The following is a 72089-nucleotide window of genomic DNA, read 5'->3' as shown; positions in this document are numbered from 1 at the left end:
GTGGAGTGTTTAGGTCAAGGCATGACTACAATCAACATTGTGCGATGATCAGGATGAAGTGTCTTGGCAATCAAGAAGTATGTAGCTGATTCACAGTACACACGTGTGCGTGCTGATAAGGGCAAATTGAGGACTCTTTCCTACAGGCAATTACGTCAGGTTGAAAGAGCAGCGGCCAAAAAGCCTTGTCATAGCAGCAGACAAGTTTTTGAAGCTGCTTGTGCCTCCAACGTCCCCCGAACAACAAGATGCAGAGTCCTTCAGAGGTTTGCAGCTGTGCATACGCCATCCTGTCGACCTCCTCTATCCACTTCACACAAGCAGAAACGGCTCCAGTGGGCCAAACATTACATGAAGACTGATTTCAAAACTGTTTTGTTCACGGATGAGTGCCGTGCAGCGCTCGATGGTCCAGATGGATGGAGTGGAGGATGGCTGGTTGATGGACACCCCACGCAAACACGGCTACAGCGCCAACAAGGAGGAGGTGGAGTAATGTTTTGGGCTGGAATCATGGGGAGAGAGATTGTCGGCCCCTTTAGGATCCCTGAAGGCGCTAAAGATGAACTCCATAATGTATGTGGATTTTCTCAAACAGCACTTCCTGCCATGGTTCAAGAAGAAGAACCGTGTATTTCACAGCAAGATCATTTTTCTGCATGATAATGCACCATCTCATGCTGCACATAAAACATCTGCATCTCTGGCTGATATGGGCATAAAAGGGGACAAACTTATGGTGTGACCCCCATGCTCCCCTGACCTCTACCCCATTCAGAACCTTTGGAGCATCATTAAAAGGAGTGTCTATGATGGCGGGAGGCAGTTCACATCTAAGCAACAGCTCTGGGAGGGTATTCTGTCCTCATGCAAAACAATTGAAGCAGAAACCATCCAAAACCTGACAAATTCAATGGACGAGAGAGTTCAGAAGCTCCTTTCGAACAAGGGGTCCTATGTGAAAATGTAACATCACCTAGAATAAAGTTTTGAGTTGAAAACTGTTTGATTTCAGTTTCTAACAACCTGCTAATGCTTATAATTTCAAAAATGACCATTTTTTTGGTCTTTATTAAAATGAAAAGGTTGATCGAAAAGCTTGGGGGATCTAAGAGTGTGGCAACCCAGTAGTCATGATTACTTCGAATTCTGACAATATGAGGGTCATGCTGCAGGTAGTGCAGCAAGAAGGCACTTATGTGTCTTGCGCATCTCGGAGCCCCAAAATTATTTTCCGGGCTAGATGCAGCTAAAAATTATTTAAAATTTTAAATCTGGTGAAGCTTTAGTATAGATGGCCTAATAGGATCAGTGCTGCACACTGCTACAAAGCCCAAATTATTTTCCAGCCAAGATACAGATAAACATGATTAGTAATTTGAAAGCTTAAAACGGTTGGTAGGGTGATTTTAACCAATCATCAAGCTTTTACTCTCCCCAGGATGACACAGGGGTAGAAAAGTCGTTTCGGATCCATGATTTGTTCATCTTTATGAACGTGAGTCTGTCTACATTATCAGTGGAGAGCCGCGTGCGCTTATCTGTCAGCACACCACCAGCAGCGCTGAACACACGTTCAGACAGAACGCTGGCTGCGGGGCATGACAAGATCTCCAAGGCGTAAGTGGCTAGCTCCGGCCATTTATCCAGATTGGAAGCCCAAAAAGAGCAAGGGTCCAGTGACACAGTCGTGGCTTCAATGTTTACTTGGAGATACTCCTGTACCATCGTCTCTAGGCGTTGACTATGTGTCAGACTTCTTGTCTCCTGTGGCCTTGCAAAGGATGGGCTAAAAAAGTGGTGAAATGATTCCGCAAAATTGATGTTACCAGCAGATACTGTGGTTCTGTTACGGTTTGAGTGCTGAACACTTGACGGTCCCACGGTTGGCAAGTTGGAACTGTGAGATTCACTACGTGCACCACTGGTATTTTGTGGAAAAGCACATGTAAGATTCTGCAACAGTCTCTGCTGATACTCCTGCATGCGTGCATCCCTTTCTATGGCAGGAATAATTTCTGCAAATTTACTTTTGTACCGGGGATCTAACAGTGTGGCAACCCAGTAGTCAGGATTATTTCTAATTCTCACAATTCGAGGGTCATGTTGCAGGTAGTGCAGCAAGAAGGCACTCATGTGTGTTGCGCATCCAGGAGCACCAAGTCCCTGTTGTGTTGGTGGCGAGGTAACAATCATGCTTCCTTCCTCTGTCCTCTCCCCCCAACCTCGCACAACAGAAATGTGATCAAGGTCTCCCTCATCTGATGAGTCTTCCATCAGTTCGTCCTCCACTTCTTCCTGGGCTCCTGCACCTTCCTCACTAGTTTGGCTGCTACCATGCGCCCTGGTAAAACCATCTCCCCCACCCTCACATGCCTGCCGCCTTGGTGCTGCCGACCGTCTGGACCTTGCAGATGTTAGCCCTTCCGCATACAACTCCTCCTCCTCTACTTCCTCCACCTCCTCTTGTGCCACCACCTGACTCCGAATTCTGTTTAACATGTGCTCCAGCATGTAAATCACCGGAATAGTCATGCTGATAATGGCATCATCAGCACTAAACATCTTCGTCGCCATTTCAAAACTGTGCAGAAGGGTGCATAGGTCCCTGATCTGAGACCACTCCTCCAGCGTGATTTGCCCCACCTCTGAATCTCGTTGGCCCAGGCTATACGTCAGAACGTATTGCACCAGGGCTTGTCGGTGCAACATGTGCAGAGTTGAATTCCACCGGGTAGGCACATCGCATTTTAGCCGGTGAAGTGGCAGGCCCAACGACTTCTGTAGAGATGTAAGTCGCTGAGCTGCGGGATGCGAACGGCGGAAGTGAGCACACAGCGACCGTGCCCTCTGCAGAAGGCCATCTAGTCTGGGATAGTGGGCTAAAAATTGCTGGACAACCAGGTTCAACACGTGAGCCATACAAGGCACGTGTGTGACATTGCCCCGGCGAAGGGCCGCACCCAGGTTTGCAGCATTGTCGTACACGGCCTTCCCTGGTTTCAGGTCCAGTGGAGACAACCATTCATGAAATTGGTTCTCCAGAGCTGACCACAACTCCTCAGCTGTGTGACTCACATTTCCCAGACATTTCAATGTAAAAACCGCCTGATGACGTTGAGCCCTACTGCCAGCATAGTAAGGAGGTGTGCAGGATCCCTTCTGCGCAGTTAGAAAGCTTGTGGCATGACCAGACAGGCTTTGGGTGCAGGTGGAAGACCGAGAGGAGGTTGAGGAGGCAGAAGCAGTGGAGGAACTTTGACATAAAGAGGATTGACGCACAACTCGTGGGGACGGCAAGACTTGGACAGCAGCCCCTTGTCCTGCTGTCACCATAGTTACCCAGTGCCCAGTCAGCGACATGTAACGCCCCTGTCCATGCCTACTCGTCCAAGTGTCTGTGGTGAAATGCACCCTGTCACACACAGAGTTTCTCAAAGAAGCGGTGATGTTGTGTGCGACATGCTGGTGGAGCGCAGGCACACCTTTCTTTGAGAAGTAGTGCCGACTGGGCATCTGGTACTGGGGCACTGCGACGGACATAAGGTCTCGAAAATCCTCTGTGTCCACCAGGCGGAAAGGCAGCATTTCTGTAGCCAAGAGCTTGCAGATGGTGAAATTCAACCTCTTAGCTTTCTCATGGCTAGGAGGAAATGGTCTTTTACTTGTCCACATCTGAGGGACCGAGGGCTGGCTATTGTGCTTAGACGGGGTTGATAAGGGTGTCCCCGGCAAACTGCCGGTCTGTGAGGAAGATGCAGGCGGACATGTTAGGTTGCCTTGATCCAAAGGTGGTGCTATCGATGTCGGACAGCGCTCAACACCAGCTGGTGTTCCCACCTCCAAAGAAAATGATGACCTGCCAATCACGCTGGCTGTTGCGGGTAAAGAGGTGGCAGGTCTGCGCCCCAAAACAGGTGTGACTGCTGTCCCCCCAGTCACAGAGGATGAAGAGGCCGCGGATGCACAAGATATGGCAGACGGTGGTTGGCCCGGCCGGCTAGGCCGCATTGTAGCACACTGAGCTTCCCACTGCAACTTATGCTTCATGTCCATGTGCCGGTTCATGCATGAAGTACTCAAACTATGTATTTTTTGGCCTCTACTTAGCTTTTGCTGACAAATGTTACAGATAACACGAGTTGGGTCATCTTTATGAATCTGAAAAAATGCCCAGGCTATGCAAGGCTTAGCACCCATGCGACCTGAAGAGCCACCACGACTTGTGGTGAGAGGCAGAGTTGTCTTTGAGGATGCAGTTGTTGACGTGCTTCCAGTACTACGTCTCTGTCCAGGAAGGCGCAACCTGACTTCGTCATCACTAGCATCTTCCTCCACCTCCTCTGCTGACCTCATCTCTTGGCTGACTGTGGGTTGACAGTAAGTGGGATCTCCAACCTCATCATCATCACCCTGTGCGTTATCACACCCGTTGTCCTCAGAGCCAACCTGTTCCTGCCCTGACAAAAAACTAAAGTTGTCGCTCCAATCAGGTATTTGAGTCTCATCATCGTCTTCCTCATTGTCTCCACCAACAGGAGTTACAGTTTGGGAATGAGGGTCTACATTATGGTCAGAACCTTCTGCGTCTGGTCCTGGATCCGACTCATAAAGATTCTGGGCATCAGTGCAGATCATTTCCTCGTCTGGATTCACAGAAGCGCTGGAGTCGACCTCTGATTCCCAGGCTATAGTATGAGTAAACAGCTCTGCAGACTCAACCATCTGTTCTACCTCATACTCAGACGGGCAGCTGGAGATTTGGGAGCTGTGAGGAAGCAAGTGCGATTTGGGTGACACCTTTGAGGACTGGAGTATTTGTGATGTTGAAGTTGATGTGGAGGAGAGCCCACTTAAAGGAGCACTTGATATCCGTTGAAGCACCTGCTGTTTTTGTGCCTCATCTGGAATTTGTAGCGATTGGCGTGGCCGTAAGAAAGGGATCTTATCACATTGTCCGCTAAAAGAAGTAGACATTTTAGTTTGGCTGGAAGATGGTCTTTCTTCTGCACCTACCCCACGGACACAACCTTTTTTCCCCTTCCCAACACGCCTATTCCCCTTTCCACCAGCAGCAGACCTTTTTCCACTCATTTTGGTGGTTAACTAATTCACAACTCTGGAGTTGTTTGCACAAAAAAACAATGGATGGTAACCGAGCAGAGCTGAGTGGCCAAACTGTGGTATTAGGCCAAAACTATTGGCTGGGTTAGATGCAGAAAAAAATTATATTCAATTTGCAACCTGATGGAGGTCAGTATAGATGGACTAATACAACAAGTCCCACACACTGCTAGAAGGCCAAATATTTTTTCAGAGCTAGATGCAGAAAAAAATTAGATTCAGTTTGCAACCTGATGGAGGTCAGTATAGATGGACTAATAGAATGATGCTATGCCCAAAAGATTTTACTTCACTAGGTGCAGTAAAAAAATTGGTATTCTATACACAGGTGGTATATCTTGCAACACAGATAGGCTACTCCACTGACTAACACACTCTGCAATAGGCCAAAAAGGATTAGCTTTGCTAGATTCAGCCAAATGCTGTGAAAAAAACTTGCACAGCACTGGCACAGACTTGCCTGGCAAAAACTGATAGGAACTGATGTAACCTAGTCCTGAAAAGGACTCCAATTACAATTAGTCTTTACTCCCACAATCTATCTATTTAAGAGCACAGACCTGCCTGATAAAAGTCGTAGGAAATGCTGTAACCTAGTCCTTAAAAGGACTGCAATCACAACTATTCCCTACTCCCAAGCTATCTGTAGATTTGTGCGAAAATTGGCTTGAAATTAACAAGGTATAGCGCACACAGCAACAGCGGTGCCGTCTAACACGCAGCTGCAGCAGTGAGAAAATGGTGGCGACGGGGAAAATGGCTTGGTCTTATAGGGCAAGGACATGTGACATACACTGCCAATGACACATGCCCTTGCTTGTGTGAAAAACAGCAGTTCGCTCCGTGTGTGCGCTGCTGATAGGCTGACAGATTGCAACTCCCCACTGCAAATGCGGGAAAGAGAAAAAAAAATGGAGATCTTCATTATTCCTGCAGAGATCCATCCCCTGCCCCTCCCCCCACCCCGCTGTACACTCAAACTGCGTATTAACATTAATTTTCATCATTACTGAGAAAAAATCCAGTTATGATTTTGGTGCACGAACAGTTATCGAACATAACCTCGAACAGCCGAATTTTTCTCAAATTGTTCATGTTCGCCGAACGGCTCGAACACCGCCCAAAACAGCTCGAATTTGAGATTGGCGAACAGTTCGAGTAGAACAACGCTCATCTCTAATTACAACTCATGGAAACTCAGTTCAACCTCGGTAAATAGGACTGAGCTGCAATACCAGGCGCCGCCACTATCGAAGATGTGGAGCTGTTAAACAATGAAGAAGGTGATACGCTTCCAACCAGCCGATAGATGGGGTTCCTGAGTATTTCACCCCTCTCGTACCCTTTATTTGTTACACAGTTTACTAGACCAATAATTATATCACCTGCTTGAAAAATGGTAACACTAGGGTCCATCATATTATGTTATATGCTAGAGCTTAAGGAACATCCCTCTGGTGAACCCCTGGTATCTACAGCCAGGACCATTATACATTCTCATAGACTAGTGCCAGTCTGCCTCTTATAACGTCAACTATCACTGCAGCCCTCCACCAGTCAGGCCTTTATGGCAGAGTGGCCTGACGGAAGCCTCTCCTCAGTGCAAGACATATGAAAGCCCCCATAGAGTTTGCTCAAAAACACATGAAGGACTCCCAGACTATGAGAAATAAGATTCTCTGGTCTGATGAGACGAAGATAGAACTTTTTGGTGATAATTCTAAGCAGAATGTGTGGAGAAAACCAGGCACTGCTCATCACTTGCCCAATACAATCCCAACAGTGAAACATGGTGGTGGCAGCATCATGCTATGGGGGTGTTTTTCAGCTGCAGGACGACTGGTTGCAATTGAAGGAGACATGAATGAGGCCAAGTACAGAGATATCCTGGATGAAAACCTCTTCCAGAGTGCTCTGGACCTCAGACTTGGCTGAAGGTTCACCTTCCAACAAGACAATGACCCTAAGCACACAGCTAAAATAACAAAGGAGTGGCTTCAGAGCAACTCTGTGACCATTCTTGACTGGCCCAGCCAGAGCCCTGACCTAAACCCAATTGAGCATCTCTGGAGAGACCCGAAAATGGCTGTCCACCAACGTTCACCATCCAACCTGACGGAACTCGAGAGGATCTGCCAGGAAGAATGGCAGAGGATCCCCAAAATCCAGGTGTGAAAAACTTGTTGCATCATTACCAAGAAGACTCATGGCTGTACTAGCTCAAAAGTGTGCTTCTACTCAATACTGAGCAAAGGGTCTGAAGACTTATGACCATGTGATATTTCAGTTTTTCTTTTTTAATAAATTTGCAAAAATTTCTACATTTCTGTTTTTTTTCAGTCAAGATGGGGTGCAGAGTGCACTTTAATGAGAAAAAAAATGAACTTTTTAGAATTTACCAAATGGCTGCAATGAAACAAAGAGTGAAAAATTTAAAGGGGTCTGAATACTTTCCGTACCAACTGTATATGCCCCTCATAGACTAGTGACAACCTGTTCCCAACTATGCCCTTCATTGAGTAGTGCCAGCATGCACCCATGTATGCCCCTCATAGACAAGTGGCAGCCCGTACCCCTAAAAGACCCTTCATAATCCTATGCTTCTATGAACCCCTGAAATCCGAGAGCCTTTATATATCACTCATAGACTAGTTCCAGCTTGTGACCCTAGAAACCTCTCAGAGCTTGTGCTGTTATATACCACGCATGAATTAGTAGCCTACCCATAGAGACCCCCTCCTGCCAGCCCCCTACCTGGTCATAGCGCGGTGGTCTTTCGGTGTTTGCTGCCTTTATGGGCAGATGACAAGCAGGGTCGAAATTCATTCAGAAGGTGGAAGCCAGCACCTGACCACTGCCACCAATCCTCACCACAATTGAAGCCGATCTGTCACTAGCCATAAATAGGTCATTCATTTACCTGGTGTGAACGCCGCTGTTCTCCTGAATCTGTCGATGTTTTTCGTTTCTCCCTCCTCCTCTGCGTTCCTGAGATATGGCCTCCTCTTCCTTAGTCTTTGTAGTCAACTAGGTGGGGTCTCCAAGAAGATGCTCACAGAGAAGAATTGGAGACCACGCCCATTTGGTAACAAGACTAGATTTATAAGCAGGGAAGAGGCAGCCATATCTCAGGAACGGAGAGGAGCAGGAAGAAAAGAAAGACATCGCCGGATTCAGGAGAACAGCGGCGTTTACACCAGGTAAAAATAATACTAATTTATGGCAAGTGACAGGTCCTCTTTAAGCAAGTCGGTAACAGCGATCTGCACCCTGACTGCTCAGTGTCCCCCAGAAGCAGCAATTTAGTGTCAGAGTCACATGACCCTGAAGATTGCCATGGAAACTGGCCTGTGGATGCCAGTGGTCTTCTACGGGCTACCAAAAAAAGTGCCAAGGTGGCACGCTGGTACGCCCTGTGTGTATTACGCCTATGAGTATGAATGAAGCTCATTGACTCCTCTTTCCCTAGATGCTAGTCTCCATCGCCTTGGCGGCCATTGCTGTTTGTGGATCCCTCTATGGATTCGTCACCTCGCTGCTTGGTCTCATCCACGGCCCTCAGTGTTATTACAAGTTCATCAATGGACAGCAGCACTGGACGTCGCCCTTCAAACTAGACAGGGAATTTATAGAGTAAGTGTCCAACGGTGGAAGGAAGAAATGACTATTTTTTCTAAGATGTCCTCTAAAATCGGTGAAATATGTGGACTATTACTAACGCACTTTAGGCCTCGCGTATCAAAACAGTCAAATAATAAGAAATCCTTTGTTTCCCATAGCAACCAATCAGAGCTCAGCTCTCATCACTTAAACACCTCTGGAAAAATGAAAGCTCCGCTGTGATTGGTTGCTCCGGTAAAATGAAAGCTTTGCTGCGATTGGTTGCCATGGGCAATATATATAGATGTTCTTTCAGTCACTTTTCATAACTCTCCGTTGTCTCCTCACAGCCTGGACAGCAGCTACCTCTTCCACAGAGAGTCCTGGTCCCGGTGTACCATACCGATTGGAGTGGTTGAGTTCAACGTCATCTTCTTCTCCACCATCATGGTGGCCAGCGCCATTCAAGTCATCCTCTGCACCATTCAGATGATTAACGGCTTGTTTGGGGTCCTCTGCGGCACCTGCCAACGGAGAACATACTAGAAGGTGACATGAGCAGGTCCGTTATAATCGCCGCCGAATATTATATACCGAATATTATACGTTATCATTAACCATTTCATGACCAAGGCGATTTTTCGGAGTTTTTTTCCCCCTATCATTCACTGTGTCGTAAAAATTGCCTGGAAACACAATTTTCCAGGTCAGTGCGATTACGTCGATACCAAATTTGAATATATATTTTTTTTATATTTTAGTGGTTAAAAAAAAAATCTGACCTATGTAAAAAAAAAAAGTCAGTGCACCCGTGTGAGGGATTGTTGAGCTGACGTCTGGGATACATGCAACATTTTGATCTTTTTTAGAGGAGTGTCGTAACCGAATATATCAATACTCTGGCATTTTAATTTTTTTTTCCTTTTAGGATTTTAATGTATGGTTTAACCCCTTACTGTCGACAACTGTTTCCACCATCTTGACAGAGCCCCATTTTTCTAACTTGTCATGTGTCACTTTATATGATAACTTTGTAATGCTTTTTCCAATTCCAGTGATTCTGAAACTCTTTTTTTCGTGACACATTGTAATTCATCTTAATGGTGAATTTAGGTTGATAAAATTTGCTTTTTATTTATGAAAATAGCAGAAATGTGGCAAAAATTGTGTAAAATGTGCAAATTTTCAAGCTTCGAATTCGTATGCTCTTATAGCAGACAGTCATACCGCACAAAATAGTGAATAAATGATATTTCCTATATGTCTAGTTTACATCAGCATCATTTTTGAAATGCCATTTTATTTTGTTAAATTATAAGAAGGATTAAAAGTTTGACAGCAATTTTTCATTTTTCCATCAAAATTTACTAAATCTATGCTTATGAAACGTATTTAGTTTGTTATATGTAAAAAAATAAACAAAGAAGAGTGATACCATTTAAAAAACTGCACCCCTCAAAGTTAGCAATCCTAAAAGTCAATATCGACCCTTTATCGAGCCTTGCCACATCACAGGATAAAAGCTACAGCAGAATCTCAATTTGCAGACACGTGTTTCGGTGTGCTGCCCCTGCTTAGTGCAAAGCAAGAGATCTGATTTGGCTGTATAAGAGGCTGTATGGAATAGCTTGTGAACGCCGTGTCAAATTTATAAAGCCTCCGAGGTGCCAAAACAGCAGAAATCTTCCACACATTACCCCATTTTGGAATCTACAGCCCTCAAGAAACGTACCTAAGGGTATACTGTATATATTACCTTTTTCTGAGCCACACCTGCATCTCAAAAGTTTATAACATTGGGACACAAAAATGAAAAAAAAAAATTTTTCCCATTAAAATGATGCTTTAGCTCCAAGTTTTCTTCTTTCGTAAGGCGTAGTAGGAGAAAATGGACCCTACAAGATGTAAAACAAGTTCTCCCAAATGTGGTAATACCCAATATGTGGTTGGAAACAACGGGACTCGGAAGGGAGGAATCACTATTTGACTTTTGGAGTGCAGATTTGTCTGGAACAGTTTGTGGGCGCCACTTGCAGGGCCCTCGAGGTGCCCAAACAGCAGAAATACCCCCAAAGTGATCCCATATTGGAAACTACACCCCTCAAGGAACTCATGTGGGAGCACTTCTTTTGACTTCTGGTACATGCTGATATTTTTTTGCACCAAATTTTTATAAATGGCACAGGTGGTTCATGAATTTAGCGCAAAATAAAAAATACTCTATTTTTGCTTTTGAGGCTATGTGCCCACGTTGCGGACCTGAAGCATATTTTTTACGCTTCTCCCTGGCGGGAAAATCGCATGCGGATATTACATGCGGTTTTCCCGCCAGGTAGAAGCGTTTGTGAGGCGTCTTTGCATGCATTTCCGCATGCGGGTTATCAAGCACTTCTCCAAGCATCACTTGGAAAAGTGCTTGACAACTTGTTCAGAATGGTAAAAATTAAAAAAATAAACTTTATACTCACCTTCCGATGCATTCTCTGCCCCGTCCGGAGTCTTGAGCGGCTCACGCTGTTGTGTGCAGGACCTGCGGTGACGTCATTGAGTCATGTGGTGGGTCACATGACTCAATGACGTGGCAGGTCCTTCAGACAACAGCGCGACGGAGGGAAAACATCAGAAGATAAGTATAAACTTTATTTTATTCTTTTTTTTCCTTTTTCTTTGGTACCCAGGTCTGGATGAGAGTCTCCTCTCCTCCAGACCTGGGTACCATCCGCACATTGATTCCGCTGCGCTTCCGCAAAATTAATGAACATGCTGCGGATTTTTGACCGCAGCATATACGCTGCGGAAAAATCCGCAGCATGGGCATTGACATTGCGGAATGCCATTGGGGACCATGGGGTGCGGATATACATGCGTTTTTCAAGCGTTTACGCTGCGGAAATTCCGCAGCATATACGCTTGAAAAACGCTACGTGGGCACACAGCCTAAAAGGGTTTTGAGGACTTTAACATTGATGGCCCATCCTTAAGTTAGGTCATCAATGTCTGATCGGTGGGGATGCGGTAACTGGCACCTCGCCGATCAACTGTTCCGGTGCTGGTGTCGTCCGGAACTGCTCAGATGCAGAGCTGCACAGCTCCATAAAAAGTGTCTGCGACCAGGTACTGCACCTCCGCCCCCTACTGATTTCAACAGTGGTGGGCATGCAGTACACAGTTGTGGCCACTATACAGTTGACGGAGCTATGCGCTGCAGATCCAGCCGCCACCAGCACTGGGTACAGCTGATTGACTGGGGTGCCAGCTGTGCCCTCACCGATCATACAGTGAGGACCTATCCTAAGGCAAGACCATCAATGTTAAAGTCCCAGACTACCCCATTAAACAGTTTTTTGCTACTTTTTAGCATCAAAAGTCACAAATCCTTTAAAAAAGTCATAAAAATGTGCTAAATTGGAAACTCCTCCAGAAACCTTACTCCGAGCAGGGACTTGCGTGAGATGTGCTAAAAAATAAAAAAAAAAGTGACATTTGGTAAAAGTTACATTTCATGAATCTTTCCTAAATAACTGGATAAGAAAAGCTGACGAGGAAAAAAAAAAAAAAGCCCAAAAAAGAGAAAGCAAAACGTATAGAGAACAGAAATTGTTACGTGGACCTAGGAATTGATGGCTCATCTCAATATGAGATCGGTGGGGTCTGACACGGCCACAACCAGCTGAAAACTGCTAAGTACTGCAGAACATTGACTTTAATGGGAGATAAAGTGCAGTACTCCTCAGTGGCCACTAAACAATGTACGGCGCTGCTGAGTTCAGTCTATACATCTTTTAGGTCCAGCTGCTGCCGGGGCAATTTTCAGCTAATACACTCCCTGACAGAAGTTATGTCGCTTATCCATGTCATGTAAATAAAAGCTTATAACCTGACGCTAAATTCATCCATTGGTTTTATAAATTACTCTTTTGAAAGCTGAAACCCTCCCAAATTTGGTTTAGGTTAAGAAAATAAATTGTCATCAATGCTGAAATATTGATCATTTACTGAACACAGAATGGTCAGATTTTTGGCAAGACAAAAGTTTTGTCGCCCACAGAAAGTAATGTGATATTCAAACAAATAATTATGTTAAAATGCAAATATATGTTGCATAACTTTGGTGAATGAAGTTGTGGTGCTATTAGAGCCATATTTAATATTTTGTGTGACTTCCATGAGCTTGAAGGACGGCATCCATGCGGTTCAACAATGATTCATACAATTTATTAATGAAGTCATCAGGAATAGCAGAGAATGGCGTCTTACATGCCTCCCAGAGGTCATCTAGATTCTTTGGTTTTGTCTTCCAAGCTTCCTCTTTCATCCTACCCCAAACCTGCTCAATGATGTTCATGTCTGGTGACTGGGCTGGCCAGTCCTTGAGCACCGGGATCTTTTTTGCCTGGAGGAACTTTGTTGTAGAGATGGATGGATGAGATGGAGCACCATCCTGCTGGAATGTAAGAGGTCGCTAATACTTCTTGATATTTTAGGCTATTGATATTGCCTTTCACCTTGCATATGTTTCCCACACCCCTATACTGAATGTAACCCCAGACCATGATCTTTCCACCACCAAATGTAAGTGTTTTCTGGGTGTATTTTGGATCCATACGGGATCCAGTAGGTCTCCTGCAGTATTTGCGGCGGCTGTGGTGTAATTCTACTGAAGATTCATCAGAGAAATCCACCTTCTGCCACTTTTCCAGCGTCCATCTGTTCAGCAGGCTGTGGGACTTTGCAAATGCCACACAGTTTTTTATTTGCCTTTTGTTTAGTGTTGGCTTCTGGGCACTGATTCGACCATGGAGGCCATTTCGAGACAGAATCCTACAAACTGTTCTAGTTGACACAGGGACTTGAGGTGACCAGGCCTGTTGGAGCTCTGCTGCAGTGGAAGAGGGGCTTGCTTTGGATTTTCTAACCAACAAACGTTCCTCCTGAGGTGTTGTCTTGCGGGGTCTGCCGGACCTGGGCTTGTTAAACACATCTCCACTCTCTTCAAATCTTTTTTTAATTCTTTGTACTTGGCTCTGAATCACATTAAAGGTGCCAGCCACCTCTGCAGTGGATCTGGTCTTCAGCCTCTTGATAATCAAGGCTTTGGTCTCAGGGTGGATTTTTGGCATGTTGTCAGAGCTCAAGTTGCAGTTAAAGTGAAGGTCTGGGGTGCTGGGTTTCTTTTTATATGCACCCACTAATTAACCGATCATTTACTGAGCACTGGTGAGGATGTAAACTAGGATTGGGTGCATTATATCACCAGGCGACAAAACTTTTGTCTTGCCAAAATCTGACCATTCTGTGTTCATTAAATGATCAATATTTCATCATTGATGCCAATTTATTTTCTTTACCTAAACCAAATTTGGGAGGGTTTCAGCTTTCAAAAGAGTAATTTATAAAACCAATGGATGAATTTAACGTCAGGTTATAAGCTTTTATTTACATGACATGGATAAGCGACATAACTTCTGTCAGGGAGTGTACAGTACCTTGAAAAAGTATTCATATCCCGTGAACTTTTCCACATCTTTTCACATTACACCAACAAACATAAATGTATTTTAATGGGATTTTATGTGATACCAACACAAACTAACAAGTATTTGTGACGCGTACAGGAAATGATACCTGGTTTAATAATTATTTTCAAAATATAAATCAGAATATTGTGACGCACATTAGTATTCAGCGCCCCGAGTCAGTACTTTGTAGGACCACCTTTCTCTACAGTCACTGCTGCAGTCTTTTGGGGTCCGTCTCTCCAGCTTTGCACATCTAGAGGTGACATTTTTGCCCATTCTTCTTTGCACACTCGCTCTCGCTCAGTGAGATTGGATGGGGACGTCTGTGAACAGTAATTTTCACGTCTTGTCACAGATTCTCTGGGATTTGGGTCTGGACTGTGACTGCGCCGTTCACACACTGGAATATGCTCTGATCTAGACCCTCCATTGTAGCTCTGACAGGATGTTTAGGGTCGTTGTCCTGCTGGAAGGTGAAAATATGCCCAATCTCAAGTCTTGTGCAGCCTCTAACAGGTTTTCCTCCAGTATTGCCCTCTATTTAGCTCCATCCATCTTCCCATCAACTTCGTCCAGCTTCTCTGCCCCTGCTGAAGAAAAGCCTCCCCACAGCATGATGCCACCACCACCATGTGTGACGGTGGGGATGGTGTTTTCAGGATGATGTGCAGTGTTAGCTTCCCGCCACACATGGCGTTTTGTATTTAGCCCCAAAAGTTCTCCTTTGATCTCATCTGACCAGAGCACTTTTTTCCACATGCTCGCTGTGTCTCCTACATGGCTTTTTACATACTTCAAATGGGGCTTCTTATGGCTTTCTTTCAAAAATGTCTTTCTTCTTGCCACTCTCCCATAAAGGCCAGATTTGTGGAGTATACAACTAACAGTTGTCCTGTGGACAGATTCTCCCACCTGAGCTGTGGGTCTCTGCAGCTCCTCCAGAGAGACCATCGGCATCTTTGCTACTTTTCTAATTAGTGCTCTCCTTGCTTGGGATTTCAGGTTAGGTGGACGGCCATGTGTTGGTAGGGTTGCATCTGTGCCATACTCCTTCCATTTTTGGATGATGGATTTACCAGTGCTCTGTGAGATGTTGAGAGCTTGGGCTATTTTTTGTTTATAATCTGTCCCAGCTTTACTCTTCTCCACAACTTTATCCCTGACCTGTCTGGTGGGCTCCTTGGTTTTCATGATGTTGTTTGATCCCTAGCGATCGCACATAAACCTCTGATGGATGTAAATATTATTCTGTATCTGCACTGTGTGACTTGGAGTGATAATGCTGTCTATAAAATCCCTTAGGCAACATTCTCACATTTCTGTGAAACGTCTGCGTGCTGCCAGATTTTTTTATCGGATGGTCCACGGACTCGTAGAGTTTTATAGATCCATTCACACATCCATGAAAATCACGGATCTGAGAATGAGATATGTGAGGGTCAGAGAATGTCCTCTTCTGATCTGATTTTGAGGATTAGAATAGGACATGCTCAATGCGTCTATAAAAGCGGGTAGCACACCGAAACTGCACACAAATGCAGGAATGTAGCCTTATTATGTATAGCACAGTCCCTTGGTATATAGTGTACTCACTTATTATGTATAGCACAGTCCCTTAGTATATAGTGAATTCAGTTATTATGTATAGCACAGTCCCTTAGTATATAGTGTACTCACTTATTATGTATAGCACAGTCCCTTAGTATATAGTGTACACACTTATTATGTATAGCACAGTTCCTTAGTATATAATGTACTCAGTTATTATGTATAGCGCCATCCTTACTTACATAGTTTCCTCTTTTATTATGTATAACACCCTCCCTTATTACAAACCATCCTCTCTAACTCTAGGGGGTCACATTTGAGGGGATCATACTGTGTTGGGGTCACCATACTTTGCCTTGGGAGTTGAGGTGGGGTACGGTAGGGTCATTATACTGTGCATGTGGAGGAATGCACCATAGGGGTATCATACTTTTTGGGGGGCACTTTTGTTGGCATCATACTTTATGGGGGCAATGAAAGAGGAATCTAGGAATTCAGCAGGAGGAAAATTACTACGTAAAGGATGGAAAGTTGTGAGATCTGCTCTTCTGTGACCCCGACAATTATTTACATTTTTTTTTGGGGGGGAGGGCAATTAGAACTTCTGCTATGGGGCCCCATGATTCCTATGTACGCCCCTGCCTGGTTGGTTAGTTTAGGATTTCTATCTGTGGTCCAGACGTCCTGGATGACCAGATGTAATGTAAGCACTTGAATGAGTGATGTCCTGTAGGGACTAAGATAATTGATTTAAGAACTAGATAGGCAATGACACCAGAATAAATAAATATATAAAAAGTTACCAATGAATATTATACTGGTGTTTGAGCTGGTATTGTGGCTTAATTGCCCTCGGCAGGCACGGATTGATTTGTGGTTGTTATCCACAGTCCTGACGCCACCAGTGGACCAGCAGTAGTATATGGATACAAGGAGTATTATCCTGTGAGGACTAAAGTTAAATTATGCACTGGTTAATGCAAACAGCCAAGGGCAAATGGAGATAGAAAATGCATAAAAATAAATATCAAAACATCAACGCTGATTATAAGTGAAGCGGTTAGGTAGAGGCAGAAGTGGCTATTAGGGCTTGCTAGCTTCGATATTGGCGCCATTAGTTGACCGTGCCTTTGGTGGGGCACAGATTTCCCACTTTTGTAATTGCAGTAGGATCTGCACAGGACCCTATAAGTCTTGTCGTATATGGTGGGAGCCAGCAGGCTCTATTTCGCGTTCAATAACAGGAGTTAATCCAGTGGGATAAATAGTGCTGACAATAGATCTCTTACAGAGGAATTGCAGGAGCAAGCGTTGGTGATACGGAGGTGGACCTCAGCTTGGTCAGAGTATAACAGAGGAGAGTCGCAACCGACGTACGTCCCGGTGGAGGCTCACGGTGATGTCAGGGGAGGAGGCAGTAATTGCCGGAGTCCCGACGGTAGACTCCGACACAGCCGCGCAGCGCCCGGACGCGCGTAGGAGGTAATAGGACAGGCGTGACATCAGGTCCTGAGCGGTCACGTGACTCGGGTCTTGGACGGAAAGTAAGGAGGACCAATAGGGATCCTACGTGTTTCGGATACTTCAGTGATGAAATTATTTAAGCCCCTTCCATGTACGAGACAATCAGACCAGTAAAACTTGAGACGAAGAAAAAAAGAGTAAAAAAAAAAATAGTCAATCAAGATTTCTAAAAATCAGAAAAAAAAAATATGTTTAGCTCCCAAAAACTGTAGAAAAGAAAGTAAACAGAAAAAAAAGTACATATATCTGTTATCTCAGCCTCAAGAATGATCGGATCTATAAAAATATCAGATTATATATAACCCAATCAGTGAACACAGTAAAAAAAATGCCAAAAATATAGACTTTTTTTTTGTCATACACAAAACAGAGTAAAAAAAGTGATTAAAAAGTAATAAAGTCAGGTATAAAAGCAAAAGGTGTCACTGGAAAAGACATCTCGTCCTGCAAAAAAACAAGCCCCTATTCTGCTCTGTGGGCAAAAAATTTTTAAAAATTTACAGCTGTCAGAATATGATGATACCAAAACGAATTTTTAAGAAAAACAGGCTAGGGGCGCTGATAAGTACACACAGTGCGCCTGCAGCGAGGGCTAAGGGGCCCGACCAAATAGGTTTATTTTTTTATAACGTGAAAATTCGGGGATTTAAACTTTAACTAAACTATAATTTTTTTTTTAATATGCACAACTCATAAAAGGCCCTGCTAGACACATAGTGACCACTAGAGGGCGAAAGGAGAAAACAAAAAATCCATTGCTGTTATTCAGAGAAACAACCGGAGACATCGAATTATAGAGAAATAGAAAGAATTTACAATATTATCATATTTACCTATAACGAGGTCTTTCTTTTCTATCGCAGCAAACAGACGTGCAGGAGCGGTTATACATCACCAGCCCCGCAGGAGCGGTTATACATCACCAGCCCCATCGTCCCAGCGTCACCTTGTGATGTAATTTATATGGAAAGTGTAAGAGAAGAGCCGGAGAACAAAACCTCTGCCGAGACCCCGACCTGCGGATACAACCGGACCCCTGAGGAGCGGGAATAAAATCATTGTGTTATCTGAGGATGAGCGTATCATTCTGTGTGTCCGTATAGTAACTGCACCAGCAGAATAGTGAGTGCAGCTCTGGAGTATAATACAGGATGTAACTCAGGATCATTAATGTAATGTATGTACACAGTGACTGCACCAGCAGAATAGTGAGTGCAGCTCTGGAGTATAATACAGGATGTAACTCAGGATCAGTAATATATGTACACAGTGACTGCACCAGCAGAATAGTGAGTGCAGCTCTGGAGTATAATACAGGATGTATCTCAGGATCAGTAATGTAATGTATGTACACAGTGACTGCACCAGCAGAATAGTGAGTGCAGCTCTGGAGTATAATACAGGCGGTAACTCAGGATCAGTAATGTAATGTATGTACACAGTGACTGCACCAGCAGAATAGTGAGTGAAGCTCTGGAGTATAATACAGGATGTAACTCAGGATCATTAATGTAATGTATATACACAGTGACTGCACCAGCAGAATAGTGAGCGCAGCTCTGGAGTATAATACAGGATGTAACTCAGGATCAGTAATGTAATGTATGTACACAGTGACTGCACCAGCAGAATAGTGAGTGCAGCTCTGGAGTATAATACAAGATGTAACTCAGGATCAGTAATGTAATGTATGTACACAGTGACTGCACCAGCAGAATAGTGAGTGAAGCTCTGGAGTATAATACAGGATGTAACTCAGGATCAGTAATGTAATGTATATACACAGTGACTGCACCAGCAGAATAGTGAGCGCAGCTCTGGAGTATAATACAGGATGTAACTCAGGATCAGTAATGTAATGTATGTACACAGTGACTGCACCAGCAGAATAGTGAGTGCAGCTCTGGAGTATAATACAAGATGTAACTCAGGATCAGTAATGTAATGTATGCACACAGTGACTCCACCAGCAGCATACTGGGTGCAGCTCTGATCAGCTGCTAGTCAGTGTGGTGATTGCGGGTGTGGTGGCTGCAGATCCTGCTGTGAGCTCCTGATCTCTGAGAAACCAACACCTCTCCACCTGGGGACCTGCTCTCTCTCTTTCCCAGGGAGGGAGTGGGTTTCTGGGATGAGTGAAGGAGCCAAGCCCCAGGCTTCTGCTTCCCGAACCAGGCCGGCGGGGGGCAGAAGAAACCAGCAACCGGCCTGCACATCAGAGGACTCGGGAGTGAGACGCTCCACCAGGAGTCGCAGCAATGTGGCTCCTACTCCCCCTGGGATTGTGGAGACCTCTAGAAGCCGCAAGGCTTCCAGCATGGAGGAAAAGCCTGACAGCAGCGTGCATGATGGTGCTCCTTCCGGAGGAAAGCTGAGTGCTCACGGAGGTGAGGCCGACCTCCTTGAGGGGGGCTGGGCGCTGCAGGGATCCCGGGAGTCTGTGTCCACCTATGCCTCCCGGGTCAGGATCCATCTCTGTGAGTATGAAGATGCCAGTAAGCTCGTCAGGAGACTTCGGGAGGAGCTGCGCTGCACAAGCGCAAAAGCTGCAGGGGCCTCCAAACCAAGGAAGGCCAAGCTCCAAGCGGAGATAAAAAGACTGACCAGTGAAATTCATCTCCTGGAACTTAGGAAAGCCACCATCGGGGAGCAGAGTGGTCCATTCAAGGAAAAGCTAATAAATGAAGACCGCTACAGAGAAATGGCTGATACCAGAGAGCAAAGGCAGATGGGGCTGCAGCCTGAGAGCCAGGTGGATGATGAGAGTGATGATGACCAGCAGGAAGCTCCACCTGGCAGCCTGCAAAGTCACCCGCAGGCCCCGTGCAGCAAGCTCCCTGCAGGACAGGCGACAGTGACATCCGGTCGCAGTTCTGCTGGCTCTGGGGAGGACAGTGACAGCAGCGGCCAGGGAGGGGCGCTAATGGCCGAAATAAAGCTCCTGGAGTCCCCAGTGTGCCTCCAAAACTTCCATCTTGGTGACGATCTACCAGAAGAGGCACCTGGGGGCCACAAAAAGGCAAAGAAGACCAAGCCAAAGCTGCAGGAAGCGGTAAGCTATGTCTATGCCCCCCTCCCTGTACCCCCTGAGTCGGCGGCAGGCTCAGCTCGCTGTATAAGCCCCGTTGCCCAGCCCAGCCCGGATTCTGCTGTGGATCCGGTGCAAAGGCGCGGGGAGATTACAGAGCGTGGTAGTGAGGCGCAGAGCTCCGTCTCTGCTTGTAGTAGCGGGGACGCAGCAGGAGGTGCATCAGCCGAGAGGCTGGACAGTGAGGGCGGCCCGGTGGCGGGCGTTCCGTCAGGCCACGATGCTGTGGTGCGCTCCTCAGTGGGAGGGGGGAGCAGCCCGGTGTCGGGGGCAGCTCCGGTAGCCTCGGCACCTCTGAATGCTGTTGCCGCTGATCACTTAGTTGAGAAGCGGCGGCAGTGTGAGGGGGCTGTCGGGGCTGAGCGTTCCGGTCCTCCCACGAAAGTGCTATTTTGTGTTGGCGTCACTGGTCCGGAAGATCCTGATGCTAAAGATCAGCGGCGCCTAACAGCAGCTAAAGATCAGCGGCACATTATACCGAATGCCAAACAGCGGAAATTACTGACCGATGATGTGGAGGGCACACATAAGACCGGGGGTAAGGTCGCCTCCAGTTCTATGGAGGTGACTGAGCCCCTTGTGCCTGATGCGGAGGTCAAAATGTCATCCGCCATTGTTACTGGTCCAGCAGGAATGAATGTGGTGGTGGGGGTGAATGAGGCTAATTCATTGTGTAGTGGTGTGGTTGCTGGTTTGGTGGAGGGTGAGATGGAGGTGGGTAATGGTGATGCTGTTGGGGCTGATGTGGTCACTGGTCCGGTTGCCCCCCCAGGGGTGGCAACACCTGTCCAGAGTTATGCCAGTGTCACCTCCGGGGCAAATAGGGCATCCTCCTCGTCTCCGGGCTTTGGGGACGGCATGTTGCAACAGCGCCTTCTGGAGACTCTAAAGAAGGGGGAGAGATCACTAATGGTAGAGGGTCGAGAGGTTGATCTATCCTTCTGGATAGAGAGGCATGGCCTCGGGGCCTTCCGAGAGCAAAAAGGGGGGGGATACAGTGTGGTCCCTCCCAACAGCCGGGCCAGGCAGTGTGCGCAGGAATGTGGTCCGTCTTCGGTGGAGGGACAGTGATGCATGTCATCCAAGGTCTAAAGTTGTGGAGCTCCTGCTGAGGATGGGCTTCAAGGCGATTGACATCTACGCCTTGATACATCCCTATTCCATGCCTGAGTTTGATGTCAGCTTTGTTCAGCCGGAGGGGCTTGAGCTCTTCTGGGCGAATTATGAGTTGGCAAAAAATGAGCCCGGCTGGCGAGACTTTGCCGTTCAGGCAGTGTCTCGCCAAAACCAGATCAAGAAAGTGACCGTGATGACTCGTAACGAGTTGCTTTCTTGCTATGACATCATGACGAGGCTTGGTCGGTATGGAGAGGTGGTGGAGATACCAAAGAAAAACCGCGACGAGTTTGGTATCTGGTCAGGGGCCTGGACGTTTATGGTAAAACTTAGGCGTTCAGGTGGTACGGTTGCCCACATTCCATCGTCTGCCTTCCTGGGTAGGGATCGTATCCTGGTCTTCTACCAGGGGCAACCGAAGCTCTGTCACAGGTGTGGCGACCCCACACACTTCAGTGCAAACTACACTGTGCAGAAATGCGCGTTGTGTGGGGGTGTCGGCCATCTTGCTGCCTTTTGTGTGGAGATTAGGTGCCACCTGTGTGGTGAGTTAGGTCACCCATTCAGCCGTTGTCCTCGCTCCTTCGCTAATGCAGTCGAGACCCCGGTGGGAGAAAGCCGTGAGGCCGATTCTGGTGGGGAGGGGACTAGCAGGGGTGGGGGAGCTGAGGGGCCAGGGAAGAAAAGCAATAAAAAGACGCCTGCCCAGCTGAGGCGTCTAGACAAGCGCAGACAGGAGAGGGAGCGAGGCAAGCCCCGGGCTACTCGGGCAGCCCCTGTCCTGGATGCCAGTCTTGCTGCTGAGGCCCCGAGGGATGATGAGTAGGATGAGGAGGTCAGGAGGATCCACAGGGAGGAAACTGCCTCTGCCTCAGAATCCTCCCATTATGAAAGTATGGATGAGGATAATAAGCGGTGGCTAGAGAACAAGCGTAAGCTCGGCACCAAAAAGAAGAAAAAGAAGGGAGATAAAACATCTTCTCCCGCTCTGACCAAGGAAGGTAAAACTGACTCCCCTCTGGTTGGTCTTTCTAACCGGTTCCAAGCCCTTGAGGAGGAGGCTGAGGGTGAGGTTCCGGCTTCAGCAGAGCTTACAGGGGGCGCCGAGTCTCCTTCTCCTGGGGATGCAAGGTCCTTGGGGGGAGGGACTGGCCCAGAGTCCGGAGACGAGGATGAGAAAAGAAGGAAAAATGCTGGAATGGACACCTCTGTGTCATTAAAGAGGGGGAAGGATTCCTCCTCTGAGGCAGAGGATAAGGGGAGTGGGAAGAGGAAAGCCATCTAATTCAATCACCAATGATGGCGGTACCCTCTCCGTTGACGCTGGCGTCCATTAATGTCACCAGCATTAGAATCATAGAATCATAGAATGGTAGAGTTGGAAGGGACCTCCTGGGTCATCTGGTCCAACCCCCTGCTCAAAGCAGGATTCACTAGATCATCTCAGACAGATGTCTGTCCAGCCTCTGTTTGAAGACGTCCATTGAAGGGGAACTCACCACCTCTCGTGGCAGCCTGTTCCACTCATTAATCACCCTAACTGTCAAAAAGTTTTTTCTAATATCTAATCTGTGTCTCCTCCCATTTAGTTTCATCCCATTGCTTCTAGTCTTTCCTTGTGCAAATGAGAATAAAGATGATCCTTCTACAATGTGACAGCCCTTGACATATTTGTAGACAGCTATTAAGTCTCCTCTCAGTCTTCTTTTTTGCAAGCTAAACATTCCCAAATCCTGCAACCGTTCCTCATAGGACATGGTTTGCAGACCAGTCACCATTCTGGTCGCTCTTCTCTGAACTTGTTCCAGTTTGTCTATGTCTTTTTTAAAATGTGGTGCCCAAAACTGTATTAAGTCAAACATGGCTAGATTTGCGGCCTTTGATTTTCTCAGCCGGGTTGAAGCTGACATTTTCTTTTTGCAAGAGACCAGGCTGCCAAATATGGCAGAGGTGTTTATAGCTAAGAGGGAGTGGAGACTCGGGCCCTCCTATTGGTCTCTTGCGGCCGAGCCGTATAGCGGAGTGGCGGTCCTTTTTACCGCACCGGTAGAATGCCGACGGGTTATTGAGTTAGAAATGGGGAGGTGCCTGATATTAGATGTCCTCATGAAGGGACAAGAACTCCGGCTCATTAACATCTATGGTCCCCAATCTAAGTGGGACCGGAAGTGTCTCTTTACGAGGATCAAGCCCTACCTTTTTACTTATGATAGCGTCGCCCTTAATAGTATAGCTAGTGAGGCTCGCCTGGTGGATGTCCACATCCGGCACACCGCAGGCCACGAGGGGTTCACCTATCATAGAGGTAACAGTAGGTCCAGGATAGGCAGGTTTTATTTAAAGGAGGAAGCCGTCTCTTCAGCAGTATCTGTTGTTGAGGTGGAGTTCTCCGATCACGGTTTGATTTTGTTTTCCCTGAATGTTACAGAGACCCCCCGGATGGGAAGAGGCTTTTGGAGGCTCAATTCGTCTCTCTTGGAAGAAGTGGAGATAAGACAGTCCTTTGAGGAATTTCTTCAGAGCCAGGTACCCTTACTGGATCTTTGTAGTAGTAAGTCAGAGTGGTGGGAGATGTTTAAGAAAAGGGTGGCGAGATTCTTCCGCCAGCTCTCGAGCCTCAGGAGCCTGGACAGGTACCGCCTGTATCAGGGCCTGAGGAGGAAACTCGAGCATCTTGTCTCAACTGGAGGTAGCCGCGAGGAGATCTCCAGAGTGAAATCTTTGCTAATGAGGTGTCAGTATGATAGACACGCATCTTTGGTTTTTGAGAGGGTTTACGGGAAGTACCGCTCGCCCGACCCTTATAGAAACTGCAAGATGTCAGTGAATAGTAAAGTTGTTACAGGACTGGTTGACACTGCGGGGTCCCTGAAAAGATCCAGATCAGGGATCCTGGAGGTCGTCAGATCCTTCTACTCGCACCTCTTGGGGAAGAGGGATCTGGATTGGGATGAGATGTCGGCTTTTCTGGCTGAAGCCGTCCCCGAACCAGGGGTAGACCCCTCTCTTGGCGTTTTGACAGAGATGATCAGGGAAGAGGAAGTTAAGTTGGCGATTGAAGGGCTTGCCCTAAAGAAATCTCCCGGTCCAGATGGCTTAACATCTGAATTCTATAAGACCTTTAAGGACGCCTTGGTTCCCCTCTTGACTGAGGTATTCAATGAGTGTCTTTCCTCGGGCACTCTGCCAAAGTCAATGAGGAGGTCTGCCCTGATCATCTTGTCAAAGGGTAAGGACCCATCTTGCATTGAGAATTGGCGTCCCATAGCGCTTCTCAATGCAGACAGGAAGGTTTTGGCAAAGGTGCTGTTTAATCGGCTGGTGAAATTTGCACCCCAGCTCCTTTCGGGGGCCCAGCATTGCTCTGTTCCGGGCCGCAGTACAATTAGTGCTGTACTCCGTGTCCGAGAGGCGGTGGAGCAGGGTAGGGCTGGCCACTGGAAGGGGTACATGCTGTCATTGGACCAGGCAAAAGCGTTTGATCGGGTTAATCATGAGTACCTCTGGTCTGTCCTTCTGAGGTATGGCCTGCCGGGGGGGTTTGTTGATTGGCTTAAGACCTTGTACTCTGGGGCAGAGAGTTTCCCGCTTGTGAACGGTTGGATTGGCAGCTCTTTTGAGGTTGGGTGTGGTGTTCGCCAGGGTTGTCCCTTGAGCCCGCTACTGTACGTGTTTGCGATTGACCCACTTCTTAGGAGGGTGGAGCGTGGACCGTTGGCTGGGATCGGGATGGACCGGGCAGCACCGGAAGCCACTCTGAGAGTGGTGGCGTATGCCGATGACGTCACCGTTTTTGTTTCCTCTGATGGGGAGGCAGAATGGCTGATGTCAGAGGTAAATCGCTACTCGGAGGCATCCGGGTCTAAGATCAACCGGGATAAGTGTGAGAGTCTCTGGCTGGGAGGAGGAGATCCTGGTTTTGATCTCCCGGACACCCTTCCAGAACCCAAAGTCTCTGCAAAAGTTCTTGGCATCGAATTTGGCCAGGGGGATTACCCCAAACAAAATTGGGACAGCAGGCTAGAGATCGCCACTCAGAAGGTGAACCAATGGAAGGGTTGGTCTTTGACCCTAAGGGAAAGGGTAAACCTGATCAAAACTTACCTGCTCCCTTTGCTGATCTATCTGGGCAGTGTGTGCATCTTGCCAGAGCCTCTCTGGACTCGGGTCTACAGTTTGTTCTTTCAACTGTTATGGGGGAATAGACTGAACCTGGTCAAGAGGGAGGTTACTTACCGTACAAGGAGACTAGGAGGGTTGGGTATGGTCAACCCTGTGGTATTCCTTGTGAATACCTTCATTAAGATCAATATTGCAAACCTCTGGAAAGAGAGGGCTCCTCCGTGGGTATTCTCCTGTAAGGGATGGTTTCAGCCTTTCTTCCAGGAATGGGAGACAGGAGGGCAAGTGAAGGATCTCCGCACACCGCATGGACATCTCCCGGCTTACGCTACCGTGGTTCTGAAGGTAATTCGCCGGTGGGGTCTGGGAATGTGGGAGGTCAGGACTCTGCCAAGGAAGCTCCTTGACAAAAGGGTTCTGTTGACCCATTTTCAGAGGCCTCTGGCGCTCAGGGATTGCCCAAGTCAGGATCTTGGGGTGGGTCTGCATCTTTTGAATTCTATCAGGATCCCCTCGAAGGTTTGGGACTTGGCTTGGCGCTGCTTCCATGGGAAACTGTGTGTGAGGGACAATCTGAAGTGTAGGAGTTCTGAGGACAGGAACTGTCCTCGGGAGCATTGTGGTACCATGCTTGAAAGCATGGACCACTTCCTGCTTCGTTGTCCCTTTAACACAGAGGTGTACAACAGGGTGGGCGCCTCCATTGGCTGGCCCCGGCTGGCCGGTCTCTCTTATGCGGAATGGGCCTATGGAGCATTCGGAGACCTGGGTGGTCGGGACCGCTGCACCTTATTTCTAGTTAGCGCAGTGGTTAGGTATCACACGTGGAAAGCACGGTGCTTAGTATCGACGCAGCGGAAAATCCTCCCAGTGGACGATGTGTTTAGGACCATACTCGGTGACCTGGTGAAGGTGCGTTCTCTGGAGTATGAGAGACTGGGTACATGGAGGGCCGCTCTCCTCTGGAGGGGCTTTTCTTTTAGTGTGCCCTAGTCTGGTCATCTCCTCTCCTGGTGGTGGGCTGCTGCTGACACCATAGATTTTTGTTTTATTGATCAGTAGACAGTGATGTAGGGCTGCAGGCGCCGAACTTGGGCTTTGTCAGTTGTGGTTATTGTATTGTTTGTTTCTGTATATATTGTATATATGGGTTTGGGTGTAGGTGTTAGGTTGGGTGGAGGGAAAAGGGGGGAGGTGGGTTCATCTTGTGGGACACTGGTTATTTGGGTGAAAAACTGGCACTGCTTGATCTGGCCTATGGACGTTGGACTGAGGCATGAGGCGCGGGACCAGCTCTCAGGTCAGTGCCGGGGAGGGACTGGTGGGCTTGAGTGTGGGGGGTTTTGTTTTGTCTTGTATATATTTGTATAGTTAGTATTTATTTTATTTTATTTATTTGAAAAAAAAAAGAATGTATATATTTGTCGGTTATTGTTTATTATATTGTTATTATTTGTTTGGTAACCGGACCAGATGTCAAGGTGTAGGTAGTTATTATTGTGTATATATGTATAATATGTGTGTGAGGAGAGAGGGAGCGGCTGGACCAGTTTCATTACATTGTTTATTTTCTGGTTATTAATTTTGTTATGTTTCTCTTATTATTATTGTTATGTTTTTCATTTTTATAATAAAAGATCTACAGGATGTAACTCAGCATCAGTAATGTAATGTATGTACACAGTGACTGCACTAGCAGAATAGTGAGTGCAGCTCTGGGGTATAATACAGGATGTCACTCAGGATCAGTAATGTATGTACACAGTGAATGCACCAGCAGAATAGTGAGTGCAGCTCTGGGGTATAATACAGGATGTCACTCAGGATCAGTAATGTATGTACACAGTGACTGCACCAGCAGAATAGTGAGTGCAGCTCTGGAGTATAATACAGGATGTAACTCAGGATCAGTAATGTAATGAATGTACACAGTGACTGTGTGGCACCCCAGGGGTCTGGTTGCCACAGTAATAGAGATATTATGTCTGAGAGCAAGTGGGAGGTTTCTCTGGTCAGGAGCCCTAAGCATGCAACACGGCCCACCCAGACCTGGGAGGGGAGGAATCTGCCCTTATAAACTGGGTCTGGGGCGGGATTAGTGAGTGAAGTCCCAGACAGAGACGCAGTCAGGTCTGGAGGACAGCAGACACAGGGAAAGTGACAACAGGAGCTCTGTAGGAGCAGGAGCGAGTGCCAGAGGCTGGAAGCTAGATAGCTCGCCTTGGCTGAAGACACTAAACCCGGACACGGAGTCCGAGGCTGTGGGGACATCCAGGTCCAGCAGCAGAATCCAACCGGCAGGGGATTCCATGTCCTCTGGCCTTAGAAGCCCGGAGGCACGGTCACAAGCAAGGGACCAGCACCGCCATCGTGAAGCGGAGGCTAACGGAAGGCCCCAAGTCACCGGCCATACGGGTGAGCACCACACGGTATACTCAGGGACGTGGGCTACTTCTACCCGCATAGAGCAAGGTAGCCAGGAAAGAGTGCAGATAGTCGGGGAGGCCTACAACTCCTCCTGGCCAGGGGAGATCCTACTTGCTTACAGACTGACCAGGCCCCTACTGCTAACCAGTACTCCCGGGAGGGTCTGTGTTATACCATCAGTAAAGACCCTGAACTGCACCACACGTCTCTGTGTTTCATCGCCGCACCAGCACCATCAGTATTGGGACGCTCACACCATCACTCCCATCATCCACACTAGCTGCCCTGAGGCAATACTTCTCCAGTGGGGAGTTATCCCATACTTGGCTGCGCATACAACATCAGCCTCAGCGGTCTGCAGCGCAGCGGCGGTCCCCACTGACCGCAATCCACGGGTGGCGTAGTCGGACATTGTTATTACCTAAGACTGCCACTGGTTTGACCGCCCTGGGCACGGACTAGGTCACCGCCACACTGAGACTACAACCCCCAACGATCCGGCTCCGGGTATCCCCTGCACAGCACAGGCCCAGGGGGCGCGTCAACTTTGGCGTAGTCGGCAGGATTTCGTGCCCGCAACCACCGGGTACTGCGTGCCTGAAAAAAGACTTTTATACTTACCTGTGGTGAAGTTTCCCGCCGTCTGGAGCCGTTTCCCGCCATCGGACGCCATCTTGGGTCGTTTCCCGCCATCTTCTGCTGTCTTCCCGCCATCCGCAGCCGCTTCCCGCCTTCGGACGCCATCTTCGGGACGCCGCGCAGGAAGAAGAGGGGCGTGGACGCCGAAAGCGCGCGAGATCTGAAGCTCCGCCCCACGCACTGACGCTGCGCAAGGTCCTGGAAGGGAGGAAGAGCGACGCTGACATCATCGGAGCGCAGCGCCAGGTCCTCAACCCCGACGATCGACTGCGGAGCCGCGGCCTACGGAAGAAGAGCATCACAAGGTAGGCCACGGTCCACTAGGGGGGAAGAAGGATGTCGGACACCGAGGGGAGCTCCACCGCCACACCGGCCGCCAGCGCAACCACTGCAGCGGTCATGCCATTCACCATGCCCTTTATCCCGGGGGCAACCTGGCTACCCCAGTACTCAGGGGAGTCACATACCCTGAGTGACTTTAGGGAAAGACTGGATAGCCTCTTCCAGGTGTACCCCCTCACAGAAGAGCAAAAAGTGAGCATCCTGGTGGCCCCGTTAATCGGGGCAGCCCAAAGGGAGGTAAAGTCCTGGTCACCTGGGAAGAAGAGGACTGTCAGAGAAATACTAGCCCGGCTGAAAGACACATTTGACACCCGCACCTCAGCCGAAATAAAGCTCAGATTTTACGGGTGCAAACAGCGGGCACATGAAAGTATAAGAGACTATGCTCTAAACCTACAAGAGGCCCTGAGAGCCATTAAGCAGGAAGACCCTGACAGCGTGGGAAATGAAGACAAGTTGTTGACCGAACAATTTATTGAGGGTCTACTGTGCAGTGCCCACCGAACCCAGTTGCAGGCAATGGCCTTACAGGACCCTGACCTGGACTTTGCACAGTTCAAGGACAGAGCCTTCCGGGTGCTCCGAGAACCGGCACCAGGTGGCGCTGCGACCCACAGGCGCCCTGCTATCACTTATCACCAGGAGACGGCGCCCTTGTCTGCAGGGCCTGTGGGAGCTGATGCGCAGGCTTTGAACAATGACCCGGCAACAGACCTGCACCATCAGGTCCAAGAGCTGACTAAGAGCATTGCCGCGCTAACCAGAACTGTGCAGTCTTTACAGGTCTCTTCTCCAGGAAAGATCCAGCTGGCATCCGGACCGGAGGACGTCCCATGGCGCCGACTGAGGAGGACCCCACCGGCCAGAGGGAGACCCAGCGACAGATACAACGAGGACGGACGACCCATCTGCCGCCGCTGCAATCAACCCGGACATATGGCAAGGTACTGTCATTTAAACGGGCACAACCTGGGGTAGAGGGCCAACCCCCAGGCATAAGATCATCAGGCCCATCGAACTGGCGTGATAAATACGTAGGGGGACGTCCGGTCTTGCCTGTGGTACAGGATGGCATTCCTATGAGTGCCCTACTAGACACTGGGTCACAGGTGACTACCATCCCGTACGTGCTCTTCAAGCGGTACTGGAATGACTCGGACATAACCCGCTACCCAGATGACGACCTGAGCATTATCGCCAGCAATGGTCAGCCCGTACCACAGATAGGATTTAAAGAGGTGACCATCAAGGTCGGTAAAGTTGAACTGCCGACACAAGGACTTATCATTGTGGACATTGACAGTCGCGAGAGTCACCCCAAAATAACCCTAGGTACTAACGTAAATGAAAACGGTCTTGCGGAGGTGATTCTTATTTTGCAACAGGTTGCCAAGAACGCCAGTTCCAGCCAGCAGCGTGTGCTCCAAAAAGAGATCCGGGCACTGATGAAGCGGCAACAAGTGGAACTATCTGGTGGTGAGATAGGTAGCGTGAGAATGTGTGACCCGTTCCCTATTGCCATGCCCCCGAAAAGTGAGATGATGATTTGGTGCCGGGCAGCTATTGGTCTAAGAGGTAGAGACTACCAAGCAATGGTAGAACCCGTCTACTCAAACAGTAGGCCCACCATTTTGACAGCACGAGGGGTGGTCGATGTACGCCATGGGAGGGTGCCCGTCCGCATCATAAATATCGGGGAGAGAGAAGTATACCTGCCCCAGTATGCCACGCTAGCCAAATTGTTCACCATCAACCAGAACTCTGTACAGGCCGTGGAACCCTTGCCTCCATCTCAACCAGAGGAAGGTAACGGCTCTAAGAAACCAATGGAGGACTGGTGTCAGCAACTGCATTTGGGTACTGACTCCACTCCCTCACACCAAAAACAGGGAGTCTATCGGGTGGTTCAAGAGTACGAGAGAGTGTTTAGCAAACACCCGCTAGACTTCGGGCGAGTAAAGGGGGTAGAACATCACATCCCCACGGGAGACCATCCTCCCATAAAGGAGAGATACCGACCCGTACCCCCTGCACACTATCAACACGCCAAGGGGATGCTTAGAGACATGAAGGAGGCTGGGGTAATTAGGGACAGCTGTAGCCCCTGGGCAGCTCCACTAGTCTTAGTAATAAAGAAAGACAACACCATGAGAATGTGTGTAGACTACAGGATGGTCAACCGTATCACACACAAAGATGCATACCCGTTACCAAGGATAGAAGAGTCCTTAGCTGCATTAAAATCTGCTAACTTCTTCTCTACTTTGGATCTCACTAGCGGGTACTGGCAGGTTCCTGTAGCAGAGGCGGACCGGGAGAAAACCGCATTCACCACCCCGATGGGACTCAGCGAATTTCACTGTATGCCATTCGGGCTCTGCAACGCACCAGGAACCTTCCAAAGGTTGATGGAATGCTGTCTGGGACACCGGAACTTCGAGACGGTCCTATTATACCTGGACGACGTCATCGTCTATTCCAAGACCTATGAGGACCATCTGGAACACCTGGCAGAAGTGTTTGAAGCCCTGGCAAACTATGGCCTAAAGGTAAAACCCTCAAAGTGTCACCTACTGAAGCCAAAGGTACAGTACCTGGGACACGTGGTGAGTGCTGACGGAGTAGCCCCCAACCCTGACAAGATCACCGTGATTAAGGACTGGCCAAGACCATCCAGCATAAAGGAAGTGCGGCAGTTCCTCGGGTTGGTAGGCTACTACCGAAGATTCATTCCCGGTTTTACCAAGAAGGCAGCTCCTATGCAGGACCTCCTGATAGGCCAGTCCAGGAAGGCCAAAAACCAGAAGCCACCCTTCAAATGGGAAAAGCTGGAAGAGGAGTCCTTCCGCCAGCTGAAGATGGCCCTCACGGGGGATGAAATCCTGGCGTACCCTGATTACAGCCAGCCCTTTATCCTCCACACGGACGCAAGCAACATCGGGCTAGGAGCCGTACTGTCCCAGATCCAGCAGGGGAGAGAACGGGTAATTGCTTACGCCAGCCGAAAACTGCGACCCACGGAAAGAAACCCTGAGAATTACAGCTCGTTCAAGCTAGAGTTCCTGGCAGTGGTGTGGGCAGTAACCGAACGTTTCAAGCACTACCTTGCCTCTTCCAGTTTCACCGTGTACACGGACAACAACCCGTTGACACACCTGGACACTGCAAGACTGGGTGCCCTGGAGCAGAGATGGATGGCCCGCCTGTCCAATTTTGAGTTCACGATCAAATACCGGGCAGGACGCTCCAATACCAACGCGGACGCCCTGTCCAGAATGCCAAACCTACCGGAAGAAGGGGAAGATCCAGAAGAATTGGAAGAGATTGAACTCCCTGCATTCCACCGTCATGGGATTACCCAGTATTCCCACCGTGTGAGGGGCCAGCGATCCGCTACGTTCAACCCCTTACCCCACTACAACTGGGCGGAGACACAAGACAGTGACCCCGCAGTCCGTCTGGTGAAGGAGATGCTGACCCAGGCTGACGCCCGCCTGGACCCAGACGCTCCAGAAGAGACCAAGCAACTGTGGACGGATAAGAGCAGACTGTTCCTCTACAAGGAGAAGTTATGCCGCAGAATGGTCAATTCCCGGACACATGAGCTGATCTGGCAGGTTGTGGTACCGAGACGGGACGCAGCTATGGTGCTGGAGGCCTACCACAATGGGGCAGGGCACTTCGGATGGAAGAAGCTGGAGTTCCTGCTGCGTGAACGGTTCTACTGGATAGGCATGAGAGGAGCCATTGAGAGGTGGTGTAGAGACTGTGGCCCGTGCAATCTAAGAAGAAGGGACCGTGCCAGCCAGAGGACTCCCCTGCAGCCCATCATCACCAGGCAGCCGCTGGAACTGGTCGCTCTGGACCATGTTAAACTGGCTCCAAGCAGAAGCGGGTATGTCTACGCCCTAACCATCGTGGATCACTACTCCCGGTTCCTGGTGGTGGTCCCTGTCAAGGACTTGACGGCTCAGACAGCAGCCAGAGCCTTCCAGCTGCACTTCTGCCGCCCACACGGGTACCCGGACCAAGTGCTGACGGACCAAGGACCAGCCTTCGAAGCGGAGGTCTTCCAGGAGTTCTGCAACCTGTATGGTTGCAAGAAGATAAGAACAACGCCCTATCACCCCCAAACCAATGGACTCTGCGAGAAGATGAACCAGGTGGTGATAGATCTGCTAAAAACATTGCCCCTGGAAGAACGCAGTTTGTGGCCTGAGAAACTGCCTGATCTGGTGGACCTGTATAACCACATCCCGGTAGGTTCCACCAACTGTACCCTGGCTTACCTAATGCGAGCAAGACCTGGTAAGCTGCCTATTGACCTGGATATGGGAGTCCTGATACCCGAGGACACCTCGCCAGAGGCAGACTGGGATACAGAACGGCAGCAGCAGTACCGGAAAGTACAGGAGAGCGTCAAGCGAAGTCTCTGGCAATCAATAGAAAGGCAGGAGAGGACTTATAACCAACATGCTCCCGCTGTTCCCCTGGTACCTGGAGAGCAGGTCTTGAAAAGAGAAAGGCGGCTCCATAAGTTGGACGACCAGTGGGAAAAGGACCCGTACACCATACTGCCCTCAAGCCACAATAATCCAAAGGTGTACGTCATCAGCAAGGATGGAGGAGAGACCACAGCCACTGTCTCCAGAGACCACATGAAAAAGTGCCCCGAGAAGTTGCAAAGCACGGATGAAGATCAGGAAGACCCTCAACCCGTAGAGGAAAAGGAGGAAATGATCAGCACCGTACTCGGAGACTTTCCCCGGTCCTGGACACAAGTAAACAACGCCATCGTGGTGCCCGTCCTCACCTTTCTCCAGCCAGCCCCTCAAGTGCCTACAGAAGACCAGGTAGAGCTGGAAGAGCAGCCGGCCAAGGAGGCAGAAGAGTCCACACCAGCAGTCCAGGAGAATCAACCCTCTGCTAGTAGTGAGCCTGCCATGCCCCTAGTGAGCCAAAGAGTGCGCAGACAGCTGCCCAGCTTGCCCATAACATGCCCTACACCCTGTAGTGCAGAACCAGTTAGTGAGCCCCGTAGGTCCACTAGAGTCACTAAAGGTCAGATGCTGGCTCGCTGGAAAATCTTAAGTGATGCACTGTGAATTTATCTGTTTAACTGTTTATGGTTTATGTTTGTTGCCTGTTACTAATTATGTTTCTCAGTTACCCTGCAGATTTATTTGGACTAACAGGTTATGGACGCTGGATAACCGGAACAATTTTGTAGATAGTTGCACCTTGGTGCCTCTTGCGAAGATGGCCGCGGAAGAGAAAACCTGTCTGGCGTGGCCTACTTGTGTCCCAAAGTAGCTAGCTCCAGCCTTGCAGCCACGCCCAAGGCCAACGCAAGGGGTTTGCTTTGGACAGGTCCCCTACTTCGCTTAAAACTTAAAACTTCACCTTGGGTGACATGGACGCCCTCTTGTTTCACAAACTTCACCTTGGGTGATATGGACACCCGGTTGCGGACACGCCGTGACCTTTAAAGAACTAAAGCTTCTTGTAAATATGTTATTGTATTATTGTTATACCCTGCAATTATGTTTCTGTAAAAATGTGTTTAGTCCCGGAGTACTAAAATTTACTAGGGGGGAATGTGGCACCCCAGGGGTCTGGTTGCCACAGTAATAGAGATATTATGTCTGAGAGCAAGTGGGAGGTTTCTCTGGTCAGGAGCCCTAAGCATGCAACACGGCCCACCCAGACCTGGGAGGGGAGGAATCTGCCCTTATAAACTGGGTCTGGGGCGGGATTAGTGAGTGAAGTCCCAGACAGAGACGCAGTCTGGTCTGGATGACAGCAGACACAGGGAAAGTGACAACAGGAGCTCTGTAGGAGCAGGAGCGAGTGCCAGAGGCTGGAAGCTAGATAGCTCGCCTTGGCTGAAGACACTAAACCCGGACACGGAGTCCGAGGCTGTGGGGACATCCAGGTCCAGCAGCAGAATCCAACCGGCAGGGGATTCCATGTCCTCTGGCCTTAGAAGCCCGGAGGCACGGTCACAAGCAAGGGACCAGCACCGCCATCGTGAAGCGGAGGCTAACGGAAGGCCCCAAGTCACCGGACATATGGCTGAGCACCACACGGTATACTCAGGGACGTGGGCTACTTCTACCCGCATAAAGCAAGGTAGCCAGGAAAGAGTGCAGATAGTCGGGGAGGCCTACAACTCCACCTGGCCAGGGGAGATCCTACTTGCTTACAGACTGACCAGGCCCCTACTGTTAACCAGTACTCCCGGGAGGGTCTGTGTTATACCATCAGTAAAGACCCTGAACTGCACCACACGTCTCTGTGTTTCATCGCCGCACCAGCACCATCAGTATTGGGACGCTCACACCATCACTCCCATCATCCACACTAGCTGCCCTGAGGCAATACTTCTCCCGTGGGGCGTTATCCCATACTTGGCTGCGCATACATCAGCCTCAGCGGTCTGCAGCGCAGCGGCGGTCCCCACTGACTGCAATCCACGGGTGGCGTAGTCGGACATTGTTATTACCTAAGACTGCCACTGGTTTGACCGCCCTGGGCACGGACCGGGTCACCGCCACACTGAGACTACAACCCCCAGCGATCCGGCTCCGGGTATCCCCTGCACAGCACAGGCCCAGGGGGCGCGTCAACTGCACCAGCAGAATAGTGAGTGCAGCTCTGGAGTATAATACAGGATGTAACTCAGGATCAGTACAGGATCAGTAATGTAATGTATGTACACAGTGACTGCACCAGCAGAATAGTGAGTGCAGCTCTGGAGTATAATACAGGATGTAACTCAGGATCAGTAATGTATGTACACAGTGACTGCACCAGCAGAATAGTGAGTGCAGCTCTGGAGTATAATACAAGATGTAACTCAGGATCAGTAATGTAATGTACACAGTGACTGCAGCAGCAGAATAGTGAGTGCAGCTCTGGAGTATAATTCAGGATGTAACTCAGGATCAGTAATGTTATGTATGTACACAGTGACTGCACCAGCAGAATAGCGAGTGCAGCTCTAGAGCATAATACAGGTTGTAACTCAGGATCAGTAATGTAATGTATGTACACAGTGACTGCACCAGCAGAATAGTGAGTGCAGCTCTGGAGTATAATACAGGATATAACTCAGGATCAGTAATGTAATGTATGTACACAGTGACTGAACCAGCAGAATAGTGAGTGAAGCTCTGGAGTATAATACAGGATGTAACTCCGGATCAGTAATGTAATGTATGTACACAGTGACTGCACCAGCAGAATAGTGAGTGCAGCTTTGGAGTATAATACAGGATGTAACTCATGATCAGTACAGGATCAGTAATGTAATGTACAGTATGTACACAGTGACTGCACCAGCAGAATAGTGAGCGCAGCTCTGGAGTATAATACAGGATGTAACTCAGGATCAGTACAGGATCAGTAATGTAATGTATGTACACAGTGACTGCACCAGCAGAATAGTGAGTGCAGCTCTGGAGTATAATACAGGATGTAACTCAGGATCAGTAATGTAATGTATGTACACAGTGACTGCACCAGCAGAATAGTGAGTGCAGCTCTGGAGTATAATACAGGATGTAACTCAGGATCAGTACAGGATCAGTAATGTAATGTATGTACACAGTGACTGCACCAGCAGAATAGTGAGTGCAGCTCTGGAGTATAATACAGGATGTCAATCAGGATCAGTAATGTATGCACACAGTGACTGCACCAGCAGAATAGTGAGTGCAGCTCTTGGGTATAATACAGGATATAACTCAGGATCAGTAATGTAATGTATGTACACAGTGACTGCACCAGCAGAATAGTGAGTGCAGCTCTGGGGTATAATACAGGATGTCACTCAGGATCAGTAATGTATGCACACAGTGACTGCACCAGCAGAATAGTGAGTGCAGCTCTGGAGTATAATACAGGATGTAACTCAGGATCAGTAAGGTAATGTATGTACACAGTGACTTCACCAGCAGAATAGTGAGTGCAGCTCTGGAGTATAATACAGGATGTAACTCAGGATCAGTAATGTATGTACACAGTGACGGCACCAGCAGAATAGTGAGTGCAGCTCTGGGGTATAATACAGGATGTAACTCAGGATCAGTAATGTAATGCATGTACACAGTAACTGCACCAGCAGAATAGTGAGTGCAGCTCTGGGGTATAATACTGGATGTAACTCAGGATCAGTAATGTAATGTATGTACACAGTAACTGCACCAGCAGAATAGTGAGTGCAGCTCTGGAGTATAATACAGGATGTAACTCAGGATCAGTAATGTAATGTATGTACACAGTGACTGCACCAGCAGAATAATGAGCGCAGCTCTGGAGTATAATACAGGATGTAACTCAGGATCAGTAATGTAATGTATGTACACAGTGACTGCACTAGCAGAATAGTGAGTGCAGCTCTGGAGTATAATACAGGATGTAACTCAGGATCAGTAATGTAATGTATGTACACAGTGACTGCACCAGCAGAATAATGAGTGCAGCTCTGGAATATAATACAGGATGTAACTCAGGATCAGTAATGTAATGTATGTACACAGTGACTGCACCAGCAGAATAGAGAGTGCAGCTCTGGAGTATAATACAGGATGTAACTCAGGATCAGTAATGTAATGTATGTACACAGTGACTGCACCAGCAGAATAGAGAGTGCAGCTCTGGAGTATAATACAGGATGTAACTCAGGATCAGTACAGGATCAGTAATGTAATGTATGTACACAGTCACTGCACCAGCAGAATAATGAGCGCAGCTCTGGAGTATAATACAGGATGTAACTCAGGATCAGTAATGTAATGCATGTACACAGTGACTGCACCAGCAGAATAGTGAGTGCAGCTCTGGAGGATAATACAGGATGTAACTCAGGGTCAGTAATGTAATGTATGTACACAGTGACTGCACCAGCAGAATAGTGAGTGCAGCTCTGGAGGATAATACAGGATGTAACTCAGGGTCAGTAATGTAATGTATGTACACAGTGACTGCACCAGCAGAATAGTGAGTGCAGCTCTGGAGGATAATACAGGATGTAACTCAGGATCAGTAATGTAATGTATCTACACAGTGACTGCACCAGCAGAATAGTGAGTGCAGCTCTGGAGTATAATACAGGATGTAACTCAGGATCAGTAATGTAATGTATGTACACAGTGACTGCACCAGCAGAATAGTGAGTGCAGCTCTGGAGTATAATACAGGATGTAACTCAGGATCAGTAATGTAATGTATGTACACAGTGACTGCTCCAGCAGAATAGTGAGTGCAGCTCTGGGGTATAATACAGGATGTAACTCAGGATCAGTAATGTAATGTATGTACACAGTGATTGCACCAGCAGAATAGTGAGTACAGCTCTGGAGTATAATACTGGATGTAATTTAGGATCAGTAATGTAATATATGTACACAGTGACTGCACCAGCAGAATAGTGAGTGCAGCTCTGGAGTATAATACAGGATGTAACTCAGGTTCAGTAATGTAATGTATGTACACAGTGATTGCACCAGCAGAATAGTGAGTGCAGCTCTGGAGTATGATACAGGATGTAACTCAGGATCAGTAATGTAATGTATGTACACAGTGACTGCACCAGCAGAATAGTGAGTGCAGCTCTGGGGTATAATACAGGATGTAACTCAGGATCAGTAATGTAATGTATGTACACAGTGACTGCACCAGCAGAATAGTGAGTGCAGCTCTGGGGTATAATACAGGATGTAACTCAGGATCAGTAATGTAATGTATGTACACAGTGACTGCACCAGCAGAATAGTGAGTGCAGCTCTGGAGTATAATACAGGATGTAACTCAGGTTCAGTAATGTAATTTATGTACACAGTGATTGCACCAGCAGAATAGTGAGTGCAGCTCTGGAGTATAATACAGGATGTAACTCAGGATCAGTAATGTAATGTATGTACACAGTGACTGCACCAGCAGAATAGTGAGTGCAGCTCTGGGGTATAATACAGGATGTAACTCAGGATCAGTAATGTAATGTATGTACACAGTGACTGCACCAGCAGAATAGTGAGTGCAGCTCTGGGGTATAATACAGGATGTAACTCAGGATCAGTAATGTAATGTATGTACACAGTGACTGCACCAGCAGAATAGTGAGTGCAGCTCTGGGGTATAATACAGGATGTAACTCAGGATCAGTAATGTAATGTATGTACACAGTGACTGCACCAGCAGAATAGTGAGTGCAGCTCTGGAGTATAATACAGGATGTAACTCAGGTTCAGTAATGTAATGTATGTACACAGTGATTGCACCAGCAGAATAGTGAGTGCAGCTCTGGAGTATAATACAGGATGTAACTCAGGATCAGTAATGTAATGTATGTACACAGTGACTGCACCAGCAGAATAGTGAGTGCAGCTCTGGGGTATAATGCAGGATGTAACTCAGGATCAGTAATGTATGTACACAGTGACTGCACCAGCAGAATAGTGAGTGCAGCTCTGGAGTATAATACAGGATGTAACTGAGGATCAGTAATGTAATGTATGTACACAGTGACTGCTCCAGCAGAATAGTGAGTGCAGCTCTGGAGTATAATACAGGATGTAACTGAGGATCAGTAATGTAATGTACGTACACAGTGACTGCACAAGCAGAATAGTGAGTACAGCCCTGGAGTATAATACAGGATGTAACTCAGGATCAGTAATGTAATGTATGTACACAGTGACTGCACCAGCAGAATAGTGAGTGCAGCTCTGGAGTATAATACAGGAGGTAACTCAGGATCAGTAATGTAATGTATGTACACAGTGACTGCACCAGCAGAATAGTGAGTGCAGCTCTGGGGTATAATACAGGATGTAACTCAGGATCAGTAATGTAATGTATGTACACAGTGACTGCACCAGCAGAATAGTGAGTGCAGCTCTGGAGTATAATACAGGAGGTAACTCAGGATCAGTAATGTAATGGATGTACACAGTGACTGCTCCAGCAGAATAGTGAGTGCAGCTCTGGAGTATAATACAGGATGTAACTGAGGATCAGTAATGTAATGTATGTACACAGTGACTGCACAAGCAGAATAGTGAGTACAGCCCTGGAGTATAATACAGGATGTAACTCAGGATCAGTAATGTAATGTATGTACACAGTGACTGCACCAGCAGAATAGTGAGTGCAGCTCTGGAGTATAATACAGGATGTAACTCAGGATCAGTAATGTAATGTATGTACACAGTGACTGCACCAGCAGAATAGTGAGTGCAGCTCTGGAGTATAATACAGGAGGTAACTCAGGATCAGTAATGTAATGTATGTACACAGTGACTGCACAAGCAGAATAGTGAGTGCAGCTCTGGAGTATAATACAGGATGTAACTGAGGATCAGTAATGTAATGTATGTACACAGTGACTGCACCAGCAGAATAGTGAGTGCAGCTCTGGAGTATAATACAGGAGGTAACTCAGGATCAGTAATGTAATGTATGTACACAGTGACTGCACAAGCAGAATAATGAGTACAGCCCTGGAGTGTAAATCTGCACATTTTCTCCATGATCTCTGTGTTTTACACTCTCCTCACACTGTTTGCTGCCCTGGACTCTTGTGATACTAATGACTATACACAGCTGTAGATAAACAGCTCCCCCTAGTGGTGGCAGACACAATCTTATATTCTGCTGTTGTCTTCAGTACAGTAATTATATAATTAGTTTAGGTACAACCTAGTATCGCCGCGTGGTCACAAGTAAGGACGGACCCCTATAGAAGAGCAATGGACGCAGCCACAGGGAAGACCTACCGGAGACCGTCCACTGGAGTATCACACATCCTGCACCTAGATACACAGCTCAGCAGACAGTATCACACACAGGATAGGATTAGATACACGGCTCAGCAGTCAGTATCACACAGGATAGGATTAGATACACGGCTCAGCAGTCAGTATCACACAGGATAGGATTAGATACACGGCTCAGCAGTCAGTATCACACAGGATAGGATTAGATACACGGCTCAGCAGACAGTATCACACAGGATAGGATTAGATACACAGCTCAGCAGACAGTATCACACAGGAGAGGATTAGATACACGGCTTAGCAGCCAGTATCACACAGGATAGGGTTAGATACACGGCTCAGCAGTCAGTATCACACAGGATAGGATTAGATACACAGCTCAGCAGTCAGTATCACACAGGATAGGGTTAGATACACGGCTCAGCAGACAGTATCACACAGGGTAGGATTAGATACACGGCTCAGCAGTCAGTATCACACAGGATAGGGTTAGATACACAGCTCAGCAGACAGTATCACACAGGATAGGATTAGATACACGGCTCAGCAGACAGTATCACACAGGGTAGGATTAGATACACGGCTCAGCAGTCAGTATCACACACAGGATAGGATTAGATACACGGCTTAGCAGCCAGTATCACACAGGATAGGGTTAGATACACGGCTCAGCAGTCAGTATCACACAGGATAGGATTAGATACACAGCTCAGCAGTCAGTATCACACAGGATAGGGTTAGATACACGGCTCAGCAGACAGTATCACACAGGGTAGGATTAGATACACGGCTCAGCAGTCAGTATCACACACAGGATAGGATTAGATACACGGCTCAGCAGACAGTATCACACAGGATAGGCTTAGATACACGGCTCAGCAGACAGTATCACACAGGGTAGGATTAGATACACGGCTCAGCAGACAGTATCACACACAGGATAGGATTAGATACACGGCTTAGCAGCCAGTATCACACAGGATAGGATTAGATACACTGCTCAGCAGATGGTATCACACAGGATAGGATTAGATACACGGCTCAGCAGTCGGTATCACACAGGATAGGATTAGATACATGGCTCAGCAGACAGTATCACACAGGATAGGATTAGATACACTGCTCAGCAGACAGTATCACACAGGATAGGATTAGATACACGGCTCAGCAGTCAGTATCACACAGGATAGGGTTAGATACACGGCTCAGCAGTCAGTATCACACAGGATAGGGTTAGATACACAGCTCAGCAGTCAGTATCACACAGGATAGGGTTAGATACACGGCTCAGCAGACAGTATCACACAGGGTAGGATTAGATACACGGCTCAGCAGTCAGTATCACACAGGATAGGATTAGATACACTGCTCAGCAGACAGTATCACACAGGATAGGATTAGATACACTGCTCAGCAGACAGTATCACACAGGATAGGATTAGATACACTGCTCAGCAGACGGTATCACACAGGATAGGATTAGATACACTGCTCAGCAGATGGTATCACACAGGATAGGATTAGATACACGGCTCAGCAGTCGGTATCACACAGGATAGGATTAGATACACGGCTCAGCAGACAGTATCACACAGGATAGGATTAGATACACTGCTCAGCAGTCAGTATCACACAGGATAGGGTTAGATACACGGCTCAGCAGTCAGTATCACACAGGATAGGATTAGATACACGGCTCAGCAGTCAGTATCACACAGGATAGGATTAGATACACTGCTCAGCAGACAGTATCACACAGGATAGGATTAGATACACTGCTCAGCAGACAGTATCACACAGGATAGGATTAGATACACTGCTCAGCAGATGGTATCACACAGGATAGGATTAGATACACTGCTCAGCAGATGGTATCACACAGGATAGGATTAGATACACGGCTCAGCAGTCAGTATCACACAGGATAGGGTTAGATACACGGCTCAGCAGTCAGTATCACACAGGATAGGGTTAGATACACGGCTCAGCAGTCAGTATCACACAGGATAGGATTAGATACACGGCTCAGCAGACAGTATCACACAGGATAGGGTTAGATACACGGCTCAGCAGTCAGTATCACACAGGATAGGGTTAGATACACGGCTCAGCAGACAGTATCACACAGGGTAGGATTAGATACACGGCTCAGCAGTCAGTATCACACACAGGATAAGATTAGATACACGGCTTAGCAGCCAGTATCACACAGGATAGGGTTAGATACACGGCTCAGCAGTCAGTATTACACACAGGATAGGATTAGATACACGGCTCAGCAGACAGTATCACACAGGATAGGATTAGATACACTGCTCAGCAGACAGTATCACACAGGATAGGATTAGATACACTGCTCAGCAGTCAGTATCACACAGGATAGGATTAGATACACGGCTCAGCAGTCAGTATCACACACAGGATAGGATTAGATACACAGCTCAGCAGTCAGTATCACACAGGATAGGGTTAGATACACGGCTCAGCAGTCAGTATCACACACAGGATAGGCTTAGATACACGGCTCAGCAGACAGTATCACACAGGGTAGGATTAGATACACGGCTCAGCAGACAGTATCACACATGGTAGGATTAGATACACGGCTCAGCAGTCAGTATCGCACAGGATAGGATTAGATACACGGCTCAGCAGACAGTATCACACAGGATAGGATTAGATACACGGCTCAGCAGACAGTATCACACAGGATAGGATTAGATACACGGCTCAGCAGACAGTATCACACAGGATAGGATTAGATACACGGCTCAGCAGACAGTATCACACAGGATAGGATTAGATACACGGCTCAGCAGACAGTATCACACAGGATAGGATTAGATACACGGCTTAGCAGACAGTATCACACAGGATAGGATTAGATACACAGTTTAGCAGACAGTATAACACAGGAGAGGATTAGATACACAGCTCAGCAGACAGTATCACACAGGATAGGATTAGATACACGGCTCAGCAGACAGTATAACACAGGATAGGATTAGATACACGGCTCAGCAGACAGTATCACACAGGATAGGATTAGATACACAGCTTAGCAGACAGTATCACACAGGAGAGGATTAGATACACGGCTCAGCAGACAGTATCACACAGGATAGGATTAGATACACGGCTCAGCAGACAGTATCACACAGGATAGGATTAGATACACAGCTCAGCAGTCAGTATCACACAGGGAAGGATTAGATACACAGCTCAGCAGACAGTATAACACGGGAGAGGATTAGATACACAGCTCAGCAGACAGTATCACACGGGAGAGGATTAGATACACAGCTTAGCAGTCAGTATCACACAGGATAGGATTAGATACACGGCTCAGCAGACAGTATCACACAGGATAGGATTAGATACACTGCTCAGCAGATGGTATCACACAGGATAGGATTAGATACACGGCTCAGCAGTCGGTATCACACAGGATAGGATTAGATACACGGCTCAGCAGACAGTATCACACAGGATAGGATTAGATACACTGCTCAGCAGCCAGTATCACACAGGATAGGATTAGATACACGGCTCAGCAGTCAGTATCACACAGGATAGGATTAGATACACTGCTCAGCAGACAGTATCACACAGGATAGGATTAGATACACTGCTCAGCAGACAGTATCACACAGGATAGGATTAGATACACTGCTCAGCAGATGGTATCACACAGGATAGGATTAGATACACTGCTCAGCAGATGGTATCACACAGGATAGGATTAGATACACGGCTCAGCAGTCGGTATCACACAGGATAGGATTAGATACACTGCTCAGCAGACAGTATCACACAGGAGAGGATTAGATACACGGCTCAGCAGTCAGTATCACACAGGATAGGATTAGATACACTGCTCAGCAGATGGTATCACACAGGATAGGATTAGATACACTGCTCAGCAGATGGTATCACACAGGAGAGGATTAGATACACGGCTCAGCAGACAGTATCACACAGGATAGGATTAGATACACTGCTCAGCAGCCAGTATCACACAGGATAGGATTAGATACACGGCTCAGCAGTCAGTATCACACAGGATAGGATTAGATACACTGCTCAGCAGCCAGTATCACACAGGATAGGATTAGATACACAGCTCAGCAGCCAGTATCACACGGGAGAGGATTAGATACACGGTTCAGCAGTCAGTATCACACAGGATAGGATTAGATACACGGCTCAGCAGCCAGTATCACACAGGATAGGATTAGATACACGGCTCAGCAGTCGGTATCACACAGGATAGGATTAGATACACGGCTCAGCAGACAGTATCACACAGGATAGGATTAGATACACGGCTCAGCAGTCAGTATCACACAGGATAGGATTAGATACACTGCTCAGCAGCCAGTATCACACAGGATAGGATTAGATACACAGCTCAGCAGCCAGTATCACACGGGAGAGGATTAGATACACGGTTCAGCAGTCAGTATCACACAGGATAGGATTAGATACACTGCTCAGCAGCCAGTATCACACAGGATAGGATTAGATACACGGCTCAGCAGTCGGTATCACACAGGATAGGATTAGATACACGGCTCAGCAGACAGTATCACACAGGATAGGATTAGATACACGGCTCAGCAGTCAGTATCACACAGGATAGGATTAGATACACTGCTCAGCAGCCAGTATCACACAGGATAGGATTAGATACACTGCTCAGCAGCCAGTATCACATAGGATAGGATTAGATACACGGCTCAGCAGACAGTATCACACAGGATAGGATTAGATACACAGCTCAGCAGACAGTATCACATAGGAGAGGATTAGATACACAGCTCAGCAGATAGTATCACACAGGATAGGATTAGATACACAGCTCAGCAGACAGTATCACACAGGATAGGATTAGTTACACGGCTCAGCAGTCGGTATCACACAGGAGAGGATTAGATACACAGCTCAGCAGACAGTATCACACAGGATAGGATTAGATACACGGCTCAGCAGTCAGTATCACACAGTATAGGATTAGATACACAGCTCAGCAGAGAGTATCACACAGGATAGGATTAGATACACGGCTCAGCAGACAGTATCACACAGGATAGGATTAGATACACTGCTCAGCAGACGGTATCACACAGGATAGGATTAGATACACGGCTCAGCAGTCAGTATCACACAGGATAGGATTAGATACACGGCTCAGCAGTCAGTATCACACAGGATAGGATTAGATACACGGCTCAGCAGTCAGTATCACACAGGATAGGATTAGATACACAGCTCAGCAGACAGTATCACACAGGATAGGATTAGATACACGGCTCATCATACAGTATCACATAGGATAGGATTAGATACACAGCTCAGCAGACAGTATCACACAGGATAGGATTAGATACACGGCTCATCATACAGTATCACATAGGATAGGATTAGATACACAGCTCAGCTGACTGTATAACACATGACAGGCTTAGATACTGTATGATAATTCTTGTGGCAGGAGAAGCTGGGGGTTGTAGTGCGGTACGCCGGTATCACACACGATCTGCATCGCTCCTTCCTGCCCCGTCACGCTGTGTATAGAGGAAGTAGATATCAGATGATGGTCATCGTGTGTCTTTTGCTTTCTGCTCCGGTTGCACCATATACACCGTCCGTCCGTCCTCCACCCTCCGCTCTGCCTCTGGGTCTGGTGAGCTTTCACGCTTTTTATGAAATCATATTGGCTCCGGGAGGTTCTGGATCCAAATATCTGACAACTGTGAATGGGCTAGGGTGTGAGGTTATTTTAGGTTGTCAGTAATATTCTTCAGCATCTGCCCCATGGATTATATATACAAATGGTCAAACGTGAGGCAGAACTTATGGGGTCATAGATGAGAAGAGGTCCAGGGATGAGGACCAGGAAAAGATGGTGGGAAGGGGCTTTGCCATGGGCTCCTCTTTTCTATTGGGAAGAGTGTTGGAAATATTCACCCTCTTACAAGATAGATAGCCGCCGTCTGTGCTTATGCTCAGTGCACTTGTTTATGTTTTATATGCACTTTTTCCGTTCTTTGTATGTGCAAAATGCTGAGTCTGTGGAAAGCACTGAGTCTTGCCAACTCTGTAGCTGCCCAGCTGACTGCTGTGAGACTGGACAGTGTGTACTAGCCCAGAAAATTTAGGGACTGATTTCTGATAGTCGGGGTCACTTGCAGAGGAAACATTGCCTCTGCAACTGTCTCTGGCAGTCAAGGTCATGCAAGCTGTAAGGAGAGAATGAGGCAGAGAGGCATAGTCAACTGGAAAGAGTGGCAAATGTCTGATAACTGAAGCTAGGAGGAGGCAGCCCACGAGGAACCGTGCACTGAGTGGAGATCAAGGTGAGCTGCAAGATTTTGCAAGTGGGGCCAAGTGTGAGGTCGCCACAAAAGAAGGGTGTATTCTCTGATAGTGGGGCGTCACTTCCATGAGATAGAGGTGGGGAACCTCTGAAATCGGAGCCACTGGAGAGGGACAGAAGCGCACACAAAATAGGGCAATACCGTCTGGCAAGGGATAGGTATAATCGATGTTGTGCCTGTACAGGTGAGTGCTACCACCTATAAATGCATGAAAAGCCGCTGCTGCTGCCCCGTGACTGGAGGAAAGGGTTCTTCCAAAAAACACCAAGGTTACTTACCGGTAGCCGGTTTTTCCAGAACCCATGACAGCACATCTGAGAGAGGATCCACCCTTCGAGGACAGGAAACCATCTGAAATAAAAGGGCGGCACCTCTTCCCCGCTTCAGTTGGTTACAGAGGCCGATGTTAAAGCTACCAAAATAATTGTTTTGAGAGTTATGTATTTTGCAGACAACTCCTGAACTGGTTCAAAGGGTTCCATAGTTAGGGCGTCAAGTACTAAATTCAGGTTCCATGGAGAAACTTTGGGTATTGAGACTGGCCTAGGTCTACCACAAGATTTAATGATCCTTGTAATCCATTTATTGGCTGCGAGGTTATGGTTATACAGCGCACCCAAGACAGAAACCTGGACCTTAAGTGTACTGGTAGCCAGACCTAACTCAAACCCTTTCTGTAAGAACTCCAGGATGGAATTAATTGGAGGTTTTTGGCTTAAAGGCTTTCCTAGGAAATCTAAAAATTTTCTCCATGTTCTACCATAGATTTTGGTGGTTATGGGCTTTCTACTTTTTAATAGAGTAGACACTAAACCTGATGAAAAACCTTTGCCCCTCAATATTGCCCTCTCAAATTCCACGCTGCTAGGTGGAAACCCTTCACTTGAGAGTGGAATATTGGTCCCTGAGCTAGAAGGTCCGGGGTCTCTGGTAGGATCCATGGGTCTGATCGTGACATTATCCCCAAAAGGGAGAACCATGGTCTCTTTGGCCAGAAGGGGGCTATGAGAATGACTCTCGCTTGATTCTTCCTGATCTTCCTCACTACCAGAGGTATCATAGCTATTGGAGGGAAGGCATAGGCCAACTTGAAGCTCCAAGGAATCTGGAGAGCATCTATTGCCAATGGGTTTCCCCTTGGGTCTAGTGAGCAGAACTTCTCCACTTTCCTGTTGTTTTTGTCGGCGAACAAATCTATCCCTGGTAGACCCCACAGCTGTACTATCTGATGGAATATACTGGGATTCAGGGCCCATTCCCCTTGTCTCAACTTGTTGCGGTTTAGTAAGTCTGCTCTCGTGTTTTCTATGCCTCGTATATGTAGCGCCGTAAGAGAAAAGATTTTGCTCCGCTATTTGAAAAAGCCTGCCTACTGCTTCCAGAAGAGAATAAGATATTGTTCCCCCTGGTGGTTTAGGTGGGCCACAGTGGTTCTGTTGTCCGACATAATCCGAACAAGACGACCCTGGAGTAAAGGGAGGAAGCCTTCTAAAGCATTTCTCACCACCCATAGCTCTTTTAGATTTGACGACCCCTTTTTCTCTAGGAATGACCAAGAGCCTTGAATTATGTGATTTTCCAGGTGTGCGACCCACCCTGAGTTGCTTGCATCGGTCGTGATGATGTTTTGTACTTGTGTGTCCCACTGGACCCCCAAAGATAAATTTGACCTATCTCTCCACCACAAGAGGGCGTCCCTGGTTCGCAAGGAGAGATGTACCTTTCATTCTAAATACCCTTTTAACAATCTTTGTGCTGACAAGATTTCCCACTGAAGGTTTCTTGTGTGAAATTGGGCCCACTTGACCGCCGGAATGCATGATGTTAGAGTACCTAGCAGGGACATAGCCTTCCTTAAGGCCCCGTCACACTTAGCGACGCTGCAACGATCCCGACAACGATATGACATGTCAGGGATCGTTGCTGCGTTGCTATGTGGTCGCTGGTGAGCTGTCAAATAGGCAGGCTCACCAACGATCAGGGGAGCAGCGACATCGTGGAAAGAATCTTTCCACGATGTCCTGCTCCTGGTTACGAGCTTGCTGAAGCAGGAGCAGGCTGGTAACCATGGTAAACATCGGGTTACTAGGGGCACACGCGCTCCTAGTAACCCGTTGTTTATCATGGTTACCACTCTGCTACGGTGAGCGGGAGGTTACCGCTCACTTTAGCAGGCTCGTAACCATGATAAACAACGGGTTACTAGGTGTGCGTGTGCCCCTAATAACCCGATGTTTATCATGGTTACCAGCCTGATCGCTGCTCCCGCTGGTCACACACAGCGATGTGTGCTGACCAGCGGGAGGGCAACGACCAAAAAATGGTCCAGGACACTTTGCAGCGATCAGCGACCTCACAGCAGGGGCCTGATCGCTGCAAAGTGTCACACATAGCGACATCGCTGGTGAGGTCGCTGTTGCGTCACCAAAACCGTGACACAGCAGCGATCTCGCTAGCGATCTCGCTATGTGAGACGGGGGCTTTAAGGACATGTCTGGGGTGTGTATGGCTGCTGAGACCAAATTTGTGACTTTGTCTATTTTGCTGTCGGGTAGAAGACAAGTCTGACACTCTGAGTTTAGGGTAAACCGCAGAAAGGCCTGGACCCTTGTGGGTTCTAGCCTTGATTTTTTGGGCATTGACCATCCAGCCTAAGTTCTGCAAGACAGCCAGGACTTGATTCAGTTGTGAAATACAGTGGCTCTCTGAATTCCCCACTATAAGGAAGTCATCCAGATATGGTATTATAACTGTATTTTGAATGCGAAGAAAGGCTGTCACCGCGGCTATCAGCTTGGTGAATACCCTTGGAGCAATTGACAACCCGAAGGGAAGAGCTTGGAACTAGAAGTGTCTGCAACTTCCTTGGATGTAAAGAGCAACCCTTAGATACTTTTGATGACCTGGGTGAATTGGGACGTGATAGTACGTGTCTTTGAGATCTATCACTGCCATAAAGCAATTGTGAAAAAGAAGCTTTATTGTTGAGTTTATCGATTCCATTTTGAATGTATGGTTGTCTACAAATCGGTTGAGGCCTTTTAGATTTATAATAGTTCTGAATGAACAGTCCGTTTTTTTATTAGAAAGAGAGGGGCATAAAATCCCCTTCCTTTTGGACTGACCGGAACCTCGCATAGCACTCGTTTGTTCAGCAGGCTCAAGATCTCTGATTCTAGGGCCAGCTGTTCGTCTGGGGATTTTCTTACTGGAGTTATCACAAACGAGCGGCGTGGCTGCTGAACGAACTGAATCCTTAGTCCATCTCTCACTATGTTGAGGACCAAGGGACTGGAGGAAATGTTTTCCCAGGCCAGAACAAATTGAGAATGTCTCCCTCCAACTTGTAGCCTGGCGCCATTGTGTAGGTTTTTTGGAGGCGGCGGAGGGACCTCCGAACATATATCCGGACTCTTTCTTGTTCTTGAAATCCCACTTTCTTTTTTCTCCCGGGGGGCGACCTCTACTAAATTTCCCCCTCCAAAAATAGGTCTTCCTGGCGTCCGCCAAAAACTCAGGGAACCTTCCTTTTTGGTCGCTCGCTTTCTCAAGAACATCGTCCAATTTTTTGCCAAAGAGAAATTGGCCGTCACAGGGGAAAAAACACAATCTAGATTTTGATTGTAAGTCCCCAGGGCATCCCTTGAGCCACAGATCTCGCCTAGCCGCGTTTGATAGCCCAGCCGACTTAGCTGCCAGTCAGCAGAGGCATATGCTAGGAAGGCAGCTGCACCATGTAACAGGGGGAGGTTGGCTAGAATTTTTTCCCCTTGAGGTCTTTTTATCTTTCAGCTGATCTTCCATCTGCTGTAACCATATCATAAGGGAACGAGCGGTACATGTTCCTGCAATGGCTGGCTTTAGACCTCCTGCTGCGGATTCCCAAGCATGCTTTAAGAAGGTATCCGCCTTTTGGTCTAAGGGGTCTCTAAGTACCCCTGAGTCTTCAAGAGGGAGTGTTGATCTTTTTGATGATCTAGACACCGCAGTGTCAATTTTTGGCACCTTATCCCAGTTTTCAGAGTCCTTTAGGTCAAAGGGATACTTCCTCTGAGGATGAAGGCAAGGCTCCTACTTTCTCAGGCTTCCTCCATTCTCTATTGATGAGTGCCTGGACCTTAGCGTTCACCGGGAAGGTGCGTTTTTTCTTTTCTTCTAACCCTGCAAACATGATGTCTTCGAGGGACTTAACGGATTTATCTTCCTTTAACCCCATAGTGGTTCTGACAGCCTTTACCAATTTATCTGTGTCTTCTATAGGGAAGCATGGTCTCCCCCCTCTATCGCTGTCCGAAGAGGAAGAGGATGAGGCCCCACTACGACACTGTCCATCCGATAACACAGAGGAGTCAGAGTCAGAAGAAGGATCAGATATGATTTTTCTTCTTTTCCTCAAAATTGTTTTAAGGGAACCCTCTACCTCCGATCTGATGACAGACCTGAGGCTAGCTGCAAAATCCGGGGTACCCTCACAAATAGTTTTCTGAATGCAGTCCAAGCAGAGCTCCTTCTGCCAGTCTATCGCTAGCGGCCATTTGCATATCGCACATTCCCTGTTCCGTTTCTTGGCGGTTACTTTCCTGGGTTCCTCCTGGTGATTTAAACACACAATAGGAGTCCCATTAGCAAATATATCTAGTGACATTCACGAAGATCACTCACCCCGCCACTGCGGATACCGGAATTGAAGACTGTTTCAGGATACGCGACGCATCCCTCCTGGAGATCGTGGAGTCCCGAGAAGCTTTACCCTTCTGATTGGGACGACTGCTGCTCCTTCCGCTGGACCCTCTAGATCGGCGAGCAGATGGAGGTGGTGATGAAGGTGGTAGCGACAGTGGCCGTGGCGACAGCTGCTGCTGCTCTATGTCAGACATTATGTTGGGGCTTTGAGCAGCGTTCTGACCCCAGGTGCTTCATTAAATAGGGAGAGGGTGGGGTAAGCCACCTCCAGGTCCCTGCGGTCTCCTTCTGGTGATTAGTCGTCCCCCCCCCCCGTTTCCGCAGCCGCCGCCAGCATTTTTGCCATGCCGGCCGGCATTATACAGGGCGCCGCCATCTTTCTTCCGCCGCCGCCCCCGACGTCATCAAGGCGCGCCCTACCCAGATTGCCCCGCGCCATGACATCAGAGGCACATGACCGCGGTCACTTCCGGTCAGATGGGCGGCGTGGCGGTGTTCAGAAGCCCAGGACCTCCGCACCGCCTGCGCCCACACGTGAAACAGGTCCCTGGGGAACCTGCGGACGGCGCTATCAGCACCTGAAGGCCGGCGCCATGGACAAGAGCCCGCTCTTCCAGCGCCGGGACAGGCCTGGGTAAGAATCTTCAGCATGACAACCGCCTGATACTTCCTGAGGATTCCCATCAAGGACAGGAAACCAACTGAAGTGGGGGAGAGGTGCCGCCCTTTTATTTCAGATGGTTTCCTGTCCTCGAAGGACAGATCCTCTCTCAGGTGTGCTGTCATGGGTGAAGGGAAAATGGAAGCTGGCACGTTTAGGAGGGCTGCGCTGCGGGAATAAAGAGCCTTGGGATTCCAAAATGGTTTTAATTAATACCAACGCGTTTCTGTGCCGGACCGGTGCCTTTCTCAAGGTATAAAAACCAAAGAAGCTGAGACCAGACAGAGAGGAAGAGTCTGGTGGAATGGGCGGATTAGTGGAGGCCAGTGTTGGACAGCGTACGGAGGCGGCACAAGTTTATGTGTCCGGAAAGTGCCAGTGAGTCCTGCATACCAAAGATTGGAAATAGATATATGCAACGATCCAAGTTAAAGCGCCTCCTGTTGGAAGAAATCGAATAAATAGCTTTGATGAACTCTTGTCCCGTCCCATGGCGTCTTATCAGGGCCTCTAGTGTAGTGCTCAGTCCAGACATTGGAGGGCGTTCCAGCATCTAGCGCTCCACTTACATAGATGACACAGAAGACTGTGCTTATTCATCGGATGGGAGCACTTTAAGAAGGAGCCTTTACATGAGGGCTCGCTCACACCTGCGTACACATCAGGCGAGTGCAATGCGATAAAAAAAGAGCAGATCTTTTTTTTTTTATTCTCACCTGTACTCGTCGTGAGGAAAAAGAAAAAAAAAAATCGCAGCATGCTAAAGAGTAACCGCATATATCAGACGAGACTCGCCAATGCAGTTCAGTGGGAGCGAGGAAAAAAGAGATGGCACATGGACCATCCGTCTGGCGTCCGATTTTAACACGCAACTCTCAAAGGAACAACAAAATTTCATCAGCCAAGTACAGTAAATAGATAGATATCCTGTAGATATACAATTTGACAACCCACCTACATATTATAATATATCATATATTTAGTGTCTTTTGCAGTTAGGTCCATATATATATTTGGACAGAGACAACATTTTTCTAATTTTGGTTCTAGACATTACCACAATGAATTTTAAACAAAACAATTCAGATGCAGTTGAAGTTCAGACTTTCAGCTTTCATTTGAGGGTATCCACAATAAAATTGGATGAAGGGTTTAGGAGTTTCAGCTCCTTAACATGTGACACCCTGTTTTTAAAGGGACCATAAGTAATTGGACAATTGACTCCAAGGCTATTTCATGGACGGGTGTGGGCAATCCCTTCGTTATGTCATTCTCAATTAAGCAGATAAAAGGCCTGGAGTTGATTTGAGGTGTGGCGCTTGCATTTGGAAGGTTTTGCTGTGAAGTAAACATGCGGTTAAAGGAGTTCTCCATGCAGGTGAAACAAGCCATCCTTAAGCTGCAAGAACAGAAAAAACCCATCCGAGAAATTGCTACAATATTAGGAGTCGCAAAATCTACAGTTTGGTACATCCTGAAAAAGAAAGCACTGGTGAACTCATCAATGCAAAAAGACCTGGGCGCCCACGGAAGACAACAGTGGTGGATGATCGCAGAATAATCTCCATGGTGAAGAGAAACCCCTTCACAACAGCCAACCAAGTGAACAACACTCTCCAGGAGGTAGGCGTATCAATATCCAAATCTACCATAAAGAGAAGACTGCATGAAAGTAAATACAGTGGGTTCACTGCACGGTGCAAGCCACTCATAAGCATCAAGAATAAAAAGGCTAGACTGGACTTTGCTAAAAAAAAAACATCTAAAAAAGCCAGCACAGTTCTGGAAGAACATTCTTTGGACAGATGAAACCAAGATCAACCAGAATGATGGAAAGAGAAAAGTATGGCGAAGGCGTGGTACAGCTCATGACCCAAAGGATACCACATCATCTGTAAAACATGGCGGAGGCAGTGTGATGGCGCGGGCATGCATGGCTGCCAGTGGCACTGGGTCACTACTGTTTATTGATGATGTGACACAGGACAGAAGCAGCCGAATGAATTCTGATGTATTCAGAGCCATACTGTGTGCTCAGATCCAGCCAAATGCAGAAAAACTGATTGGTCATCGTTTCATACTACAGATGGACAATGATCCAAAACATAAAGACAAAGCAACCCAGGAGTTTATTAAAGCAAAGAAGTGGAATATTCTTGAATGGCCAAGTCAGTCACCTGATCTCAACCCAATTGAGCATGCATTTCACTTGTTAAAGACTAAACTTCAGACAGAAAGGCCCACAAACAAACAGCAACTGAAAACCACCACAGTGAAGGCCTGGCAGAGCATCAAAAAGGAGGAAACCCAGCGTCTGGTGATGTCCATGAGTTCAAGACTTCAGGCCGTCATTGCCAACAAAGGGTTTTCAACCAACTACTAGAAATGAACATTTTATTTACAATTATTTAATCTGTTCAATTACTTTTGGTCCCTTTAAAAGCAGGGTGGCACATGTTAAGTGGCTGAAACTCCTAAACCCTTCATCCAATTTTAATGTGGATACCCTCAAATGAAAGCTGAAAGTCTGAACTTCAACTGCATCTGAATTGTTTTGTTTAAAATTCATTGTGGTAATGTCTAGAACCAAAATTAGAAAACTGTTCTTTCTGTCCAAATATATAAGGACTTTACTGTATGTGGAGTTTATTCTACAGTTTTTTAGGCTTGTTTAAGTTCATAATTAAATAAATGGAAAAAAAACGTGCGGTCCCCCCTATTTTTGATAACCAGTTAAGGTAAAGCTGACAGCTGCGAGCTTATATTATCAGGTGGGGAAGGTCCCTAGTTATTGGGCACTTCACAGCCTAAAAATATCAGCCCGCAGCCGCCTCAGAAGTGGCACAGCACATTAGAGGCGCCAATTATGGACCTTCGCCTTGGTTCCTCCCTATTGCCCTGGTGCGGTGGTAATTGGGAAAATGGTATTTGGAGTTCATGTCAGCTGTGAATTGTCAAAAATCATGGCTAAAATAACAAAGGAGTGGCTTCAGAACAACTCTGTGACCATTCTTGACTGGTCCAGCCAGAGCCCTGACCTAAACCCAATTGAGCATCTCTGGAGAGACCTGAAAATGGCAGTCCACCAACGTTCACCATCCAACCTGACGGAACTGGAGAGGATCTGCAAGGAAGAATGGCAGAGGATCCCCAAATCCAGGTGTGAAAAACTTGTTGCATCATTCCCAAGAAGACTCATGGCTGTACTAGCTCAAAAGGGGGCTTCTACTCAATACTGAGCAAAGGGTCTGAATACTTATCACCATGTGATATTTCAGTTTTTCTTTAATAAATTTGCAGAAATTTCTACATTTGTTTTTTTTCAGTCCAGATGGGGGCAGAGTGGACTTTAATGAGAAAAAAAATGAACTTTTTAGAATTTACCAAATGCCTGCAATGAAATAAAGAGTGAAAAATTGAAGGGGGTCTGAATACTTTCCGTACCCACAGTATATCTGCAGGATATCTATCTTTATATATGATTGTTTTATTATTTATGACAAGTAGCTTTAAGTTTACATAGAGCATTATAGTATGTAAAAGATGATGTTACCCTCATACCAGTACTGGTTTATACTGGTGGATACTGGAAACATTTACTTTATCGTCATCCATCTCAATGGTGGAAACAGACAGGAGAGGGCTCCCATGCAAGAGAAGGATATGGCCCTTTGCAGTCCAATAGTTCAACATAATGCACAATTCCACCTGCTTTGGAGATGGTAGTGGCCCCCTAACCACTTGGGACCCTGAGCGGCCACACAGGTTGCATCAATGATCTGTCCGCCCCTGGTCCAGCTGTTTTCTACTGGATTGGGTGGTCGGGACATAGCAGGACCTAGTCTATCATCAGGTTCTGCTGATGGCGTATTCCCCCGGTACAGGGAAGGTGATGTATAGGGGCTACTAAACACCCCCTGGGTCGCTTATATTGAAAACATTAATCAGCGTCCTTCCAGAAATAATCCCATAAATACACAAGACCGGTTTACATCATATAATATCACTCCTAACAAGTCAAGAAATAACCTGGAAAATTCAGATTTCCGTCAGAGAGATGGCCCCATCATTGTGGGGGGAGCTTGGAAGATGTAGGCAGCAAAATACAGGAAAAACCTGCTGCAGACTGCAAGAGAACTGCGACTGCTACAGAAAGCCCCGATTTCCTACATGAACGACTCAAATGTCATAATAAAACTTAAAAAGTGCAAGAAAGGGGAATGTGAATACGCTTTATATATCACCCCAGTCTATGCAATCATGTGCCATCCTTCCATAGGTTCTCTACAGCCGGTAACATGGACGGTGAGGACCCCCGCAGACCGCTGCTGAGAGTCGTTCAGGATTCATTCTTGCCGAAGTCCATTTCAAGTAAGTGCCAATTACCATTTGTCATAGTAAAACTGATGAGAGCGCAAAGGAGGGCACTAGAGAGGAAGCCATGTGAAGCTGTGGGCACTGACTTCTGGCCAATATACAAAAATCCCCATGCTGGGCCCTAAAATGGTTTTGTAGCTTTATTGACCCACACTGTTGTAGCCCCTAGGGACTAACGTATCGGAGGCTCATGAGTGATCCGTTACTTCTTCCTACAGTTACCCTGAAATGCATCTTGGTCGGGCTGAATATTGCCAGTATAACTATCGGTGAGTCTCCATTGCGTATATTCTCCCCTCTCCACCCAAAGAATTGACTTTATTTTCAATTATTGATCAATTTTGTCTTTACTTGGTATAGAAAATAATTATGTCGCCAATTGGAAACCGTCAGCAAGCTGCTGTTGATAGATTTGTCATTTGTGTAATGTTTAGTGCACAAGAGTGTACAATTATAAATGGGCAGTGGGTCTCATTGGCTCATTAACAACTTAAAGGGGTTTTCTGTTTTAGGCACCCCCCAAAAAAAATGTGCCGATCACACAGTGTGAACCCCAGAAGATCAGCTGTAATCTGTGAGGGACCCTACACATAAGTGTTTCATTCTCCTGCAGTGCCACCACTGGTGGAAATGAGGCAGTACATGGGGTCACAGAAATTAATGGTCTGGTTTTGTAATGAATAGATGTGTCAGGTCCTCAAGGAACCCAAAAACTCCTTCTGACTCATGAAGAGATCAGTACAAATAATGACTGATAGTGGGGGCTCGGATACTGTCCTTGTTACTACTCTTTCTAGGCTTCTTTCTGACAGTTTCTAGTTAGAAAAAATGCTAAACAAATCCCAAGACACTGATAGAACAGAGCAAAAGATGAGCCGAGCCATGTCCCGCCCTGCCCTGCCCGTCTCCATGCCGCGTCCCGCCCTGCCCGTCTCCACGCCGCGTCCCGCCCTGCCCGTCTCCACGCCGCGTCCCGCCCTGCCCGTCTCCACGCCGCGTCCCGCCCTGCCCGTCTCCACGCCGCGTCCCGCCCTGCCCGTCTCCACGCCGCGTCTCTCCTGGCCTGTTTCCACAAGTATTGATTACTTCAGGTATCTGAATCCTGATAATAGGGATCTGTTTCAGAATACAGATAGAAGAGACAAAAAATTGAGTCTCTCCTGCACTCTACAACTGAAAATAAGGTAAGAAGCTTAAAAAAAAAAGGGATCAAGTTTTCACAAAGAACAGAAATAATGTAATTTACTATGAAAATGAAATATATTTTGGATTCCTCCCTAATATTACCCTTATGTCTTTTTTCGTTCCCAGGGGTGATCTACTTTAATAAGTGTCCCGGGCAGTACCTCATCCCGTACTATCTCATCATTTCAGGGGCAGCGAGTCTCCTGCACCTCTCCCTCACCTGTCTGCCATGTGCAGATGAGGATCAGGTCACTTTTGCCAATCTTTGTGCTCAGGGTGTGATGCTCATATTCCTCTTCATCTTCTTCATAGTAGGTAAATATAATTGAGGCTGGCGACATGGAAGCCCCAGGTTCCAAAAAAAAAAAAAAAAAAAATAATAGAGGTTTTAGGTGGAGAATTAAAGGGGTGAAACACTTCCTGCTATGACACTGTAAGGTGCCCCAGCGAGGTAGTTGTGGGCGAGCTGTAGCCCCCTCTCGCTCTGGCACCCTACAGACAATTCGTGTCCTCCCTCTGATATGTGGCTGTGTATGTGGTGCTCTCCACTTACTTCAAACCATCCGATCGCGGCTGTCTCCAGGCATTTCTCTTCTGGGACCAGGGCAGTAATAAATTCAGAGGACACGAGGTTCTTAACCAGAACTTGAACTTTACTTGGGGGAGAGGAATATGTACAATATTTACAGGCAGATATAATGGATAAGGCCCGACAGGTTATTATCTCTCTCACAGGCACTGGCAACATCTTCAGCCCTGGTTCCCTCTTTAAGTGAAGCATCTCTGTGACTCTAATCTCTAGCCCAAGAGACTCTTCTGCAATACCAACAGTGATCTGGATCCGATATCTTTCCCCCACGTCTTAGCCTGGAGTCCTATTTATCTTCCTCTGCTTCCTGCAGACTGTAACGGGTCAGGGAGGTGGAACCTCAGAGCAACTATACAAAGGGGCAGTCCTTGTAAGGAAGCGGGTGGCTCCCAGGGAAGGCGGGCAGGTAGCCACGGCAAGTGACAGGGACAGTCTCTGGGTAGAAGGGCAGGAGGTCACGGCAAGTGACGGGGACAGTCTCTTGACAGGCTGATGGTCACGGCAAGTGACAGCAGGTTAAGAGTCTCTAGACAGGCAGGTGGTCACGGCAAGTGACAGCAGGGTAAGAGTCTCTAGACAGACTAGCAGGCAGGTAGCAGGTGAGCGCTCCCAGGTGAGCGGGCAGGAGTCTCTGGACAGGCAGGTGGTCACGGCAAGTGCCGGCAGAGCCTCCAGGTAGGCTAGCTGGCAGGTAGCAGGTGAGCGCTCCCAGGTGAGCGGGCAGGAGTCTCTGGACAGGCAGGTGGTCACGGCAAGTGACGGCAGAGCCTCCAGGTAGGCTAGCAGGCAGGTAGCAGGTGAGCGCTCCCAGGTGAGCGGGCGGGCAGATCCATAGACAGACTGACAGGTGTTGGAAGGCAGACTGTCGGACCGCAGGAATGCAAGCAGATAGACAGGAATCAGGTAGGTATCAAGCAGAGATCTGGCAGGTATCTGGTAACGGGACCTGAGGGCTGAAGCAGAGTTGAAAGGCTTTGCAACAACATTGCTCGGGCACCTCCATTTTGGAGGAGGTGCCTTATATATGGTGAGGTCCTCCGGCCATTGGCCGGGGACTCCTTAAAGGGGCTGTGCGCGTCGTCCTAAGAGGGGAGGAGAGCGCGCGCGCCCTAACCACAGAGGCCGGGAAGCAGTGCGCGCTGCCAGCAGAGCGGGAGGAAGCCGCCGGGCACGGAGCGGAGAGGTGAGGGGAACGGCGTCCCTGCCTAGCAGGAGGCAGGGACGCCGACGCTACAGTACCCCCCCCTTTAGGCCCCCCCTTTTTTAGGCCGGAGAGAAATTTATCAAGGATGAGAGGGGCATGGATGTTCTCCCGGGGCTCCCATGTTCTCTCCTCAGGACCAAACCCCTTCCAATCCACTAGAAAAAAGGATTTTCCTCTTACCCTTTTGGTGGCCAGAATGTTCTCTACCTCAGTGGAAACCGGAGCAGGAGGCGTACCTGTAGACTTTGAAAAAGAGTTAAGTACCACGGGTTTGAGTAGAGATACATGGAAGGAGTTAGGAATCCGCAAATTGGCCGGGAGTTTCAATTTATAGCCCACCGGGTTGATTTGTTTGATAACTTCCAGTGGGCCGATGAACCGAGGCCCTAACTAGTAGGAAGGAATCTTGAGCCGGACATATTTGGACGAGAGCCAGACCTTATCTCCAGGACGGAATTGTGGTGGATCCAGACGTCTTTTGTCAGCCTGTTTTTTCATCCGCTCGGATGACTGAAGAAGTGCGGATCTGGTACTTTCCCAAATGGAGGAAAATTCGTTAACGAGAGATTCCGCAGCCGGATTGTCCACCGAGGCGGAGACGGGAAACGGGATCCGAGGATGCTGACCGAAGACTACAAAAAACGAGGATTTGGAGGAAGATTCGCTCTCGTGATTATTGTAAGAAAATTCGGCCCACGGTAAAAGATCCACCCAGCCGGAATGGTGAGCATTAACAAAGTGCCGGAGGTAACTGGTTAAAATTTGGTTGATCCGTTCTACTTGGCCATTGGACTGTGGGTGATAAGCAGAAGAAAAGTCCAAGGTGACCCCCAGCAGTTTACACATGGCTCGCCAAAAACGAGAGGTGAACTGAACCCCTCGGTCGGATACGATGTGGAGAGGAAGACCATGAAGACGGAAGACATGATGGATAAAGTCTTTAGCTAACTCTGATGCAGACGGGAGACCCGGCAGGGGAATAAAGTGAGCCATTTTGGAAAAGAAGGTCAGCGACCACCCATATGACCGTATAACTGGCAGAGACAGGGAGGTCGGTTATAAAGTCCATAGCTATATGCTGCCAGGGGGCAGCAGGTACAGGAAGAGGAAGGAGACGGCCGGCTGGCAGATGTCTCGGAACCTTGTTGCGGGCGCAGGACACACAGGCTGAAACAAAGTCTATTACGTCCTTGTGCAGGGTAGGCCACCAGTAATGCCGGGAAATAAGCTGGAGGGTCTTTTTCTGACCAGCGTGGCCAGCTAGCTTGGACGAGTGTCCCCAGTGTAGAACCTTCTCACGATCAGGAACAGTTACGAACGTCTTACCGGGTGGAAGACGATTTAGATTCACGGGGGCCACCTGCATTACTTTGGCAGGGGTCGATGATGTGTGTAGGCTCCTCCTCAAGATCAGAGACCAAAAAGGATCGGGATAAGGCATCAGCTTTGATGTTTTTGTCAGCCGGGCGAAAATGAAGAATGAAATTAAAGCGAGCGAAGAACAAGGACCACCGGGCTTGGCGCGGGTCAAGTCTCTGGGCACTCTGGAGGTAAGCCAAGTTCTTGTGGTCCGTATAAATTATTACCGGGTGAAGAGCCCCCTCGAGCAGGTAACGCCACTCCTCCAGTGCCAGCTTAATGGCCAACAATTCTCGGTCTCCTATAGAATAATTGCGCTCGGAAGAGGAGAAGAGTTTGGAGAAGAAGCCGCAGGTTACCATTCTTCCGGAAGACGACTTTTGGGTAAGTACTGCTCCGGCTCCGGAGGAGGAAGCATCGACTTCTAGAAAGAATTGTTTGTTGCCGTCCGGACGATGCAGCACAGGGGCGGAGGAAAAAGCTCGTTTTAAGGAAAGGAAGGCCTCCTCTGCTTCGGACGGCCATTCTCTGAGATTAGCGCCCTTACGGGTGAGCGCCGAGATAGGGGCAGTCCGGGAAGAGAAGTGCGGAATGAAGAGGCGGTAGTAGTTGGCGAAGCCCAGGAACTGCTGAATAGCCTTCAACCCCTCTGGTCGGGGCCACTTCTGGATGGCAGACAGTTTCTCAGGGTCCATTTGTAGGCCGGTCTGAGAGATTATGTAGCCCAGAAACGGAAGCGAGGTCTGCTCAAAAAGGCACTTCTCATATTTAGCGTAGAGGTGGTTCTGCCTGAGCCTGAGCAGGACCTGATGAACATCCCTCCGGTGAGTGAGAAGATCCGGGGAGAAGACCAAGATGTCGTCCAGGTACACCACCACGCCGGAGTAGAGAAGGTAACGGAAGATGTCATTGACCAACTCTTGAAAGACGGCGGGAGCGTTACAGAGACCGAAGGGCATTACAAGGTATTCATAGTGGCCGTCCCGGGTGTTGAATGCAGTCTTCCATTCATCCCCCTGACGGATACGGACCAGATTATACGCCCCACGGAGGTCCAGCTTGGTGAAGATTCTAGCCCCCCTCAGACGGTCAAATAATTCAGGAATGAGCGGAAGGGGGTATTTATCCTTCACTGTGATCTGGTTAAGGCCTCTATAGTCTATACAGGGACGGAGTGAGCCGTCCTTCTTTTTGACGAAGAAGAAGCCTGCTCCCGCCGGGGAGGTAGATTTCCGGATAAATCCCCGGGCCAGATTCTCCTTAATATATTCAGACATGGACCGGGTCTCAGCAGCGGACAAAGGGTAAATATGCCCACAGGGAGGAGTAGCGCCGGGCATCAGGTCAATTGGGCAGTCGTATGGTCTATGAGGGGGGTAATGTCTCTGCTTCTCTTTTATTAAAGACGTCCGCAAAAGACCAATAGGGAACCGGTAGGCCGGGTAGATTGGCTGGGGTAGGAGAAAGACGAGCAGGATGAACGGGAACTAAACAAGTCTTATGGCAGTCCTGTCCCCAGCGAAGAACTTCTCCGGTCTGCCAATCAAGCACGGGTGCGTGTCTCTGGAGCTAAGGTAGGCCTAGCAAGAGGGCGTGAGAGAGTCCAGGCAGAACCTGAAAGAAGATGCTCTCAGAGTGCAGCATTCCCACCTGCAGAGTTATGGATTCGGTGAGGAGTTGGATGGGATGAGGTAAGAGGCCCCCATCCACGACGGCGACAGATAAGGGTACAGCCAGAGGTTTGGTGGGAATGCGGTATTTCTCTACCAGGGACTGAGAAATGAGATTTCCGGCAGCTCCAGAGTCAAGTTGAGCCAGTTCAAAATAACGGTTCTCCCCGCAGATGATAGAGACTGACAGCATCAGAGATGGAGAGGGTTTATTCTTGTCTAGGACGACCTCTCTGAGCGACCCTAGACACAGGCGTTTCCCGACCTCACCGGGCAGGAACGGATCCGGTGCGCCTTACTGCCACAGTAGAAGCAGCTCCCCTCGGCACGGCGTAATTCCTGACGGGTCTTGACCATCTTGGTCTGGTCGACCTGCATAGGCTCGGGTGAGTGCGCCGGCGGAGTAACGGAGGAAGTGACGGGTCTCTGGAAGGTAGGGGCAAGGCGTGGAAACCTCCTCTCACGGGTGGCCTCTTGGATGCGCTCCTGGAACCGGATATCAATCCGGGTGGCAAGTGTAATTAAGTCGTCGAGAGTGGTAGGAATGTCCAGACCGGCGAGTTCATCTTTAATACGGCCGGACAGACCCTCCCAGAAGACGGACACCAGGGCGTCGTTATCCCAGGCAAGCTCCGAAGCAAGGGTACAGAACCGTATGGCATATTGACCCACGGTGAGACTTCCTTGGCGGAGGCGTAGCAGAGATGAGGCGGATGAGGTCCTCCGTCCTGGTTCGTCGAAGACCTTCCGGAAAGTCGTGAGAAAGGATGGCAGGTTGGACACCAGGGGGTCTCCTCTCTCCCATAGAGGATTTAGCCAAGCCAGCGCCTCCCCCGTGAGATGGGACATGATGAAGGCTACTTTGGCTCGGTCGGTGGAAAACTGGTGTGCCAACAGTTCGAAGTGCAGAGTGCACAGGTTAATGAAGCCCCGTGTCTGTCGGGGATCTCCGCCAAAATGAGGCGGGGCGGTGAGGCGAGGACCGGGAAGAGTTGCCATGGAATTGATGGGCAGCGGCGCTGCCGGGGTAGGAGTCGTGCGACTGGAAGCAGGTCCCGAAGAGGTAGTCAGTGTGTCCAGGCAGGAGTTAACACTATGCAGGTGGCTCAGGATGGACTCCTGTTGGGACCTCTGACGGGAAAGTTCATGACATAGGTCCGAGAGCGAGGGAGCTTGGGTGCCACCGGGTTCCATGGCCCGAGCAAACTGTAACGGGTCTGGGAGGTGGAACCTCAGAGCAACTATACAAAGGGGCAGTCCTTGTAAGGAAGGGGGTGGCTCCCAGGGAAGGCGGGCAGGTAGTCACGGCAAGTGACGGGGACAGTCTCTGGGTAGAAGGGCAGGAGGTCACGGCAAGTGACGGGGACAGTCTCTTGACAGGCGGATGGTCACGGCAAGTGACAGCAGGGAAAGAGTCTCTAGATAGACTAGCAGGCAGGTAGCAGGTGAGCGCTCCCAGGTGAGCGGGCAAGAGCCTCTGGACGGGCAGGTGGTCACGGCAAGTGACGGCAGAGCCTCCAGATAGGCTAGCAGGCAGGTAGCAGGTGAGCGCTCCCAGGTGAGCGGGCAGGAGTCTCTGGACAGGCAGGTGGTCACGGCAAGTGACGGCAGAGCCTCCAGGTAGGCTAGCAGGCAGGTAGCAGGTGAGCGGGCGGGCAGATCCATAGACAGACTGACAGGTGTTGGAAGGCAGACTGTCGGACCGCAGGAATGCAAGCAGATAGACAGGAATCAGGTAGGTATCAAGCAGAGATCTGGCAGGTATCTGGTAACGGGACCAGAGGGCTGAAGCAGAGTTGAAAGGCTTTGCAACAACATTGCTCGGGCACCTCCATTTTGGAGGAGGTGCCTTATATATGGTGAGGTCCTCCGGCCATTGGCCGGGGACTCCTTAGGACGACACGCGCGGCCCCTTTAAGAGAGGGGGAGCGCACGCGCCCTAAGCACAGGGGCCAGGAAGCAGTGCGCGCTGCCAGCAGAGCGGGAGGAAGCCGCCGGGCACGGAGCGGTGAGGTGAGGGGAACGGCGTCCCTGCCTAGCAGGAGGCAGGGACGCCGACGCTGCACAGACTAGAAGTGCCCCGGGTCCTCACTACCTTTGATGAGTTTCTCTGGCCGGCTAACAGGACTCTTGCTCTTGCATAGGGAGACTTTCACACTGGTGATCCTACTGTCTGAGGGTATGGAGCTCCCGTCTACCCTAGCAGCCACTATATAGTCAGGTTGCCCGCACAGTTCAACGTCCTATCTCTTACTGAAGAATCACTTCCTGATCCTGGAAACTAAACAGATATTTTCCTAATGTGCCCACCCTCGGTGAGCTGTCATCACACAGCATTAACCCATCACTGTCTGTAACACTGCTAGCAGACTCAACCTGACATCTGCACCCAGGACAGTGGCATCTTGTGGCTTACAGGTACTGCAACCCACAAGGAATTATGCCAGGAACAAGCTCTATATCACTCAAGGCTTGATCTGGGCACTACGTTCCCCCCTTACTCTGCTGACTGGACCACTGAAGCTAACCCCTTAGTTTGGCCTACCAACAGTTCAGAGAGGTCTGACTTCAGGAACACTTCTTTTAACTATCTGAGTGCCAAGGGAAGGCTACGCCCTTCCCCACTATTACAACACCATGACATTTTGTGTACAAGAAAATACTTAACTTTTGATGCAGCAGACTGGCATTGAGTGATATTATTTACTAGACGATCAAGAGCAGATACACATGGGACTGACATACTGCTAAACTCCTGGGAGGAGATCAAGAGGAGTTACAGCAGGTAGAGCAGGCAACTCCTGGGAGGAGATCAAGAGGAGTTACAGCAGGTAGAGCAGGCAACTCCTGGGAGGAGATCAAGAGGAGCTACAGCAGGTAGAGCAGGCAACTCCTGGGAGGAGATCAAGAGGAGCTACAGCAGGTAGAGCAGGCAACTCCTGGGAGGAGATCAAGAGGAGCTACAGCAGGTAGAGCAGGCAACTCCTGGGAGGAGATCAAGAGGAGTTACAGCAGGTAGAGCAGGCAGTTTCTGGGAGGAGATCAAGAGGAGTTACAGCAGGTAGAGCAGGCAGTTTCTGGGAGGAGATCAAGAGGAGTTACAGCAGGTAGAGCAGGCAGTTTCTGGGAGGAGATCAAGAGGAGTTACAGCAGGTAGAGCAGGCAGTTTCTGGGAGGAGATCAAGAGGAGTTACAGCAGGTAGAGCAGGCAGTTTCTGGGAGGAGATCAAGAGGAGTTACAGCAGGTAGAGCAGGCAGTTTCTGGGAGGAGATCAAGAGGAGTTACAGCAGGTAGAGCAGGCAGTTTCTGGGAGGAGATCAAGAGGAGTTACAGCAGTTAGAGCAGGCAGTTTCTGGGAGGAGATCAAGAGGAGTTACAGCAGGTAGAGCAGGCAGTTTCTGGGAGGAGATCAAGGGGAGTTACAGCAGGTAGAGCAGGCAGTTTCTGGGAGGAGATCAAGGGGAGTTACAGCAGGTAGAGCAGGCAGTTTCTGGGAGGAGATCAAGGGGAGTTACAGCAGGTAGAGCAGGCAGTTTCTGGGAGGAGATCAAGGGGAGTTACAGCAGGTAGAGCAGGCAGTTTCTGGGAGGAGATCAAGGGGAGTTACAGCAGGTAGAGCAGGCAGTTTCTGGGAGGAGATCAAGAGGAGTTACAGCAGGTAGAGCAGGCAGTTTCTGGGAGGATAGCAGGGGAGTTACAGCAGGTAGAGCAGGCAGTTTCTGGGAGGATAGCAGGGGAGTTACAGCAGGTAGAGCAGGCAGTTTCTGGGAGGAGATCAAGAGGAGTTACAGCAGGCAGTTTCTGGGAGGAGATCAAGGGGAGTTACAGCAGGTAGAGCAGGCAGTTTCTGGGAGGAGATCAAGGGGAGTTACAGCAGGTAGAGCAGGCAGTTTCTGGGAGGAGATCAAGAGGAGTTACAGCAGGTAGAGCAGGCAGTTTCTGGGAGGAGATCAAGGGGAGTTACAGCAGGTAGAGCAGGCAGTTTCTGGGAGGATAGCAGGGGAGTTACAGCAGGTAGAGCAGGCAGTTTCTGGGAGGAGATCAAGGGGAGTTACAGCAGGTAGAGCAGGCAGTTTCTGGGAGGAGATCAAGAGGAGTTACAGCAGGTAGAGCAGGCAGTTTCTGGGAGGAGATCAAGGGGAGTTACAGCAGGTAGAGCAGGCAGTTTCTGGGAGGAGATCAAGAGGAGTTACAGCAGGTAGAGCAGGCAGTTTCTGGGAGGAGATCAAGAGGAGTTACAGCAGGTAGAGCAGGCAGTTTCTGGGAGGAGATCAAGAGGAGTTACAGCAGGTAGAGCAGGCAGTTTCTGGGAGGATAGCAGGGGAGTTACAGCAGGTAGAGCAGGCAGTTTCTGGGAGGATAGCAGGGGAGTTACAGCAGGCAGTTTCTCGGAGGATAGCAGGGGAGTTACAGCAGGCAGTTTCTCGGAGGATAGCAGGGGAGTTACAGCAGGCAGTTTCTCGGAGGATAGCAGGGGAGTTACAGCAGGCAGTTTCTCGGAGGATAGCAGGGGTACTACAGCAGGCAGTTTCTCGGAGGATAGCAGGGGTACTACAGCAGGCAGTTTCTGGGAGGATAGTAGAGGAGTTACAGCAGGCAGTGCAGGTAGTTTCTGGGAGGATAGCAGAGGAGTTACAGCAGGCAGTTTCTGGGAGGATAGCAAGGGATTTACAGCAGGCAGTTTCTGGGAGGATAGCAGGGGTATTACTGCTGGCAGTTTTTGTACAGTCTCAGTAGGAGACCTCTGATCACTACCATCGCGGTCACAGTCGCCTTTCTCTCCCCTGCAGGTAATGTCTGGATATATTCTCTAGCAGGAGAGTCCTGGGATGATCCCCTGAGCCCGAAGTTCTGTCATCGGGTGCTGTACCTGTACGCCTTCTGGACCATCACCCTGAGCTACATCGTCCTCTTCCTCCTGCTCTGCTGCTATCTCTGCTTACTGCTCTGTCTCTATATCCTCAAATGGTCCATCTTTGGGATTCGCCGTTAAAAGACCTTAACCAGCCCCTGAAATCCGAGGGCATCAAAATCAGTCCCTCTAATAAACCTTTATTTGCAAAGCGGTTTTCTTAAAAGTGTCCAGTTATCTGACAGCGAACAGACGGCCGATTAGTGTTATCATAGGGACAAAAGGAAATGATCAGAGTCCAAACTTTACACTGTGAATATCACTGTTATTATGGGGGCACTGTGGATGTCAGTTATTATCCACAGTGCCCCCATAACAGTGATATTTATTATTATTATTATTATAACGCCATTCATTCCATGGTGCTTTACATGTGAAAGGGGTATACATAACAAACTAGTACAATAATTTGAACAAAAACAAGTCACTGACTAGTACAGGAAGAGCGAGGACCCTGCCCGCGAGGGCTCGCACTCTACAAGGGATGGTGAGGATACAGTAGGTGAGGGTAGAGCTGGTCGCGCAGCGGTAAGATGGAGCGGTGGTTACTGCAGGTTGTAGGCTTGTCGGAAGAGCTGGGTCTTCAGGTTCCTTTTGAAGGTTTCCACGGTAGGCGAGAGTCTGATACGTTGGGGTAGAGAGTTCCAGAGTAGGGGGGATGCACCGGATAAAACTTGTATGTGGTTGTGGGAAGAGGAGATAAGAGGGGAGTAGAGAAGGAGATCTTGTGAGGATCGGAGGTTGCGTGAGGTATGTACCGGGAGACTAGGTCACAGATGCATGGAGGACACAGGGTGTGGATGGCTTTGTATGTCATGGTTAGGGGGTTGAACTGGAGTCTCCGGGCAATGGGGAGCCAGTGAAGAGATTGACAGATTGACAGAGAGGAGAGGCCGGAGGATAGCGGGGGGACAGGTGGATTAGTCGGGCAGCAGAGTTTAGGATGGATTGTAGGGGTGCAAGAGTGTTGGAAGGGAGGTCACAGAGCAGGAGGTTGCAGTAGTCAAGGCGGGAGATGATGAGGGTGTGCACTAGTGTTTTTGCAGATTCATGGTTGAGGAATGTGCGGATCCTGGAGATATTTTTGAGTTGGAGTCGGCAGGAAGTGGAAAGGGCTTGGATATGTGGTTTGAAGGAGAGATTAGAGTCCAGGGTTACCCCGAGGCAGCGAGCTTGTGGGACTGGAGAGAGTGCACAGCCATTGACGTTGATAGATAGGTCAGATGGGGGGGGGTTGAGTGAGATGGGGGAAAGAAATTCAATTTTATCCATATTAAGCTTTAGAAATCTAGCAGAGAAGAAGGATGAGATAGCGGACAGACATTGTGGGATTATGGTTAGTAGGGAGGAGATATCGTGTCCAGAGAGGTAGATCTGTGTGTCATCAGCATAGAGGTGATACTGAAAGCCATGAGCTGTCCCAGGCCGAAGGTGTAGATGGAAAAGAGCAGGGGTCCTAGGACTGAACCTTGGGGGGACACCAGCAGATAGGAGGTGAGATCAGGAGGTGGTCTGTGAGTGGGAGACGCTGAATGTCCTGTCTGTTAGGTATGAGGAGATCCAGGATAGGGCCAAGTCTGATGCGGAGAGATTAGAGAGTCTGTAGTAAGAGGGAATGGTCCATTCTGTCAGATGACAGGTCCAGGAACAGGAGGACAGAGTAGTGTCGCTTGGATTTGGCGGTTAGTAGGTCATTGGTGACTTTAGTCAGGGCAGTTGTGTTGTGCACTACTTTAGATTAGCCCCCCAATGTATCCCCCCAGGGCCCCTGAGACTTTTTGTAAATACCTTCCGTTACAGATAATGCCTGTGAGCGGAGCTATACATAGTTACATAGTTTGTAAAGCCGAATAAAGACTTGCGTCCATCAAGTTCGACCTGTTAGTTCTGTAATTGCTAAAGTTGATCCAGAGGAGGGCAAAAACCCCAAATGATTTAGCCAATCTTCACCTGAGGAAAAATTCCCTCCCGACTCTGAAACCAGCAGTCAGAATAAATCCCTGTATCAACCTACTATTTTATTTTATTTTTAAGTATATGCTGAAATCTGCCTGGTATCTAGAAATGCATCCAGTCCCCGCTTGAACTGGTTTAGTGAATCTGACATTACCGTCTCCTCACTCAGTGAATTCCATATTCTCACTGCTCTTACCGTAAAGAACCCCTTCCTATGCTGGTGCTGAAACCTTTTCTCTTCCAGTCTTAGTGAATGCCCTCTTGTTACCGTAATATCCCTCCTTTTGAACAAATCCCGGGCAAGGTCTCTATACTGTCCCCTAACATATTTGTACACATTTATTATGTCCCCCCTCAACCTTCTCTTTTCCAGGCTGAATAGTCCTAGTTTTGCCAGCCTCTCTGGGTATTGCAGTCCCTCCATTCCCTTTATTAATTTTGTTGCCCTCCTTTGTACCTTTTCAAGCTCATTTATATCCTTTCTATATATTGGGGCCCATAACTGAGCACAGTATTCCAAGTGTGGTCTGACCAGTGCTTTGTACAGTGGAAGAACAATGTTCTCATCCTTTGCAGCTATACCTCTTCTGATACATCCCATTACCCTGTTTGCCCTTACAGCAGCCGTCTGACTTTGGGCACTCCAATTTAGTTTGCTATCAATCAAGATGCCCAAGTCCTTCTCCATCTCTGAATTCCCCAATGATTTCCCATTCAGTGAGTACTGGTGACTTCCATTTTTCCTTCCCATATGTATGACCTTACATTTCTCCTCGTTAAACCTCATTTGCCATTTAATGCTCCACCTACCCAGCTTATCCAAATCCCTCTGTAGGTCTGCACTGTCCTCTTTTGTATTAATTGTTTTACATAACTTTGTGTCATCTGCAAATATTGATATTTTACTATTTATCCCGTTGACTATGTCGTTAATAAAGATATTAAATAACATTGGGCCTAGTACAGACCCCTGTGGTACCCCACTAGTGACGCTTACCCAATCTGAGTATATTCCATTTATAACCACCCTCTGCCTTCTATCCTTTAGCCAGTTAGCTACCCACTTGCAGACATTTTCCCCCAGCCCCATCATTCTCATTTTGTATACCAACCTATTATGTGGCACGCTATCGAACGCTTTTGAGAAGTCGAGATACACGACATCCACTGGTTCCCCCTGATCTACTCGAGAGCTAACCTCCTCGTAGAAGTCAATCAGGTTTGTTTGGCAGGAGCGATTCCTCATGAATCCATGTTGGTTCGGGGTTAATAGATTATTAGCATCAAGATGCTCCATGATTGCCTCATTAATAAAGCCTTCAAAAATTTTGCCCACAACGGACGTCAGACTCACCGGCCGATAGTTTCCGGCGTCACTTTTCGCTCCCTTTTTGAATATTGGCACTACATTCGCCTGTCGCCAATCAAGTGGTACAGACCCAGTCTCAACAGAGTCCTTAAATATAAGATATAACGGTCTGTCTATCACATTACTTAGTTCCCTTAGTACCCGTGGGTGTATGCCATCAGGTCCTGGTGATTTGGTTATTTTAATGTTACTGAGGCGTTTCTGTACCCCAGCTTGGGTTAGATTTGTCATACTTAGTGGAGGATTAAGTTTGTCACTTCTCATTTCGCCTGTTAGTTCTTTTTCCTTTGTGAAAGTTAACGAAAAAAATGTATTTAATAGATTAGCTTTATCCTCATCTTTCTCTATGATTTTGCCTTCATCACTTTTTATCGGTCCAATATTATTCGATTTAATCCTTTTACTATTTATATACGTAAAGAACAGTTTGGGATTTGATCTACTTTCCCTAGCAATACGTCTCTCTGTTTCCTCCTTTGCTATTTTTATTTGTTTTTTGCAGGTTCTCGTTTTTTCCTTGTAACACATTAGTGCCTCCTTGCTGTTTTCCTGTTTTAATCTCTTGAATGCCTCTTTTTTGCTATTTAACGCCCCTTTTACGTTCTTATTCAACCATATTGGTTTCCTCTTATTTCGGGCCCTTTTATTCCCATACGGTATATACCTCTCGCACTGAGTATTCAGAATTCTTTTGAAGGTTTCCCATTTACTATTCGTATTTCCTTGATTAAGAACTTTGTCCCAGTCAATAAGTTGAAGGTTTTCTTTCAGCTGATCAAACTTCGCCCTCCTAAAGTTTAATGTTTTAGTTGTTCTCTTATTGATAACCCTACTGAAGGGCATTTTGAAATTGATAATATTATGATCGCTATTACCTAGGTGCCCCCCTATCTGTACCTCAGTTATTCTATCAG

The 72089-nt window shown here is 48.1% G+C and overlaps 2 protein-coding genes across 3 annotated transcripts in view; both read left to right on the top strand.

Annotated features, from left to right (window-relative positions):
• Window positions 1-18387, top strand: part of LOC141167091 (transmembrane 4 L6 family member 5-like) — a 25185-nt gene extending 6798 nt beyond the window's left edge. Inside the window, exons 3-5 of one of the 2 annotated variants that reach the window (XM_073654439.1) lie at window positions 8594-8757; window positions 9075-9273; window positions 18179-18387. In XM_073654439.1, coding sequence (XP_073510540.1) covers window positions 8594-8757; window positions 9075-9270 — 360 coding nt within the window. In that variant the 3' untranslated portion in view covers window positions 9271-9273; window positions 18179-18387. Of the gene's footprint in view, window positions 1-8593; window positions 8758-9074; window positions 9287-18178 lie in introns of both variants that reach the window. The other variant, XM_073654438.1, reaches the window with a different exon arrangement.
• A 27996-nt stretch (window positions 18388-46383) lies between these two features.
• Window positions 46384-68001, top strand: LOC141165390 (transmembrane protein 272-like). Its single transcript, XM_073650981.1, has 5 exons — window positions 46384-46515; window positions 56833-56924; window positions 57149-57199; window positions 58242-58430; window positions 67729-68001. The coding sequence occupies exons 2-5, from the start codon at window positions 56852-56854 to the stop codon at window positions 67929-67931; spliced, it is 516 nt and encodes a 171-aa protein (XP_073507082.1). The 5' UTR covers window positions 46384-46515; window positions 56833-56851; the 3' UTR covers window positions 67932-68001.
• Window positions 68002-72089: the final 4088 nt, after the last annotated feature.

Source organism: Phyllobates terribilis, unplaced genomic scaffold, assembly GCF_046119375.1.
Source record: "Phyllobates terribilis strain yellow unplaced genomic scaffold, ASM4611937v1 Scaffold_11__3_contigs__length_659146591, whole genome shotgun sequence".
NCBI classification, from domain to species: domain Eukaryota; kingdom Metazoa; phylum Chordata; class Amphibia; order Anura; family Dendrobatidae; genus Phyllobates; species Phyllobates terribilis.
The sequence above is the reverse complement of the archived record's forward strand: the minus strand, read 5'-3'. Positions and strand labels throughout refer to the sequence as shown.

Bases quoted from the DNA above. Each gene is read 5' to 3' on its own strand.
- LOC141165390 (XM_073650981.1), top strand. From the start codon at position 56,852: ATGGACGGTGAGGACCCCCGCAGACCGCTGCTGAGAGTCGTTCAGGAT. The intron at 56,925-57,148 runs GTAAGTGCCAAT...TTCTTCCTACAG, and splicing joins CTTGCCGAAGTCCATTTCAA to TTACCCTGAAATGCATCTTG. The intron at 57,200-58,241 runs GTGAGTCTCCAT...TTTCGTTCCCAG, and splicing joins TATTGCCAGTATAACTATCG to GGGTGATCTACTTTAATAAG.